The sequence below is a fragment of the Aquarana catesbeiana genome, linkage group LG01 (assembly GCF_042186555.1).
Source record: "Aquarana catesbeiana isolate 2022-GZ linkage group LG01, ASM4218655v1, whole genome shotgun sequence".
NCBI classification, from domain to species: Eukaryota; Metazoa; Chordata; class Amphibia; order Anura; family Ranidae; genus Aquarana; species Aquarana catesbeiana.
In genome coordinates this window covers 110,751,434-110,823,522 of record NC_133324.1, presented here as the reverse complement: position 1 = coordinate 110,823,522, position 72,089 = coordinate 110,751,434, and the positions used below count along the sequence as shown (strand labels likewise).

Below are 72,089 nucleotides of genomic sequence, written 5' to 3'. Positions count from 1 at the left end.
AAATTAACTGTTGAATTTAACTAAATTGAAGAACACTTGCCCACCCACTGAACAACTATTGGTAAATATTATGGAACTGATCAGTCACATCGTTATTGCCTATGACTTATGTGTCAAATAGCCCTGACCACATTAGCAAACATGTCAATGCCAACATTAGTCTAATGTTCTGCAGGCTGACTGTCATTTGGAGGGTATGAGTACTACAAAGGAGCAGTATAAAACCCAATGGAGGTATTCTATATATGTATAGAAGAAACAGCAATACAAAACAGTAAACATAGCAACACTAAAAAAACAAACAGGAGTTTGTAACTATGAAACCAATGTTTGCATTACCTGTTATGTAACCTTTTTTAGGCAAGCATTTAAAAAGAGGTTTCGCCATATCACAAATAGTTGTCTGGTTACACATATAACATGACTAAGACCTCAAGTGTACTTAATTGTTGACATCGGTCTGTCCCTATATTACATTTTGTTTTTATTATTATTCATTTGAAGAGATGTGCCTAATAGGTTCCTTATGTAGGCTAAGGCGCCATGGCTGCCTTAAAGTGGTTCTAAAAGTACATTTTTTTTTACTTTAATGCATAAGCCCTAGTTCACACAGTGTGATTTGTCATGTGATTTGACAGTTCAAAATTGCATGACAAGTCGCACCTAATTTGCGGCAATGGAACCGTTCAAATTGTTGTGACTCAAGCCTACTTTTCTGCAATTTCATTGGGACTTGCATTGACTTCTGTTAAATGAAGTCGCAAGCTGCAATTCAATCACACATCAAAATTGCACTGATCTGTGGCTTGATCTGTGAAAACATGCTGAAGTAATGTGAAGTGTAGTGTAGTGTAGTGTAGTGTGAACCAGGGCTTAAGGTAAAAAGCCTTCTGCATGGAGCTCCCCCCCAGCTCGCCCTAAATACCTACCTGAGCCAGATCATGGAACAGTGATGTGCCTAAGAGCAGCGTCTCTCTCAGCTCTCTCTCTCCTCATTGGACTGAGAAGCAGCTGTGGGAGCCATTGGGTGCTAGAGCTGTCAATCACAACCAGAGGAGGGGGCAGGGCTGAGCCACACTCTGTGGCAGAGCCGACCCCGGAACGAGCATGCATGAGTGCCTCCAGAGCAAGAAGCTTGCTATAGGGGGCATTCGGCAGGGGGGAGGAGCCAGGAGCACCAGGAGGGGACCCCAAAAGAGAAGGATTGGGGCTGTGCTGTGCAAAACCATTACACAGAATGGTGTGGCACATTTCTATTATTTATCTAAAAATTTTTAAAAAATACTGATTCCGGAAGGACACCACCTTAGCTCTCTTTATTAATTATGTGGTTAATTGGTTAAAGTGGAACTTTAGTAATTTTTTCAAATTTCCATCTATTAAATCTTCTGCCCTTGTTGTTTTAACTTTGGATAGTAAAACATTTTTTTTTCTGCCAGTAAATACCTTATACAGCCCACTTCCTGTTTCTTGTCTGGTAAAAAGCCTAGGCTTATGACATCATGTACAGCTCTCTCTCTCACTCTCGCAAGAGTTTGCCAGGAAGGGAGGGGGGGATGAGTCATAAGAGGGCCAATGAGAGCTGCAGAGCTGGAGGTGTGCCTTTGCGTGTCTGTGTAAATCCAGGAAGTGAACAGGCAGCAGCTTCAGCTTTCCACGCATGCAGCCAGACTTAGTGGAGGGAGATTTCTGCAGCATATTTGGCAAGTACAGAATCACAGTATATATATAAAATAATATGCAAAGTGGTTGGAGGGAAGCTTCAGAATGGCAAAAATGTTTTTATTACAAATTATGTGAGCAGACTGCAGTTCCACTTTAAGTTAATTAGGTGGTTAATTAAAGAACATGAAACTGTATAAGAAAAAAAAAAAATGAGACTACTTTATTCTATTTTTCCCAATTAGAATTTGAACTCAAAAGCCACAAAACACTTTACACCTGAACAGTCCAAAACAATCTATCTGAAGCAGGACTATGCACACCCAGCTATATTATTCATGAAAGTGTATGTAAAGCCAAAACATTATTTCAGTTATATGGGCCACATTTATAGTCAGTATTTTCATCCACCCTATTATTTAATTACAGTGATTGTATCCCTTCTTTAAAGTCCATTCACATCTATCCATGTGCCACTGTGCAAATATTGGCATGTCAAATATTGCTGGGTCCCATATCTTTTGTCTTCTGGACTGCAGAGACTGGTAGGGTTCTTCCTTAGGAGCCCATGTCGCTGCCTGGTGCCATAGACACTTTCTATTGCCTGCCCATTGGCAGGATCCTGAACACTCCAATAATATGGGGATGCTGAAGAGAGGTGCAGTGCCGATGGACTACAGCAGTGGATTACCAGTCTTCATTGCCAGATGGCAGACTAATGCCGCATACACACGATCAGTTTTCTAGTCGCAAAAAGATATGACGGCTTCTCCGACGGGATTTCGCTCAAATTTGCCTTGCATACACACGGTCACGCAAAAGTTCGCTGAAATTACGACCGTCAAGAACGCATTGACGTACAACACTGCGACGAGGCGAGAAAACGGCGTTCAAGGCTTCCAAGCATGCGTCTAATTGTTTCCGAGCATGCGTAGGGATTTTGCGCGTCGGAATTGCCACAGACTATCGCATTTTCGGATAGGAACTTTTCCCGACCGAAAAAATTAAGAGCAAGCTCTCAATATTTTGCTGGCTGGAATTCTGATGAAAAACCGATGGAGCATACACACGGTCGCATTTTCCGACGAAAAACTCTCATCGGTCTTTTGCGGGCCAAAATTCCGACCGTGCGTACGCGGCATAAGGCTGGGTTCACACTAGTGCGAATTGGATGTGGGTTCCCTGCATCCAATTCACACAGCAGGAGATTGTGACTGGCTCTCTATGGAGCCGGTTCACCTATCTCCACAGCGACTCTGGTGCGATTTGCAGAGGAGCCCTGTGCATCTTTTGGTTCGTTTCAGGTCAGAATTCAGACAAAAATTCGGGCTGAAATCAAATCTGAAACGGTGAAGGCGGATGCACCGGACTCCTGCTGTGAGCCGCTGTGTGCTCATATGTGAACCCAGCCTAAAGTGAGTAAAAAACTGCTTTGGAGGTTTTTGCTGCAAACCATTTTGCTAAAACAGGGGTTCATCTTGCCCATAGATGGGCCTCAATTCAGGAAAAAATTGACCTTCACACTTTTGGCAATGTGTGCACTGTGAATGCACTGTGCTTTGGCTGAAATACTGAAGGGCAGATGTGTTGCTTTACAATGTATAAATTGGGGTGCCATCCAGGATGAGTAATGCCCTGTACACACGTCCATTTTTGCCGTCGGAATAAACTCTGAAGGTTCTTACGGAATTCCGCTCAAGCTGTCTTGCATACACACGGTTATACCAAAGTCCGACTGTCTAGAACGCGGTGACGTACAACACGTACGACGGGACTAGAAAACGGAAGTTCAATAGCCAGTAGCCAATAGCTTCCGTCTCGTACTTGCTTCAGAGCATGCGTCATTTTTGGTGCGTCGGAACAGCATACAGACAATCTTTTTTTCCGATAGTAATTTGTTCTCTAAGTCCGTCTGAATTTTCGACGGAAAAAGTCAGATGGGGCATACACACGGTCGGAATATACGATGAAAAGCTCCCATTGGACTCTTTCCTTCGGAAACTCCGCTCATGTGTACGCAGCATAAGAAGAACACACAACACTGATACCGTGCTTTTTGATGCGCACAGAATAAATACATGGAGCCATATTCCTTCTTCCCAAGTATTGTTAAGAGGGTTCATCAGAGCTTAAAGCGGAGTTCCGCCCCACCCACAAAAAAGATAGGGAACTAAGGCTACTTTGACACTGGGACGGTGGGTGCGTCGGCTGTAAAGCGCCGCTATTTTTAGCGCCGCTTTATCCTCAATTTTGCGGCACTATTTGGCCGCTAGCCGGGTGCTTTTACCCCTCCGCTAGCGGCTGAGAAAGGGTTGAAAACCACCGCAAAGCGCCGCTGCAGCAGCGCTATGGCGGCAGTATAGCCGTGCTGCCCCATTGATTTCAATGAGCAGGAGCGGTGAAGTGTGAAAGCCCTCGATTTAATGAGTGATCATTAAATTGTGTTTGTATAAATTGATGGGGAAACAGGTTACTATTATGTAATCTTGTTACTCATTTTGAAATGAGAGCTACTTGTAGTACATTTCCCTATTTTGGGGACTGTCAGGGTAAAGCATGTTTCCAATCAGCATTAATATGCAGTGACTACCTGCTTTAAAAACTTGCTCATGTCAGGGCTGAATTCATGAACAGACTCGAAGTGATGTGTTATATATTCTGGCATGCTTGAATATCAGCTCAGCAGGAAATAGACACACAGAAAAGTAGGCCACATGTCTCAAGGGCAGCAAATCTTTAAGAACACGGAAATGAGATCTTATAACTGGCTTTTTATTTCTGTAAATATTCTTTATGTTTCATCATTGCCTCCTTAAAATGGAGGAATCTCTGAATCTGATGCACACGGCGTAAAGAATGGGTTGCAGACTGTATGGCCACATTTCTGCATTTTAAACATTTTAAAGTAAAACATTCACAAGGCTGGGAAATTCAAACTAAGCATATTATAATACTGAAACAATGAGTGGTTTAAAGGGCTTGTAAAAGCAGAAGTTTTTTTTTTTTATCTTACTGCATTCTATGCAGTAAGATAAAAAGCATTCTGTGTGCAGAAGCTCCCCTCAGCCCCTCTAATATTTACCTGAGCTCCCTCTCTGTCCAGCGATGTCCATGATGGTCCCAGCTCTCCTTCCTGATTGGCTGAGGCACAGCAGCGGCACCATTGGCACCTGCTGCTGTCAATCAACATCAACTAGCCAATCAGGGGAGAGAGAGAGTGGGGCTGGGTCAGGGCTCCATGTCTGAATGGACACAGGGAGCTGTGACTCAACTCGGGTGCCCCCATTAGCAAGCTGCTTGCTGTGGGGGCACTGAACAGGAAGGAGGGGCCAGAAGTGGGACCCGAGAAGAGGAGGATCTGGGCTGCTCTGTGCAAATCCACTGCAACAGAGCAGATAAGTATAACATGCTTGTTATTTTTATAGGAAAAAAAAACGAGCGATAGAACCTCTTTTGGGGCAAATCACTTTGTCTATTTTTGGTCTATTGTCTAGACCTTTTTTAAATTAACGTAGTTAAATTAATTTACTTGAAGAGGAACTTAAGAGGTTCTAAAGCCTGGAAACATTTTACCTTAATGCATTCCTTGCATTAAGGTAAAAAATGTCTCACCTTTTGTATTGCCCCCTCACCACCCATTATACTTATCGGAGTCCTATCTCGATCCAGCACTTTGCCCATCTGCAGCAGCTCTCTCCTTTCTCTCTGCTCACAATGGCTCCGGCTGCTGTCAATCAAATCCTGTGAGCAGAGAGCGGAGGTCTGAGCTGAGGAGCGCTGTGTGCGTCAATAGACGCACACAGCCTATCTCGGGATCGAGCCTGCAGGTGTAAAAATGTCAAGGGGTATGAATACTTTTTCAAGCCACTGTAGTAGTGGCCAAGCTCATATGTTCCTGTAGCAATCTATAAACCTTACCAAATGTTGGCTTTCTGTTCCCACCCACTAAACCCATTAAACTATACCTACCATTAAAAACCATGCCCACTGCTGATTTAGAACTGGGCCCATTCACCTGAAATTAATATTGTTTTGAGGAATGCTTTTGCTCGTATTCCTAAAAAGTCTATGCTTATCTGCTAAATTGATAGTTGCATCAATCAGGAATTTCCCATGTTAATGACCCCAATTAGAAAAGGTTTACAATTTGTTTCAAATACATCAGCGGCACCCTGCAACATAAAGAAAAGAAATTAATCATGTTTTTGTGGCCGTGCCTTTGTGGTCGGGGGCACACAACACATCATGGGTCCCAGTGCAGGAAACAGATGAAGGGAAGCAGTGAAAACTAAATTATTTGGAAAATTGATAAAGGATTTGGAACTTTATGAAAACAGAGGAAACACAAGCCAGAGGACATTGTCATGATTTTACGCTCTGCTGCTAAGTAAAGAAACAGCACCTGTATAGGGAAGTCTATGATAGATGAAGCTGTATGGCTGATAAATCTCCAAAAACACAACATAGTATAATTCAAGCATTCATAAAATGCCTTAGTAATAGATTCTCTCTAGGCTTCTATTAATGGGTAGACTTAACTTTATTGGTTCCTTTCCTATCTCATTTTTTGCCATAAATTTCCAGATAAGGAAAACCATATACAATTGTGTCCCTCTGACCCAACTATTAAACTTAACTTATTAAAGAATAAAATGCTTGGCATCATCACATACAATGCAGGACAGTCAGTGGGCATAGGTTCTGTTTTGTATGCCACTGACAAAAAGAGCAGTGAGACATCCAACCATAATCAGGGAAGAAAACTGCAGACCATGAAGTAAGGTAAGTTATACTTTTTTTAGGAATGGGTATTATATTCCCTATTAGCTGGGGTAAAGGTGTGGGTGCAATGGATCAAAAAACTCAAGGTTCGGATTGTTCCTCGGATCAGGAGTCACGGTTCGGATCATTTTCGGATCAACAAAAAAAAATCTGCCCCACTGTAATATCCAAGTCATCTCCCCCACTGTAATATCCACAATCTCCCCCACTGTAATATCCACAATCTCCCCCACTGTAATATCCACATCTCCCCCACTGTAATATCCACAATCTCCCCCACTGTAATATCCACATCTCCCCCACTGTAATATCCACAATCTCCCCCACTGTAATATCCACAATCTCCCCCACTGTAATATCCACAATCTCCCCCACTGTAATATCCACATCTCCCCCACTGTAATATCCACATCTCCCCCACTGTAATAATATCCACAATCCCCCCACTGTAATATCCACAATCTCCCCCACTGTAATATCCACATCTCCCCCACTGTAATATCCACATCTCCCCCACTGTAATAATATCCACAATCCCCCCACTGTAATATCCACAATTTTCCCCACTGTAATAATATCCACAATCTCCCCCACTGTAATATCCACAATCTCCCCCACTGTAATAATATCCACAATCTCCCCCACTGTAATATCCACAATCTCCCCCACTTTAATATCCACAATCTCCCCCACTGCTGTAATATCCACAGACTCCCCCACTGTAATATCCACAATCTCCCCCACTGTAATATCCACAATCTCCCCCACTGTAATATCCACAATCTCCCCCACTGTAATATCCACAATCCCCCCCACTGTAATATCCACAATCTCCCCCACTGCTGTAATATCCACAATCCCCCCCACTGTAATATACACAATCTCCCCCACTGCTGTAATATCCACAATCTCCCCCACTGCTGTAATGTCCACAATCTCCCCCACTGTAATATCCACAATCTCACCCACTGTAATAATATCCACAATCTCCCCCACTGTAATGTCCACAATCTCCCCCACTGTAATGTCCACAATCTCCCCCACTGCTGTAATGTCCACAATCTCCCCCACTGTAATATCCACAATCTCTCCCACTGTAATATCCACAACCTCCCCCACTGTAATATCCACAATCTCTCCCACTGCTGTAATATCCACAATCTCCCCCACTGTAATATCCACAATCTCCCCCGCTGTAATATCCACAATCTCCCCCACTGTAATATCCACAATCTCTCCCACTGTAATATCCACATCTCCCCCACTGTAATATCCACAATCTCCCCCACTGTAATATCCACAATCCCCCCCACTGTAATATCCACAATCTCCCCCACTGCTGTAATATCCACAATCCCCCCCACTGTAATATCCACAATCCCCCCCACTGTAATATCCACAATCTCCCCCACTGCTGTAATATCCACAATCCCCCCCACTGTAATATCCACAATCCCCCCCACTGTAATATCCACAATCCCCCCCACTGCTGTAATATCCACAGGCTCCCCCACTGTATATACAGTATGAGTATAGAAATTAGGAAGGAAGACTAGTGTTGTTTAGTCTTACCTTACAGAATAGAAGCCGCCAAGCTGGCCAGATCAGATCCACGTTTTGAGGGGTGATGACGTCAGCGCGCACCACCGCCACCGAGTGTACCAAGATGGCCGCCGCTCTGGAGCTAGGCTGAAGCCGCTGCCTTTCCTAAGGCTGAGGCAGTGGCGTGCTCTGCGGAGTGCATGTGTGCCGATCCGAACAGGTTGAACCGTTCGGGTCACGGATCGGTGACGATCCATTGCACCCCTAGTTGCCAGTAAAAAATATGACTTTGACGCTTGGCTTGGAACTGCGCAATGCGCAGCTCGGGCCTGGAGCTGACCAAGACTATCCAAGTGCCTGCTACAGTGTGTTCAAGTGTTGCCGGCGGGGGGGGGGTGTGTGTGTCAGGTTGCGGTGCTGTCTGAGCGTGTCGTGTGATTTCATGGTGCAAGGGAGCCAAGCGGAGCGGCCGGAGCCTTGTGTGCAGGTCTGCAGGGCGGGATTTAGGCAAGCCAAGAGCCGGACTGTCAGTGCTGTTTGGACTGGAGTGGACTGAAGGGACCACCTGGCATGGAAAGAGAATGTCACTGTGACTCAGGAGGGGGAACGTCGTATCAGTGATCTGTGCTGCTGCACACTGCTGTCAGTATCACTGTGAGAGTCAATTTCATGTGTGCATCACCCATTCTAATGTATTGCCCTCCTGAGTCCTGTCCCTGAGCTACTTACTATATTAAAAATAAAATAAGAAATATGCTTTTTTCCTTAATGTCTACACTAAATCACACTGCTAATTGCATATTGTACTTATTTGTAGCCTAAATATTGGAATATGCACTTAAAACTATCATTTTGTAACTTTTGGAAATGCCAGTAAAAACTTGGCTGTGCCAGAAAATTTTGGGTGTCGTGTCAGTAAATTTCAATCTGGTAGGTTGACAACACTGACGAAGGGACATGCTGGAAAAACTAGCATCTGATCATTGCTAGGAGCCAATGGCTATGAGCGCCGATCAGTGTGTTCTAGCGGATGGGGGGGGGGGGGTCGCTCAGAACACCAAGCGACAGCAGCTCACTGCTGGGTTAGGCTGCTAGGCTTTAGACAGAGATCACATCTGTGCAGTGTGTTAATGCATTCATATGCATTGTGTTAAGGCAGCACATTCATTTTAAACGCACTGCCAACATACCTAATTGCGCAGGAACTGCATGCAACCCTTTTTTGGAAACACAATGTATTGCAACATGCATTGTGGTGCACTGAAACACAAGTACCAGTATATTGCTTTAATATATTGGCATGTTTGTATTTATGCGTGAGCACAAGGAGACAGGGGTGCTTTTACGTTTTTTTTCATTATTTCTATTCATTTTATTCAAAAAAATGTTTACACTTTTTTTTTCCATTTAACTTTATTGCTATCACAAGGGTTGAACAAGCCCCTTGTGATAGTTGATGGGTACCCTTTATAGAGACATAAGGGGTCTATTAGACTACTAATGTCTTTTCTGCTCTTCAAGGCATCTGATCAAACACACATGTGTTTGATCAGATGCTTCCCTGGCTATGCTGGCCAGGGAATGACGGCACCGAAATTGGAAGTGACAAAATCTGCGCCGCTTAGGAGATGGGGAAACGGATGTTCCTCTATCTCCTCTGTGGGCAGCCGACCACTTCAAGTGCTCCCAAGCTCACTTGTGGGATGGGAGAGCTCAGGGAAGGTGGCTAGCTGTGGCAGGAGGGGATGACACCCTTCTGAGTGCTGTAAAAGTGATCAGGCGGCTGTGAAGCTGCTCAGATCACTTTTACTGAAAAGCTGATTTTGAAAACAATGACAATATCATGGCTGCAGCTGTCATGTACATATTATAACATCTTGCTGCCTAGTCCATATATATATACAGCCTGTAGGCAGCAAGCGATTAAATTAGATGCTGAAAGTACTTTAAAAAAATTAGGGTTTAATTGACTTGATTGATTAAGCTTTTCATACACTTTGAAAGGTGGAAGCAAGCAACTTCACAAGCTATAATCTTGCAGATCAGTGACTCTCAAAATACTGAAGCCACAGGATCCACATGTCAGCCAGGCAAATAGCATTTTCAGATGGAGGACAGCATTGGTAATGTATGCTTTCGCTACAGGTTTCCCCATGCACATTGGTATGCATATGAAATATTCCAACAATTTAAAACAAAAACCTACTTTTCGCCTGCACTAGTGGATTCAAAATACTTCTTTTGGAATGAACTTTAAGGATGCAGTACACCATTTTTATAAAATATTAATAATAGGGTTGCACCGATATCGGTTTCGATACTAAGTATTTTCAGGCTCGGTTCCTTCAGCTGTCAATGGGATTCCCCCACTGACAGCTGAAATGTAACAAAAAAAAAGGGAGCAATTATTGGTTGTTAAGGAGCGGGGCCGATGCGTCCTTAACAGCTTGCCGACTGCCACACACACATATACGTCGGCAGAATGGCTCGTACAGGCAAATGGGTGTACCTGTACATCCTTTTGAATTTGCTGCCTTGTGAGGCGCGCATGCGCGCCCATCGCACCACGTGGGAGCGTGCCCGCGGGTCCCACGAAGTTCGCCGGCAGCCTGCGATCGTGAGACGGAGAGGCAGAACGGGGAGATGCAATGTATACAAGGCATTTCCCTGTTCTGCCTAGTGACATGACAGGGATCCACTGCTCCCTGTCATCGGGAGCAGTGATCGCTGTCATGTCAGTGGTAGCCCACCCCCCCCACAGTTAGAATCACTCCCTAGAACACACTTAAACCCTTGATCGCCCCCTAGTGTTTAACCCCTTCTCTGCCAGTGTCATTTATACAGTAATCAGTGGCTATTTATAGCACTGATCACTGTACAAATGACAATGGTCCCAAAATAGTGTCAAAAGTGTCCGATGTGTCCGCCATAATGTCGCAGTCCCAATAAAAATCGCAGATCGCCGCCATTACTAGTAAAAAATGAACAAATATGCGCTTATTGCGATTTTTATTACCAAAAATATGTAGAAGAATACATATCGGCCTAAACTGAGAAAAAATTTTCTTAAAAAAAAAAAAAAAATGGGGATATTTATTATAGCAAAAAGTAAAAAATAGAATACAAAAAAAAAGAATACATATCGACCTAAACTGAGGAAAACATTTTTTTTATATATTTTTTGGGGATATTTATTATAGCAAAAAGTAAAAAATATTGCTTTTTTTCAAAATTGTCGCTTTTTTTTGTTTATAGAGCAAAAAATAAAAACCGCAGAGGTGATCAAATACCACCAAAAGAAAGCTATGTTTGTGGGAAAAAAAGGACGTCAATTTTGTTTGGGTACAACGTCGCACGACCGCGCAATTGTCAGCTAAAGCGACGCAGTGCCGAATCGCAAAAAATGCTCTGGTCAGGAAGGGGGTAAATCCTTCCAGGGCTGAAGTGGTTAACAACTGATGACTCATTCAGCTGTCAGTGAGGTTCAGTGTCAGTGACAGCTGAAGTGTAAACAAAGTCCCAGCAATTGGAGATGTAAAAAAAACAAGAAAAAAAACAATGTAAGGCAATGTATATCAGCAACACCCACCACACTGAAACAGAAAGGAACATAGTTTCTTTTTGTGTCTTTCTGTTTATTCATCTACAGATCAAAAGAGTGAACTTTAATCTGCAGATGAAGTCAGTTTAAAGCAACCTGTCAAGTAAAAAAACCTTTTTTTTATAATTAAATGTTCTTCTGTTTAACCCCTTATTAAGCCTTAACTTACTCTAAGCTCAGCCTTAATTAATTCCTTATTCTCCTTCTACAATCTCCATTTAATTATTTATTATATTTAATTGTTTAAATATTATTATTATTATTATTATTATTATCATTCTGCTGATTTTTTTTGTTCACGTCTATTTTATAAACTATTAATAATTAAAACTTTTTTTTTGTTTGCTTTGTTCAGTAATATTTTGACACCTTTAACATATATTTGCACGTTTCGCATTGAAAAATGCAGAAAATTAAAAAAAACAAAAAAAAATGTATTTAATTTGTAAATAACTTTTCAATCCTTTGTACAAAGGATTGAAAAGTTATTTACGAATTAAATAAATGTTTTTTTACATTTTCTGCGCTTTTCAATACAATACGTGTAAATATATGTTAAAGGTGTCAAAATATTAATGAACAAAGCAAACTAAAAATTTTTTTAAAATATTAATAGTTTATTTGCAAGAATATTGCTACTCATACAAATGCTCTGATACCTTAAACCAACACTGTAAGGCTCAGTTCTTTCAGCTGTCAGCAGAATTCTCCCACTGACAGCTGAAATGTAAAAAAAAAAAAAAAAAAAAGGCGGCAATTATCGGTTGTTAAGGAACGGGGGTCCTTAACAACTGATCACCTTTTCAGCTGTCAGTGGGGTTCCCCTGTCGACAGCTGAAGTGTAACTATAGTCCTGGCAATTGGAGCTTTTAAAAAAATAAAAAGCAGCCGGGCAATGTTTATCAACAACATTGCTCAGCCGCTGAAACAGAAAGATAAAAAAACATTGTTTTTTTTTTGTATCTTTCTGTTTATTCATCTACAGATCAAAGGGATGAACCTCAATCTGCAGATTGAAAGCAACCTGTCAAGTAAAAAAACATTTTTTCTTTATTAAATGCTACTCTGTTTAACCCCTTATTAACTCCTAATTTACTCTAATCAGCCCTAATTAACTCCTTATTCTCCATCTCCATTTAATTATTATTTTCCTGCTGACTTTTTTTGTTTGTTCACTTCTATTTTATAAACTATAAATAATTAAAACTTTCTTTTTGTTTGCTTTGTTAATTAATATTTTAACACCTTTAACATATATTTATACATTTCACATTAAAAAAGACACCAAAAAAAATGTATTTCACTTGTAAATAACTTTTCAATGCTTTGTACCATTGCTGACAGCTGAAGTGTAAACAAAACAGTTGCAGTCGGTATTGGTAATTGGTTACTAAAAAAAACAAAAACGTATCAGTACTCGTACTCGTTTTTAAAAAAAATGGTATTGGTGCATCCCTACTTTGTCCCATTGCTGACAGCTGAAGTATAAACAAAAACAGTTGCAGCAGGTATACATAATTGCCGAGTACTAAAAAAAAAAAAAAAAAAAGTATTGGTACTCGTAAAAAAATTGGTATCTGTGCATCCCTAATTATAAATAATAAAATAATAAGCAGAATTTTAAAAAATATTGTATATATAGCAAAATGAAACTGAAGTGAATACATTATACCAAGCACATTTTACAGGCCATAGCTGCCATAACTCTTTCCAGTACACACACAGCACACTTTCCCTTGTTTATTTTAATGACCTTATTTTAATTTCTAATCATTGCTGCCCTTGCCCACCCCCATACCAGAGATTTCTGGTGCCCGAGGGTGCAGACTGGCCGGATCCAACTGCCATGTTTAATGAAAATCATTTCACGAAGACCTTGGAGGGCAATGAAATTCTCTGCACCTTACATGACCCTAACTTTTTTTTTTATAGCTCAGCAGCCATTTCAGAGATAAAAATATAAGAGGGATGTAGCCTGTTCTGGATAATCAGATATAGAAATGAGAGAACATAGAGCTCTGTCTGTTCACGGCTCGGATATAAAATGAATACCAGTATACATCTGCTATGGAGAACTCCACATCAATCTGAACAGATGAATTCTCTGCTCAGATAAATTATGCTGTGATTATATTTTTAGTATAAAATGTGAAATGATTTAACCACAATGAATTCTGTGTACAAAGTCCCACTTGGCTAATTTGTTACTATTAAAGTATGCTAGACACCTCATTTATATTCCCTGAACTATTGCTAATGTTTCTAAAGGCACCACCTGAAAATATTTTTACAGTTTTGTGTGCTGACTGCTGACTAGTTAGGGTTCGATCAGATGTGTGGCTTTTTACTGTCCTAGGGGCAGTAAAAGCAGGCAGTTGAGCTGCAATTCTACACCCTTTTCCTCTGTCCATCTGAATAGGGAGATGCAATTGGTCAGAGCTGTACACATGCTTTGCTTCACAGCAAAAAATTAAACCAAATGTTGGGTGGTACAGCCGCTGAACTTGAGCCATTAAAGTGTATGGGGGCTGTGCTGCAACCATGTGCACTGCATGCAGTTGTGGCATGGTGGCTTTTTAGGGTCAAAACAGGTGGTGAGGAGGCAAAATATTGCCCCCTCACTGCCTATCAAATTTCCTCTGAAAAATGATCTATGACAGATTGCTTTTCAGAAGGGCGGCAAGGGCTGCCGCGCGTGAGAACAAGCTTTAATTCACCTGCTGATTTGCCAGGTCATTTCTAAACCAGCCTTTCCCAACTAGGGGTCCATGGAACCCTAGTTTTCCTCTAGAGGCTGCTAAGGGTTACTTGAGCAAGGAGCAATTTTTTTCACTCAGATAGAATGCCCCAAAGGCTAGGTTCACACTTCTGCGAGTGGCTGCGGGTGTGGGAATTGCAGGGATTCCCAAACTCGCAACCAACCACAGTGAAAACGCGCAGCACTGACATTCATTCTGAATGGCACCTCCATACATGTAAAATCGCAGTGCGTGTGCGGGATCCACAAGGGAATCACATGGTCAAAAAGACCATGCGATTTCCCTGCGGCCACGTTTTTGAAAAGGTGCATGCACCTTTTTTTTTGTGGAAATGCAGGCACGGCAGCTCATTAATTTGAATGGGCTGCCATGCCCCCCGCAAACATGGCCCACAAAAAACGCATAGGTGTGAACCTACCGTAAAACTAATTCACTTTTTAGCTATCTGGATTATTCCCACTGATCACAAATGTGAGGGACATTCTTCTGCTTGGCAATCACATTAGTATACATTGAGCTATAGATGAAGTCATTTTTAACAGGAGTTCCCTGAGACAGGAATATTTTTTCGCGGGTTCCTTCATATTAAACAGGTTGAGAAAGGCTGGTCTAAACAAATATTTTTTCCACAGTTCACAATTGCAGAGCTGTTTGAATCTCTAAATATAAGCCATTAATTATTCATTTTGTTATCTGAAGCTTGGAGAGATGATAATATGTTGGTAAGCTGATCTCAGTTTCATTCTTTCCCTGCCCTTCTTTAAAGGAAACCTGTGTCTTTCTCTGTTTTCTCTGTTTAGCACCAGGAGCAGAAGGAAATCCTTAGTACTTCCAGGTATGGCGCAGCATTTGACTTGGCTATATGACATTATTGGGTCAGACGGTGCTATCACATGTGGACTCCACAGCCCTGTGTAAGCTACGACCCTGGAGACTCATAACTTATACAAGGCTTTCGCCTAATCCCAGTAACTGAGCAGAGTGGTGGGGGAGCTAAGGTAAAGTAGGTATATCCTGCTAGGGAGGATTACATTAAAATGATCCCTTTGCTTTGCCCCACTTAGGCGAAACATAGGTTCACTTTAAGATCATTGGAAGCCAGTAGAAAGTTCATATCTTCATACACCCCCTACACTGTGCTTCATGAAGACAGATGTATCTTCTAATATGTTGAATTTCTCCATCGTATAGGTCCATTTAAAAAGCAAAATTAAATATAGTCATATGACTATTTAGAAAAAAAAATTGACTCAAAAATGTTTATTACACGTCACTTGCTTAGGGAGTCAAGCTTAAGAGGGTTCAACCAAAGCCCCATTCAAATAGATGAATAGGAAAAATGCTAGAAGGAGGAGAGCTTTGTCGTGTGAGCTGTCAAAGTCATGTGACCAGCTTCTCCTCCAATTGCAAAATTGTCTCTGCAGCATTGTGCTGGAGGCTACACATTGCAGCATGTCTGTAAGAGGGTGCAGGTTTTCCTCTAACATGTAGGTGGAACTGTGCCAATGTTACAGGTGGAGTTTGTTGAGGGAGTTGTCCCCTTGTGGACTCCATCAGCCATTTCAGGGAAGATAGTTCTCCGATTGGACACAGAAATCCACTGAGATCTCAGTCAGCCATCTAGGTGCGGGACCCTATATATAGGGTGGGTGACCTGCATCATCTGGGCATGCCTGGATTGATTGGCAGGTCAGGGACAGTGTCCTGCTTGCTGGGGAAAGCGAATGGTTCCTGATGAGTGGGATCAGAACAGAGGCCTGCAGTAAGGAGACATCCTGGTAAACGGAATAGTAGATGGGGCTCTTCCCAGCAGCAGTACAGTACCATCCCAGTGCACCGCCAACTTCCACCACTCCAGCGGAAACCATCCTTCTGTAAAACAGACCCAAGCATAGTGACACAGTGTAAACCCAAGCTGTTGCATTTCCTGAAATCAGTGCCTACAAGAACTGTCATTGGAGTTGACTTACTAAAACTGAAGAGTGCAAAATTTGTTGCAGCTCTGCATAGTAACCAACCAGCTTCCAGCTTTTTATTGGCAAAGCTTTATTGAATGAGCTGAAGTTAGAAGCTTGTTCAATAAAGTTACCATGCACAGCTGCATCAGATTTTGCATTGCCCAGTTTTAGTAAATCAACCCCATTATTCTTTACTGCTAACCTATATAAAATATACCAGATAATACATTTATTCTTTACAACCTCTGCATTATAAATTGGATCCTAAGAAGTAGAAGTGGGGTGACATAAGACATTTTGGGTGTGGGGTGATGAAGTACAAGTACTGCCCTATGTGGCAGCATCATGTCATACACAGGCTTCATTCCTTAGTACAGGTTGATTTCCCACTACAGTATAGCCATACAATCCCCTCTGTAAAATAACATTATGTGTCCCAGTGTCTGTGTTATATAAAAAAGATGCCTCATATCAGAGTGTCTCCCGGCTCTTACGTGACTCCTCAGCTCTCTTCTTTCCCTGGCTTACAGCTATATCGGCAGAAGCCGAGCACTCCTGTGATGTCAGCTGGGGAGGAGGGGAGGAGAGAGGAGAGAGACGAGAGGTCAAGTGAGCGCCAGGAGATGCTATGATATAAGGTAGAAAACAACATCTTTTTTATATAACATAGACACTGGGACACATAGGTGGTTATTTATGAAAGGCAAATCCACTTTTCACTATAATGCCCTGTACACACGGTCGGATTTTCCGATGGAAAATGTCCGATCGGAGCGTGTTGGATATTCCGACCGTGTGTGGGCTCCATCGGACATTTTCCATCGGATTTTCCGACACACAAAGTTGGAGAACAGGAGATAAAATTTTCCGACAACAAAATCCGTTGTCGGAAATTCCGATCGTGTGTACACAAATCCGACGGACAAAGTGCCACGCATGCTCAGAATAAATAAAGAGATGAAAGCTATTGGCCACTACCCCGTTTATAGTCCCGACGTACATGTTTTACGTCACTGCGTTTAAAACGATCGGATTTTCCGACAACTTTGTGTGACCGTGTGTATGCAAGACAAGTTTGAGCCAACATCCATCAGAAAAAATCCATGGATTTTGTTGTCGGAATGTCCGAATAAAGTCCGACCGTGTGTACAGGGCATAAGTGCACTTGGAAGATCTGAAATGAGGGGAAGCTCTGCTGATTTTATTATTCAATCATGTGCAGGCTAAAACGCTGTTTTTTATTTTCCTTGCATGTCCCCCTCGGATCTACAGTGACTGCACTTCCAAATAACCCCCCCAATGTTATTTTACAGAGGGGATTGCAAGGTAAGGTTATACTGTAGTTATGATGGGGGGAGGGGAAGGCTGGGGAGTGGACGGAGCTGACGGGGGGGGGGGGGAGGACAGAACAGGGCTGCGGATGACGGAGGCACGTAAACTGACCACGGTGTCAGGACTCAGCAGCCATGATAAACCGTGGTCAGTTTACAGGAGGGGAGGGCAGAACTAGGCAGGATCAGCCAGGTTTTTTAGGTTATTAACGGGGCCAAATTACACAGCACAAGCACTGTGCTGTTATTCATGCTTTAAATGATAAAGGATCCATTTTTTTGGGGGGGGGGGGGGGTAACAAACGCTTTAAGAAGCATGCTGTTTTCCTTCCATAAAGGCTGTTTAAATAGAAAAAGCAGACAGACCTATATATAGACCCCTATACATTGTTCTTCTTGTACCTTGTCTGCAATTCTCCTGTTATTATTTTATACAATAATTTTGGTTGAGTGGTTCTTTACCATCACTATTATTACAGATGGTTACAGAAGAGCAGAAGGGCATGCTTGGCATACTTAGCTCCTGTACAGGGCAGGGGATCGGTTTTGGTGCCTTGGCACGGGGTTCTCTGAATCCTTCCTGCATAGTAAAGGTGAAAGGGTCACATTCCTGCAACTCCTGATATTCTGGGAGTAAAGCAGACATTAAGGTGCTGTGTGGGAAAGTCTGAGAGAGGCATGACTGGAATCAAAGCCTTGCTTCGTATAAAGCAAGCCATTGTTTAGTATTATAATTTCAAAGGATGCGTATAATTGGGCTAAGTGCTGTTAGTGGAATACCTAGGAAGGTTCTAATTAAATTGTTTTTATACATTACCTGATGAAATATACCCTCTCCTGACCTTTTGATTTGTAATAGACAAATGTGCCATGTCCTGCAAGAAACAGTCATTTATGATATTACCCACCGACTAAGTTCTCTTACAGTTTTCCTGCATGCTGGTGGGTGAGAAGCACCAGAAGATCAGTGATTTCTGTCTCCTCTGAAAGTTCTAGGAACAGCTCACTGATTGTGATGTTCTCTGTCATTCTGCGAAAATTGTATCTAAGAATTGTACGAATTTTCGCACCATTAGTGGGCTGTAGAAACGGCCGATTTTCGTGCGGCAATCAAATTTGAGGAATTGGACATGTTGGAAATTTTTTGAAAAACAAACGATTTTCTAATCAATGATGAGAGAATCGTGTGAGAAATGTAAAAAAAAAAAAAAATGCGCATGTGCAAGAAAAGAAAATTTACGGAGAGAAAAGAAGATTCCCGGCCACGAAAATTCTTTTCTGTAGCAACATGAGGTGAAATTGAAGGCTTGGTCGGACGAATTTCGAAAATCAATGATGGCATCATCAGATCACAAAAAAAAACGAACTTTCTGATTTTGAAAAGAAAATTTGTTAGAAATTTGACCATGTATGGCCTGCTTAAGTGACTTTTAAACCTTGAAGTATAATTAACCACTTGACCACTGGAAGATTTACCCCCCCTTCATGATCAGGCTATTTTTTGCAGTACGTCATTGCGTTACTTTAACTGACAATTACGCGGTTGTGCTACGTTGTACACAACGCCGCTCAGGTAATGACACCTAGTTCAAAAAAAAAAATATTATTTTTTTTCATTTTTTTTTTAATTTTTAATTTTTTCCTTTTTTAAAATTTTTTTTTCATTTTTTTTTTTTGCACTAGATATCATTACCTGAGCGGCGGCGGCGGCTTTTCACAGGGATACTCGTTTTGGCCTCCATAATAAGGTTTCTGCACTGGGTTCCCAGACCTATTCCATCACTACAATAGCCATTTATCATAGCCCTCTTTGATAAAACTGGACATTTTTACCCTTACCTGAGGACTGATTGTTTATTGACCCTCTACCGAGGTTTTCATTCAGTGCGTGTTTGGCTTGTAGGTCTATTGATGTGAATCACTTATATTTTGCCTGATCTCCCAGACACATTATGTTGTCAGGACCACTATAATATTAATCCCCGTTAATCCCTGCCGGCCTATGCTCCAAGCCTGCTGCACTCATACCTGGTTTTAAACTATATGTACATTATTCCATATGATATATTAGTCTCTCTTTTTTGAAGCTCCTGAAGAAGCGCAAGGCATGTAGAGCCTAGGATATGATATTCATCTAAACCTGCTACTTAGCCTTCTTTTCTGGATTCAATATGATCATGGAATGATTGATCTACACTTCCAAGTTTTCACACAACTTCCCAGCGGCTTTGTACAGTATGAATTATTAAAAAAAAAATTTGTATTGACTTCTCAAATGTGGATAATTTGAATGTATTTTTGTATTAATAAACTTTTATATATTTACTACCTACTGGGTTTGCCTAAAAAGTCCAAGCCTTCTATTCCAAAAACTTCTTGTCTCAAATAAAAGGACGTGGCACTGTTCATTATAGAGGTATCCACAGGACCACTCTGTGGTGATACAACCAATATTGTTCATGAGAGAAACAAGGTAGCTGTCCTCGCTGCCCTCTAGTTCTATACTTGCCTGGCTGTCCAACCTCCTTGCTTTCCTACTTCAAGCCACTGACCAGAAAAAGGAAATATAAATAAATATAAGACTTCAAATTTTTGTTTGACTTTACAAATCTACATATTTGCTCTGTATCAGTGACTTGGGAGGTATTAAAGCCAATAGCTTAGCATAACAGTCAACAAGCTAGCATTTTTACAAGGAGGTAAGTCATGGCAAGTTTCGTATTTTGTTAGCCATACATGGCTCAGATGTGGTCCAGTTCCTGATAAATCTGCTGAAATTTGAGTCTTGCATGGCTCTGTTGGTACTACCTGGCTTGACCAACTTTGACTGAAAAATCAAATGAGCTAGGTGGAAAATTGTCGGTTGACTGCATCCAGTTATATGGAGTAACTGTTCGGGAATGTTGACAAACCTGGGTGCTATATGAATATAACTATAGCGCTCGCAAACACAATGGGTGAAAATACAATAGACCATGAACAAAACAAAGTCCTAATAAAGTGACTGAAGGTGCTCCAATCCAAAGTGAAGGAACTATAAGGTGCTTCAGAAATATTCAGGTGTGCAGCACCCCCTCATGTGTCCCCACTCACCAGATCAAAACGACCCCCAGCTTTTCAGTCTGGTGGGTCACTTAAAGCTTGGTAAAGATATCCTGGGATGGCGGATATGGTGTCAGCGCTGCCTCCTGCGGGAAACTTTCTAGCTGTCCGGTGCCGGAGCGGGGATCCTGTTCCAGGGAGAGGATCGAACTTATTACAGCTTCAGGACCGGGGACCTGTTCTCTGACAGAGAAACTTCATTAAGGAATTCTGGACCTGATACCTGATGACCTTGACACCATATCCGCCATCCCAGGATATCTTTACCAAGCTTTAAGTGACCCACCAGACTGAAAAGCTGGGGGTCGTTTTGATCTGGTGAGTGGGGATACATAAGGGGGTGTTGCACACCTGAATATTTCTGAAGCACCTTATAGTTCCTTCACTTTGGATTGGAGCACCTTCAGTCACTTTATTTGGACTTTGTTTTGTTCATCATCTATTGTATTTTCACCCATTGTGTTTGCGAGCGCTATATCTATATTCATATGTTTCCCAAGTGATTAGCACTTTATGTATAGCTGCTGAATTTTGTATTATATATATTTTCTGGATACACCATTAGCGCGAGCATATATATTTAGTTTATATATTTTCACAAACCTGGGTGCTGACTGTCAGAATACAATAGCTGGGCAGGGAAGATTCCTCCATCCATGCTGTTTAGCTTGGATAGAGGAATCTATTGATGAATGACATAAGGCCTGAATAGCCAGCCTTTCTATTAGACTCTTATAAATGTACTTGTTACTGTATATAAAGGATATACTTGTGAGTTATCAACTAGGGCAGCTGTTGTTTGACTAATTCATTAACCTTAATCTCAGTGCCGGGTAATTGTGTGTGCTTTTGGCTGGTTTAATGCTTGGATAGTCATTGAAAACAATCATATGCTGTAAAAGTACTTGGTTTCCAGGAAAGCAACATTAAGAAGTTAGTCATATAGTAAGTAAGATAACCTTTTAAAGATGAATGTAATACTATTTCAATCTGAAAAAATTAGGTTTATAATAGCCAAAACGTTTTTATAATTCGAAAAAAAAGTATGAAAAAGTTTAAACCACTGTCAAGTTACTTTTTGCTGTCTCTCTCCTACAGGGAGATTTCCCTCCTCTTTCATTTCTGGACACATAACAGGAAACAAGAGGAGATTTCCCCAAAGTTTTTTGCACCATCAGCTCTAGCGCTGCTGACAACTCAAAAATGTTGAATTCCCTATTTTCTGTTTCAGCAACAATGGTCACTGGTACAAACAGAGACGGTTAACATGCCTAGTAGGGACAGCAAAAAGTGCCTTCACATACACTTTAATTGAATAAGTTATTTATTTTTTTAAATTATGCTTCATTTATGGGACAAGGTGAGATGAATTGCCTAGTCCTCACTTCCAGCACAAAACCTGAAAAAAAAGGAGCTTAGTTTCTGCTTATGGGTAAGTAGGTGGGATCATGCAAATTAGCTTTTTTGCCCATTTATTTATTATTATTTATCTATCAGTGGAGCAAGAACCGCTAGTGTGTAGCACAGATATTGCCATAATTTTACAGAGCTAGTGTTACCAGTTTGCATACAAATCTTTCAGTCTTCTTGGCCCTCATTAGTTCAAAGTATGGCTTTACTGGCTCTGTGAGGCAAGGTGAGTATCCTGGACCACTTCCATGTTCTAATCCCATTTCTTCTATGGTAACAGGCGAATGGGATTAGAATAGATCCTAAAGTGGGCCTTAAAGTATAATTAAAGGCAAAACATTTATTTTTAGTTTTGAATAGAGTGGAGATAGCTTCAAAAACCTGTCAAGTGTTTATTGCTGTCTGTGCCCCCATAAAGGAGATTTACCCTCTCTGCTTTTCCTGTTTATTTTTGTCACCGAGAGTGAATGTGAAAGAAAATCACAAATGTTTTCAGCAGAAAAGGAATACAGTAATACCTTGGATTATGAGCATAATTCGTTCCAGAAGAATGCTTGTAATCCAAAGCACTTGTATAACAATGCGAGTTTCCCCGTTTAGGAAATAATGGAAACTCAGATAATCCGTTCCACAGCCACTGCTTGTCTATGCGGTACTACATGTGGCCAGCGCTGCGGGGGCGCCGGAGACACTCAGAAACACTCTGAGAAGCTCGGAGACCACTCAGAAATGCTCAGAGACACTCGGGTGTCAGCATTAAAAAAAATAATAGCTCGTATTGCGAAACGCTCGTAAGCCGAGAGATTCGCAATCCGAGGTTCCACTGTAGAAGGGAAATCTTCCATTGGGGACCCTAGTGGCAACCAGAAATTAACTTACCTATAGGATAGGAAGTGAAGGGAAATCTCCTCAATGGGACACAGATGGCACTACCTTTGGCTTGCTGACTCAGTTATAAAGAAAAACACAACAGCAGATTATGGACTCCTTAGAGAAACCTCAAATAGATCATGATGCGACTGTATGCCCTCCCCCCAGACATACAAGGCATTGAATTAGTGGGGCTTTCCCTAGACTTCTTAAGTCAATCCATCAACCACATCGCCTTGGCTTTTCCCCTTCTGTGTTCCCTTATGCCATATCCCCCTGCATTCATTCACTCAACCCCTCTCTTTTTCCTTCCCATTCTTGCATCTCTGGTACACACGGGCTGAATCTCATATGGAAAACCAGCCTCTGATCAGCACATCCTGCCAATGGCTGCCAGTGCTGATCAGTGTGTTCTGGCAGAGGGGGGGGGGGGGGGGCAGTCCCCCTGTTAGAACACAATAGCTCAGCTGGGCAGATCGTTGCACTGTTGCACTGTTGCACTGTTAGTTAGAACGGTGACCTCTCATTTTTTATTTTTTTTTCGTTCAGGTCACTGGATTGAATTAAAAAAAAAAAAGTCTTGTGTGTACCTAGCTTTGAATGTGAAATATTTATATGAGCGTATGCTTTAAATCTAATGTTGGCTTTGTGATAATTAAATTAGATTTTTGATACCATTGCTTGATTTTTTTTCCTGGCTTTTTATAGAAATTCTCTAAAAAGAAACCACAGATACAAGTGTGTGGCCAATGTGTAACAAAAACAATTCCAGATCTGAATGGACATTGTGATCAGAGATTAAAAAAAAACGAATACAAGAATTTTTGTGTTATGCCCTGTACGGTGGGACATTGATCGGACATTCCGACAACAAAATCCATGGATTTTTTCCGATGGATGTTGGCTCAAACTTGTCTTGCATACACACGGTCGCACAAAGTTGTCGGAAAATCCGATCGTTCTGAACGTGGTGACGTAAAACACGTACGTTGGGACTATAAACGGGGCAGTAGCCAGTAGCTTTCGTCTCTTAATTTATTCTGAGCATGCGTGGCACTTTGTGTGTTGGATTTGTGTACACACGATCGGAATTTCCGACAACGGATTTTGTTGTCGGAAAATTTTATAGCAAGCTCTCAAACTTTGTGTGTCGGAAATTCCTATGGAAAATGTGTGGTGGAGCCCACACACGGTCAGAATTTTCGACAACTAGGTCCTATCACACATTTTCCGTCGGAAAATCCTATCGTGTGTACTGGGCATAAGTCTTGGGCAGCATTGACCTACATCAGTGAAAAACATGCAATTCTTTTGTACTATGTAAATAACAGATCATCTGAAAGTTCATCTTTATAAACTGTCACATCTTTCTAACTTCCTGATCGTCAGAGTCTTCACTGTCATTGTAAAAGGACCACCAAGACGGAAATCTGCAAAGATAATTGAAATAGCTTATGGAACCTTAGAATATTAGTCCCCGGAGCCTGACGTGTTCCGAAAACATTGCCTCCTTCTTGTCTATGAGTATTGTTTTTACACTGATGATATCACAGGGTTACGACAGTGTTTGAAGAAGCAATCACATTTAATTATAAAGCAGGACTTTTTTCTTTTAAAACAAGGCATTGTAAAAAAAAAAAATATCACAAAAACTAAATGTACCCCTAGACGTGAGAAGACAAATTTTAGCCGGATGCTCGTGTATCCATAGGTGACCTGCAGATATAACAGCTGCCAGTCACAAGTCGCTAGGAAGATTAGAAAATGTCGAATGACTAATATTTGCCCCTGATAAAGGGTGCTGTGAGGTGTTAGAGAGCGCCTCCAGATCCTGTCTCTAAAAGATTAACAGGAATACTCAAATAGAGCATCCTGTTTTTAAGAAAGACAAGAGAGGTGCCTGAGGCTGTCAGATTATAGTTGCACAGCTGACAACTTTTAGAATCCATTTTAACCCTAATCGGAAAGCTTTTAGAGATGGTTCAAAAACACTACTTCTTGAGGCCCCTTTCACATGGAGCGGAACCGCACAGCGGAGTCCACCAGCTCAGCGGGAGATCGCTCCGTTGATCTCTGCTGAGCCAGCGGATGACAGGTCCGTCACTGCTCACTGAGCAGGGAGGGACCTGTCAGAGCTCCGCTGATCTCTATGGGGAGATCGGACGAAAATGGACAACATGTCCTTTTTCAACAGATCTCATCCGATCCGATCCGCCTAGACGGATGGCAGACATATTGTCATACGTCTGTCTTTAGCGGATCGGATGGCAGATGGTTGTCAGCGGTCACATCTCCGCTGCTCTTATTAAGAGGTGACCTACAACGTATAAATACTTGAGGGGTGTGTGTCACGGGTGCATTTAGTGCAAAAAGTGACAATAAAAGTACAGAAAATAAATTTTTGTATATTCACAAAAATCCACAAAAAAATCCTACTGTGTAAACTTCCTAACCGCTTATACATAATACATATTGTTATGTTCAAACGAAAATATAATAAAATAAACATAATCCTGTGCAAAACCTGCAATTCAAAGTGATATTTCTGTGCAAAAAAATCCAACGTATTAGACTGGTGTATATTGTTGCTATGAAACTGGGTTCAGAAATATGCATATACCGTCCTTAAACCCTGGTGTAAAAAAAAAGTCCAATAAAGTGACAATGTGCTCCTTCAAATTGTTCTGTGCTTCTTGGAAAACAGTGCCCCATAAGAAACGCACTCACTGCTATTATTCACCCCACAAGGAGGTATTTCACCTTCACAGTATGAGCCACTCTGCAGCCTGTGGAGTGGGAGGAAATGTCCTGTCCACCCGTGACACACACCCCTCAAGTATTTAGAGGTTGTAGGTCACCTCTTAATAAGAGCAGTGCCATACCTATCCCCTCTTTTTCACATTTCTTCTAAATTCACCTTAGGGTGAATTTATTGATAGGGGCTGCAGCTCCTCATTTTTCATTTTCACCATGGGGGTCTAATATTTTTTTCACATCTCCGCTGAGATCTGCCTGCCCATAGGAGTCAATGGATGGCCTGCTCGGATCTGCCTGAAAAATGGACAGGCGGATCCGAGCGGGCTTATCGTCTGAAAGGGGCTTAACTTATCTACTCTTACATTCAAATTTCTCAGAAGACTTTGGACCTTGTGAACCTACCAACATTTAGCCTGCCCGGGGCTGGAGTAGTGTTTGTGTGGAACATAGCAACTTCTTTTGAAAACGTTAACCCAGCCTACCTGAAGCAAGGGGTGTCTCTGTCAGTCCCTCAAAGGATCCTTCACCTTAACTACCCCAGCTCCAATTTTCCCCCGAAGACTTCTGCCATCAGATAAAGACCAAGTGAAGCTCTGGAGGATTGGCCTGTTCAAAATATGTGTGGAACACACTCACTTTGCAATAGTTCCCCAGCCTACCTGAAACAAGGTGTCAGAAACCATGAAATCAGGCCGAGACAGAAGTACAGTTAAATCACACTTGTTTAATAATAAAAGTAAAAAGAACAAACGTAGTCAAAACATAGCCAAAGTTCAGTAACCGGAACAGATAGTCAGCCAAGCCAGAAGTCAGTGATCAATATAGTGGAACAGCAAGCAGGATCTGGAGCCAGAAGGGATGTCAGCTAAGCAAGTCTTGAACAGGATCGCAGGAGATAGTTTCTGTGATGTTGACCAAGGCGAAGGCAGAGAACCTCTAGACTGGACAGCTTAAGTAGGCAGGACTGACGAGCAGGATATCATCAACAGCTGAGTAACCGTGGAGAGATAGGAGCTGGCAATTAGCCGACAGCTGAGCGTCCAGCTCAGAGAAGGAAGGGCTGAGCCCAACCCTGACACAAGGGTTTTCTCTTGTCAGTTCCTCTAAGGTTCCCTCACCTTAACAAAGCTTAATGGTGATGGCAAATGGCAAATGGCTAGACAAGGATACTGATGCTAAGGTTTTGGTCTTCAGTAGACACACCTATGGATAGCAATGCCATTGAGTGAACCTTGGGGTGACTTTGCTAGTGGCAACTGGCAAGAAAAATGAGTCATGGCAAACAGACATAGGACAGGAACATAGTAGGGGCAGGCCCAAGGGTCAGTTGCCAGAAAGTCAGTCAACTGGATTGATGTATTAAATTGAAGACAGGTAGGGTCAAGAATGAAGCAGAGGTTGGATATGGTGAAGGTCAGATGGAGCAAGGTCAAATGAAAGGCAAGGTCAGCAACTGGGAACAAATGAGGACAGTCTAAAGCCCCATGCACATGTGCAGAATGTCGGGAGACATTTGCCGGTACAAAAAATACTGGCCGACTCCTGATCAGCGCTCTCAGCCAATGGCAGAGAGCGCTGATTGGAGTGTTTTGGTGGGGGGGCTGTCCCCCTGTCAGAACACAACAGCTCAGCGGTGGAGATTACTGGACTAACCTCACATGGTTAGTACAGCGGCTGCCGACCGGAACTGTCAGCTGTCAGTGTGTACTGGGCTAAAGTACACACATAGGGGTTGATTTACTAAAACTGCAGATTGCAAAATCTGGAGCACTCTGCATACAAACCAATTAGCCTCTAGGTTTTTTTGTCAAAGCTTAACTGAACAAACTGAAGTTAGAAACTGATTGGACAACTGCCATGCACAACTGCACCAGATGGTTTTAGTAAATCAACACCATATAGGCAACAAAAAAATCTCTATAACCGGTAAGGCTAAAAGAAAATTATATATTCATTTTAAAGTGGTGTTCCGTCCGAAATTATACTTTTTAAATAAAAATACCCCTATAATACACAAGCCTAATGTATTCTAGTAAAGTTAGTCTGTAAACTAAGGTCTGTTTTGTTAGTTTATAGCAGTAGTTTGTTATTTTATAAACTTACAGCAGGCCGTGGCCATCTTAAATCTGGGCATCTGAAGCCAGACTGTATTTCTTCCTGGATCTCATCCTTGCAGATCTCGCACATGCTCAGTGCAGCACAAGCAGTGTAATAGGTTTCAGGTCAGGTTTCCATAGCAACGGCAGTGTCAGAGGAAGTTGCCGCCCCTTCCCAGAAGGCATTGCAAGCAGGAAATGATGTAATGGGCCGCGGCCAGGGAGGAGGAGGAAGTGAAAAATGAATACAGCAGATATACAGTAAGTGCTGAGAAGAAAAATAAAAAAATATCCAATTTGTTTACAGTGCACAGTTTAGTGAGGGATGCTGAAGAGTTGTAAAAGTGGGTGGAACTCCACTTTAAGTTCTGGTTCACACTGGTTCAATTTCTTATGCGACTTGAGTTGCACAGAATCGCATGGCAAGGGCAATCACATTATTTTCAATGGTGCCTATTCACATCAATGCAACTCTGTGCGGTATGACTTTGAAAAAGGTTCCTGTGCAACCATGGTGCGATTTTAGTGTGATTTGGCTCCATAGAATATGCTAACCAGATCCAAAGCTGCACCGAAGTCGCACTATATAATCGCACTGAAAATCATACCAAACGCGCATCGCAGTAGTGTAAACCCAGCCAAAGGCCGTGCAGAGGCTCACAGCAGGGGTCCGGTGCGTACTTGTTCATCATTTCAGATATGATTTTGGTCAGAATTTTTGGCTGAATTCGGACTTGAAATGGACCAGAAGACACGCAGGGCCCTTGTGCAATCCACTCCACAGCCGCCCTGGAGATGTGTGAAGGGGCTCCATTGAGATCTGGTCGCAGTCTCCTGACATGCGAATTGGATGCGGAGAAACCCATATAGTAGTCATTTTTCTGTTATGTGTGTTGCAGAGCATAAGGGCACACACACCCAAAACATGCTAGAAGTAGTCACTGTGGTCATTAACAGGTGAATTACTCACATTTCTTCTCCCCTGAAAAGAGGCCTCTGGACCTCAGCTTTTTTATGATCTTATCAGGGAAATGACCCATTCATTCCATAACACAATGCACATTTTCATTTTGAATGAGCTGTCAATGCACTATTTTTTGAGTACAGTGCAATGCAGCATATGCATCCATGCATGACAGTGCACTATATAACATTGATGTATTGCACTGCAGTTTAGATGAGTGTTGGGGTGCAATTAATTGACAACAACACAGAGCAATGCATATGTACAGTGTGTTACTAGAAAATAATTGTTCAGAAAATGTACACAAAATGTACACAATTACAAAAGCTTTGTTGGTTGAATATTGCTTCACATTTCTACACACATATTACTGCAATCTTGTTTTTTCTGAATAGACCTGCTAATATATTCTAGGTTAGATAAAAATATCTTATTTCTTCTTCTTTTCTACAAGACAAAAGCAGCTACTTTTTTATTCTTTTTGTTTTAACTCAATCATTACTCCAGGAATATGTAAAATGAATTTGGATGGGAACCTTAATACAGCAAAGTACTCCCATTCCTTCTATGGACATTGCCTACACTCGTTTCCTGACTTATTTTGGCTGAGCTTCAAGCTTTGCCTTATCAGTGTTACTGTACAGAGTGTCAGCATGATAACAGAATATTGTATATGGCAATGCTTAACTGCAGTTTTAGGTTTTTAAATGTCCTTTTTTTAAATACAGTACAATAGATTTTGTTTATGGAACATAAATCCCATAAAGTTATTTTAATGCACGCCTGTCTACAGGTAAAAGGCACTATATATTGCTAAAAATACTTAGTTTCAGGTTTGCCTCATGTATCATTTGAAAGAATTAACAATAAGCATTTTATAAATACTTTTAAACATGACTAAAGCTGAACTCCAGGCAGAAAAAGGCACAAATAAAAGCATATCTATGGAAATATTTAAAGTGGTTCTAAAGGCAATTTTTAAAAATGAAAATATAAAAGATGTTATATTTGTAAGGATAGGAGGCGTGTTGTGATAGGCAGGTCTTACTTCATCACTAATTTCCTTTACTGGCACAGGGTCTCCCCCCTCCCTCCCCCCATCACCTTTTCAGTCACTGTTGGTACTCTTTCACTTCAATCCAATTACTTTCACTTGTCTACAGTGATTTCTCGGGGTTCCATGCCCGCCCTATTTCGCGACCCATGTGGTATGCCCCCTGTAGGCCGTCTGCTACGGCTCCTGGTAGGAGGCTTTGTTGGATGCTTTGGAACCTCGCCGCCGCACCTCAGCTGGCGGATCTCAATTTTGTAAGTATGCACCCATGTGCTGCTGGTGGTCTAATTTCACCCCTATTTATAGTTATTATGATTACTGATCAATTTTATATCAATTCTACCCTAGATTACCACGTGCATGCTCCTGACAAGTGGCGTATCAGCCACGAAACGCGTAGAGCTATATGATGCCATGTTTTCATCCATTCACATCTATTTCAAGTCTTTATATAACAATTACCCTAACAGGTCTAGTGAAGCCATAGATCTTGCAGGTTTTACCTGGCATTTACGATTTTTACCATATCTTGAGTGTGTGGAACTCTGGAATGTATCAAGGAATTTTATTATGCTCTTAATTGAGATATTGTTACCCTTTTGCCCTCGATTGTCTACTACCATGTTTATCTTTTTCATCTTCGACATTTATGGCTACAATTCGAGATATCTGTATTACTAGTATGTTACTGGCGTTATCGTGTATTAACATTATATGTCTTTGTACATTGTGATATGAATAAAATTCCTTTGTTCCACCCAACTATCCTCTCGCTTCCATGTGCTTCATATAAAGTCCCACCCTTTATGCCCCCCCTTCTCTTGTAAGGATAGGAGGTGTGTTGTGATAGGCAGGTGACACCTCCTCCATGTGTTCCCTCATTAACTCGTTGGGTGCCAAGTGTGGTCACACACTTGGGTGCCAAGTGTGGTCACACACCTGCCACTGGATGTGTTCTCCTCGGCCATTTGCTCCAACACTGGGATTACACCTTGCCCGAAAGTGTGCTCATCAGTTTTAGGACCAGACAAGGGCTGCGGTCATATGAAAGTCAAACATTAAGGCAGCCCTCCAACGCAAAGATCAGCCACTTGTGTGCAGTGTCATGTTGAGTTCTGTCAAGGATAGCGTCTGCTATCCTACACACTTGAACTGGTGCTTGTGTTGCATTAGGAGAGACACACAGAGCCATGCCCACTCCACCAGTCAGCGTACCTATGTTACCTCACTCCCGGTAACAGAATGGGGTCCCGCCAAGCACATAGCTCAAACCTCATGGGTGCTCACTTAACTCTTCCTTCTCTGTACCCAGAGATCAGGCCATAACTATCCGTAACGCTAGTCCACTCCTGGAGACTGACAGAAACAGACAGCTAGGGAGGGAGCCATAACACGGACGCCCCCGCTACCAGAGAACGTATCACCTTACCGGGTACCACCTCATCAACTGGTTGCAGCTAACCTTTTGTTGCTGTAATGGTAGTAGAACCTTTTATGTGCTGTGGTAGACGCAGACCCTTGTGTTTATACACCAGGATCCCATATGCACCCCTTGTGTAACTTCAGACCAGGCTTCGTGCAGTAAAACAATTTTAACTAAAGTGCAGCATGTTAAACATAACATGGCGGAAACATCCTTTCCCTACCTATCACTAATGGTGGCTGCCCCAGGGTACCTGCATACGTAAAGTTCTTGTGGAAGTCCATAGCTGGCATGACCCGATGGGAGAAGTTAATGACTTGTGTGTATTCCGAAGACCGGTGTTCCATAGAGGGACTATATCTCACTCTCAGCATGCCTTGTCAGGTTCCCGTTCTTTATCCCGCTGACTCCCGCGCCCTTGAGACCCAAACCTTTGCCCTTTTTTATCTCACAGGACAGAAGGCTGGACTCCAAAAGCCCGCAAATGTGAGCAGGAAAACACAGCAGAGTTGACACCTACTGCACCTAATCTGTGCAGCCACACTAGTCTGGCTCACACTGTCGGCAACCTGCCTACATACTTTTTAATTTACGATTTAATTGTAAGTACCTTCCCTTGTGCAGTTTTTTTTTTTTAAGTGGGGATAGGGTTTCTTTAACCGGCTCCCACCGGCATATATGCGGAGCTTGGACATGTGGGTTCTAACACTAAGCCCCTGGCTGCAAATATGTGTCCATGGGAAATGTTTTTTTCTGTCCTGAGAATACACTTACTGCATGCTGTCAGTACAGTAACTAAGCTGTCATGAGCAGCTCCTGATGCATACTTGCAATCGGGAGCTTCTGATCACATGACCTCTGTGAGAACCAATCACATGATCGGAAAGTCTGCCTCCGCCTCCTCCTCTTGGCATTTAGATCCTCTTGTGGCAGTAAGGGGTTAACAGTCCAAAAGGGCATAAGTAAGAAAATTTCCTTGTTAGTGATTACATACACTTTAATGAAAACTTGTGATATTTGAGTCTTCAGTGATATCCTTGGGGGAGGTATTATAGTAAATATATCAAGTGATCTAGAATACTACCTGAATAAACATCCTGCACAATGTTTACATATGATGTTAAATATCTTAGTCTCTGTACAAGTTTCACTTACAAATTTATGAACATTATTTAAACATTAAATAATGGAATAATTATTTGACTTGAATTTTACATTTCTTGGTCCTTTAGTACTGGATGTAAACTTGCCAGTGCCCCCCTCAGACAACATTTCCTATGGGTGCACCTTGTTTACCTTCAGTGAAGACACATTCTTCTTCCCAATGTGTCCTGATTTAATGTTTCTTTTCTTCCCAGGCAGAGAATAGGGAATAGTGTGGGAATTTTTACTATCATGTCACAGTGACAGGTGACATTTATTGAACATACCAAGTGGTCTAACAAGGGCAGATGGCTCCGCCGTCAATAAATAAACGCTCCATATCTGTACACATACATATGACACCAGATCACTAGATCACTGATAAGCCTTTGAGTTTATACTTGAACTTTCAATGTTATTTTGTATAGATCCTCAATGGAAAATCATTTATTTGCCTAAATTATACAAAAGACTGGACGTAAACTGCAAGAAACCTCTTAAAACGATGGCTTTCTTTTTACGTCGTAAGTTACCTGGCAACTAAACCCCAAGACAAAGGAATGTGAAGGAAGCAGAATTCCTGTGTGTCAATGGCAAACATAAGAAAGACAATAATATCTAGATAGCTATCTACCTAGAGTCCCGCACTGGGAATAACATCCTGGGAACAAGTTTTCAAATGTGGAAATCTTGGAGTTGTATGTTTATTTGTGTGACCTTGGTACTGCAGTGTAAAATATGATATCTCAGTGACGGGGATTACTCTAGCCTAAGAGTCAAACTATTTTTTTCCTGTCTCAAAGTCATTTCAAGTTCTAGGTAATGTTTTCATTTTGGTTGCAGTGAAGAAACTATAACAAGCAGGGCTCCATCTAGACCTCCATCTAGATCATCTGGATCAACTGTGGGTGAAGGATTGTGTATATGGGATTGTATTTTTTTTTTTTGAACTAGATGGACTTGTGTCTTTTTTCAACCTGACTTTGTAATTATATAATGAGGTTGATTTACTAAAAGCAAATAGGCTGTGCACTTAGCAAGGAAAGTTGCACGTTGCAAGGGAATTTGTCTCAGGACTTTGCAAAAATATCCAATCAGGTGCAATGAAAATAAAAAAAATAGAATTTTGGCTTGTACGTGGTTGGATTACGGAAGTCAGCAGAGCTTCAGCTCATTTCCTCATTTAGCTCTGGGGGAAATTCCCTTGCAAAATGCACCTTCACTTGCAAAGTGAACAGCCTATTTGCCTTTAGTAAATCAACACCATTGGTGTCCTAGGTGAATTTGAATGATGACGTCTTTTTGTACTGTCCCCTTCTAGCATAATAGCATTTAGTAAAACATAATGATAGAACGTTATGTTTGATGAAAAATGCTGTCACCTTTATATTCTATGCCGCTCGGTGATTATATTTTACATGCGCATGTTTTTTAATCCTATGTGAGTGTACAATGCCTTGAAAAAGTATTCATACCCCTTGGAATTTTCCACATTTTGTCATGTTACAACCAAAAACGTAAATGTATTTTATTGGGATTTTATGTGATAGACCAACACAAAGTGACACATAATTGTTGTGAAGTGGAAGGAAAATGATGATTGCAAATAAATATGTGAAATGTGTGGTGTGCATTTGTTTTCAGCCCCCCTGATTCAATACTTTGTAGAAACCCTTTTTGCTGCAAATACAGTTACAAGTCTTTTTGGGGATGTCTCTACCAGCTTCGCACATATAGAGAGTGACATTTTTGTCCATCCTTCTTTGCAAAATAGCTAAAGCTCTGTCAGATTGGATGGAGAGCATCTATGAACAGCAATTTTCAAGTCTTGCCACAGATTCTCAATTGGATTTAGGTCTGGACTTTGACTGGGCCATTCACATGAATATGCTTTGATCTAAACCAGTGGTCTCCAAACTGTGGCCCTGGGGATGCGGCCCTTTGCTTGCCTTTATCTGGCCCTTGGGGCACTATTCTTCCACTGATACAAGGCACTATTCTGCCAACTGACACCAACAATAGCGCTCCATTTCTCCTAATGATACCAATGATGGGGCACTGCTCCTCCCCCTAAAACCAAATGTGGGGATGTTTACTCCCACCGATGTCAGAAAAATGTCCATTCCCACAGGCCATAGTCCGCCCCCCCTAAAGTCTTAAGGACAATAAACTGGCCCTTGAATTAAAAAGTTTGGAGACCCCTGTTCTAAACCATTCCATTGTAGCTCTGGCTCTATGGTTAGGACCATTGTCCTTCTGGATGGTGAACCTCCGCCTCAGTCTTAAGTCTTTTTGCAGACACTAACAGGATTTCTTCTAAGATTGCCCTGTATTTGGTTCCATCCATCTTCCCATCAACTCTGACCAGTTTCCCTGTTCCTGCTGAAGAAAAGCTGCCACCACCATGTTTCATGGTGCGGATGGTGTGCTCAGGGTAATGTGCAGTGTTAGTTTTTCACCACACATAGCGTTTTGCTTTTAGGCCAAAAAGTTCAGTTTTGGTCCCATCTGACCAGAGCACCTTCTTCCACATGTTTTCTGTGTCCCCCACATGGCTTCTCACAAACTGCAAATGGGACTTCTTTTGTCTTTCTTTCAACAATGGCTTTCTTCTTGCCACTCCTCCATAAAGACCAGATTTGTGGAATGCACGACTAATAGTTGTCCTGTGGACAGATTCTCCCACCTGAGCTGTGAATCTCTGCAGCTCCTCCAGAGTTACCATGGGAGTTACTGTTGGCTGCTTCTCTGATGAATGCTCTCCTTGCCTGGCCTGCCAGTTTAGGTGGACGGCCATGTCTTGGTAGGTTTGCAGCTGTGCCATACTTTCCATTTTCGTGAGATGTTCAAAGCTTGGGATATTTTTTTATAACCTAACCCTGCTTTAAACATCCCTACAACTTCATCCCTGACCTGCCTGGTGTGTTCCTTGGCCTTCATGATGCTGTTTGTTCACTAAGGTTCTCTAAGGGTACTTTCACACTGGGGCGGCAGGTCCATTAGCGGTAAAGTGCTGCTAGTTTTAGCAGTGCTTTACCGTCATTTTAGTGGTGCTTTTCAGCCAATAGCGGGCCGTGTTTAACCCCTGCTAGCGGCCAAAGAAGGGGTTAACATCACCCCTTGTTGCGGCGCTCCTGAAACGCTGCCCATTCATTCCAATGGGCAGGGGCGGTGTAGGAGCGCTGCTTGCAGGACTTTTTTTCCCGTCCCGCAAGTGCACCCCCCCCAGTGTGAAAGCACTCGGCTTTCACACTGGGGAGGCAGGAAAGGCAGTTTTCAGTCACTTTACAGGCACTATGTTTATCGCTAAAACGCCGGAAAACTGCTTCAGTGTGAAAGTACCCTAACAAACTTCTGAGGACTTCACAGAACAGCTGTTTTTATACTGAGATTAAATTACACACAGGCGGACTATATTTACTAATAAGGTGACTTCTGAAGGCAACGGGTTCCATTAGATTTTAGTGAGGGGTATCAGAGTAAAGGGGGCTGAATACAAATGTACGCCACACTTTTCACATATTTATTTGTAAAAAATGTTGAAAAAAAATTATCATTTTCCCTCCACTTCACAATTATGTACCACTTTGTGTTGGTCTATCACATAAAATCTAAATAAAATACATTTACGTTTCTGGTTGTAACATGACAAAATGTGGAACATTTTAAGGGGTGTGAATATTTCTTCAAGGCACTGTATTTCTTTATATAATAAACTATTTTTTTAAAGGGTAAATTGTATTGAGTTTCAACACAGAAACAACAACATACAAATTAGATATAGCTTCATAACATTGTACATTAAAGGACAATAATCCATTACAGAACTGTTACAAGGTCTGATTACTCAGCAATCTATACAATGTGAGTATAACATTAATAAAAAGACATATATGATTGAAAAATGGTGTATTTGTCTTATTAGAATCCAAGAAAAACATACGAAATATAAAAGAAAAGAAAACAAAAAGGGGTAACCAGTGCCACGCTGATGGAATACGGGTGTAATCTGCACTGTACAGCTGTATGAGTATCTTAATACTCAACATCCATCTCTGGAGTACATTAGTAGCAGTCAGTAATTCAATATCAATATCACCAGAAACCAAAGTAAGCCATCCAGCCCAAATGTTTTCAAAATTTTGAGACAACCCGTAGAGAAATACGCCAGCTTATATAATGGTAATGCCTTATTCAACCCAGAATTGGAGAGTAGGAGGGGGGGGGGGTCCTTCCACTTAAGTGCCAAGGCTTTTTTAGCATAGAAAACCACCATCCATAGAAAAGTCTTCTTTGGTTTATTCAAGTTTTCCTTAGTAAAATCCCCCATAAGACATCTGGCTGGGGAGCAGATATTTGGAAAAGCTTATTTCTCTAGAAACCAAAAGGATAGCGGACCAAAAGTTCCTGACTATGAGATAATAAACTATTCAAAAAAGATTTTACACTATGGAGCAGCTCTTCTTCTTTTACCTTACATAAATTACTATGCCGTGAATCGGGTTATGTGCATCTAACTGACGGTGTCCCTGGTCAATATCGAGGCTGTTTGGAGTGTGACCTTGATGTCGGAGGAGATTGTATAAGCACTTGATGACTACTCTTTTAGGAGTGGTCATGGAAGTTGGTAAGCATGTATCCGGTTATCACTTTATGATATCAGGAGGAAACAATTCTTCGCTTGTAAGCACCTTTTGGATGGGATTCTTCATATGGACTTTTCTTATTCACTTATTATATGTTGTTTCACAATTTATGTACTATTGTGTGCTTATTCTTTATTTATGCACTGTGAATGTGTAATATTTGTATATCTTCTTGTGTTTGCTGCTTTAATTATAATTTTTGTTTTTGTGTTTTTACATATAGTTACCTTTTCATTCACATCCATGTTTTAAGCCCCAATCTCACACTTCCCTTCATTTACCAGCTCACCGAGTTCCTTGCATGTGTCTGCTAATTTTCTTAAATTCTTCATACTTTTTTTTTTAGAAGTCTTTAGGGTGGTGACATGCAGAATCCTTTTCTTCTTTACCACTTCTCTGGTGCTTGGTGGTTTCCAAGGATGCATCGAGAGAGTCGCTGATGTGATGACATCATTGCCGTTTATTGCGTTTTCATACTGTGAGTACAGAGCACTATGGTGATAAAGGTGCCCATGACACACTGCACTCACAGGAAATTGGATGAACTGTTGCTGCCACGCAGTGAAAACAAAAATGGTGATTGTCCATTTCATTGAAACATAATGGCAATTTTAAGAGCATTCTTACTTGAGCAGATGGGCTGAATAATATTATACATTCATACAGTAATAGCAAATACCACAGCACTTTACATAGTACAGTATTACCATTCCACATCCTACTACTGAGATTAGAATTTGAAGTAGATTTACTCAAGGCAAATAGGCTGTTAATTTTGCAGAGGAATTTTCAGTTTTCATTAGCTTTATGAATGAGGCGATACTCTATTGACTTCTATCATTCCATAGGAAAACAAAAAGACAGTTTTTTTTAATGTTGATGTAATTAAGTATTCTTGCTAAAGCAAAAACATTTAAATAAAAATAAGAAACGGCAACTGGAAGATTTTTTTTGCCTTAAAGAAGAAGTCCAGCCTGGGATCTTTAAGCTGGTCTTCTCCTAAGGGTCAAAGGAGTGCACTCAGTTTTGCACCCCTGTGACCCGTTTTCAGCAGAGAGCAGTCTGAAGTCTGTTCTCCGCTGACATCACCAGGATCAGCCGAGGCAGCGCGTCATCCCAACTTCCGAAGTCTGGATCCACCGGCTGCCTTGACAAATGGCAGTCTCAGTGAACCGCTGAGACAGCCGCTCCCCACTTCTCCACAGCTCAGTGCTCCAATGAGTGTGGAGGAGCAGAGCAGGAGAGATGCTGACTGACAGTCAACATCTCTCCTCTCGGGGAGGTGAAAGAACCGAGCCATCAGCGATGTTCGGTGGCTCAGTTCTTAGTGAAGAGGCAGCGGGGGACAGATGCAGTATCGGTCTGATGCTGCATCCACCTAGGTATATATGAATAGAAAAAAAACCCCAAAAACCCATACTTCTCTTTTAAAGCATAAAATTCATTAAGGTAAAAAAATCTTTTGAATTTAGAACCACTTCAAAGGTGCTTACCTAAAGCCAAATCAAACCAGATACAAAATACACCAAATAATGTAGTGATGTATTCATTTAGCAATTATTAGATGTATGTTTAAACGCAGCTTGTATAAGTACCCGAACTGAATTAGGTATAGTCCTTTTGCTATTGTCTGTATGGCAACACTCAACAACTGGGAGTAGGAGAGGCAATACTAGGAGCTATTCAGATGTGCTGCAGACATCACGGAACATGCTGACAGGAGTAGAAAGCAGAGAGGTGATGTCAAATGTCTGCTGTGACAGACCCAACCAGGACAGGGGCTTTTGGAGGGGACTGCAGGGTGGCCTCTTGCCTACTGATTATGGGCCCTGGCTTTTTAGGGAACACTACTCATTGTGAGGTGTTTGTCTGGGGGTCCATTGGATTGGTCTTGTTTCTGATTCAAGCGCCACACTGATTTCCAAAAGTAGTTCCTGTACTACTTTTGGCAACTTCGGGGGGCGGTTTGAATGGACATTTGTGCAGTAACCCTTACAGATGTCTGTCAAATCGCCCCCCGAAGTCGGACTGCATTGCCGTTTTGCCGTTCAGCTGAACTTGCACAATTTTAAACCCGCCCTCAATGTGAACCTGAGCTAAATAAAATAAGTGCAATCACTGTGTACAATATATAGATTTATATACATAACCAGCAGATTTGAATTAGTTGTATTAAAAAGAGGTGATTTCTGATTTGTTGATAATGGTTACTTAGAGTCATTGCCCTTTGTGCTGTATTAGTAAAAAAAAGGCCCAATATGTTCTGAGGAGCAGAAAGCGCCTTTCAAAATATTCATTGTCTCACACTTACAGTGTTTATTATTTCATGTCTGCAGCTGCAGTGATATTTCATCAGCTAGGGTCGACCTTTGGACCTGGTAACAAATAGAGAAAATTTGTTTCTTTTTTACAGTCTCAGATTTACTTTTGGAAATGAGGATTTTAAAGAGGAAGTAAACCCTGATGGGCCCTTCGTGCCCTTGCTTCAGTGCCCATGCGCCAATGATGTCAGCGCAAGCGTATATGATAAATATCTCCTGAACCGTGCAGGTGTAGGAGATATTTCCAGTACCTACAGGTAAGCCTTATAATAAGCGTAGCCTCCCTGGCGGTTTTCCCGAGTGTGGCTCGGGGTTTAAATGCAGTCCCATTAGCGGTAACCCCGAGCCACACTCGGGATTACATCGCAGGATCCTGGTGTGGCTTTACTTACCTTGTCCCCGGGATCCTGCGATGTCTCCCGCAGTGTCCGTGGGCTCCGTCCTCCCCCGAAGCCTCTCCGAGCCAGGCTCCGTTCCCTTACAGATTACAGTACTGTATGTAATTATTTCACATCCCTTTTGTCCCCAGTGCTTTGTCCTATGCCCTGCATGCAGTTTTATGTTATATATACTGTTCTTTCTGCCTGGAAACTGGAGATTGTCCATAGCAACCAAAAAGTGTCCCTTTACATCAAAAGTGGCTTTAGACCAGCTAGAAAACAGCGATAATAAATTAGAACACTTGCAGAATTGAGCGATAGTGAATCGTAGGGAAATTTATTTTATTATTATTATTTTTTTTTTTTTATTATTTTTTTAATTATTATATTATAATTTATGTTTTTGTGTTTCCAACTTTATCATAGCCGGGATGTCTACTAGACTCTTGTTTGGACAGATTTAAGTGTGTTATTGTTAATAATTACAGACCTACAATATAAAACGCCAAATTTCCATGCAAAATAATTGTACCGCTTTCAGCACCTAAAATCCAAAATAATCATACCGCCAGGGAGGTTAACTGTAGGTAAAAGTGGTGTAACTAGGTTTACAACCACTTTAAGAGCTGACAAAAATCATTCGAATCAATTGGTTTTGAAAATACAATTACTGTAAAAAGATGCATTTTAATTCACACAGCCTTAATATATTTTAACTAGCATCATATTATGTGATAAACATTTGCATGTAAAAATAAGGTTTTGTAAAAATGGAGTTATACACATTGTACGTTATCCAGATAATCGGAGCCAGGTGATGTATGCTTATAATTTGATATTATTGTATAATTCAGAGTTAGATACAGTTGTACAGATTGTAGAACATGAATTTTGAAAACAGCCAACATGCTCAGTAAGCATCCATAATCAATAAACAGGATGTATGTAACATGCATGCAAATCCGCAAAAGTCAGCAATCCCTATTTGCACCTTTTCTTCAGAATATCAGCTCAAAGTATTAAAGCCAGTGGGTCAAAGGGAAAGGTATTTAAAGAAGAGATCAGTAATTGCAGCCTGCAATGTTTCCCTCATGACAGGTTTCCTTTAAAGTGGATGTAAACACGATTCATGAAATTTGAGCTGGACACATATATCTATAGTGTTTTCTTATCTTTCTCCAAAGCACTGAGTCCCGTGGCTTTCTCCTGCTCCGTAGTTCTGTTATCAGCCAGATAACCTCTGACAAGTTCTCCGTCACAGGAGATAAAAGCAGCCTGAAGTTTGTGTCATGGGAGGTTGCTTTAAATAGATTAGCAGACAGCTTGCCTTCTCACAGCAGAGCTCTGCACATTCCTTCCTTCTTTTGCGGAGTGGGTGTGGGTGTGTGTGCCTTTCCTCCAATCAGCTGTCTTGGCTGTATGCCCAGACTTCACACTCAGTGCTGAAAAGGAAGAGAAAATCTGTAACAAGATGTGTGCTTTCTAAAGGATATATAAAGCTGAAGACAGCAGATATATTGTACATGTAAAACTTATGTAGGGAGATATATTTACTCTCTATGTATCATCTGAGGCTGTTCACTTCACTGGGTAGATGTGAGGGTTTACAACCCCTTTAAACTTAGGTTAAGATCAGTAGTTAACGAATAGGCTCAAATAAAAGTACATCTAAAGGTTCCTGTATGACAGTCTAAATAAGTACCAAATCCAGTTACTATTTGATGCTCAAGCCTCATAAAGTGAAAAAAAACTTCCTTTACCTCCCCTGACTGAACCTAATACTCCTTCATTTGTGTCTCACTCGCTCCACCTCCCCAACACTGCAGCTCACAGTGGGAGAATTTCAGCAACAGAGGCAGTGCTGTCAATCCAGAAAGTAGTGAGCAAGACTGGGTGTGGCCAGGTGCTGAATGACAAGTTACAGATTTGTGAATCAGCAGTGACAATGCTCATAGCCACGCCCCCCTACAACATATTCTCATCCCTCTGTAGTGCAAACAGGCCCAGCCTACATGAGAGTGGCAACTCTGGTCAGAATTCAGGAGCAGTGCAGCATTGTTGCCACCCCATCACAGGAAGCTGCACTAGATGGGCTTTACTGGCTGGATCAACAGATATTTGTGGGACTTTGCAGGGGGCTAAAAGAAGACTGTAAATGTAGATGCACTTATGATTAAGCTTTGTTTTTTTTTTTTGTTTTTTTTTGTTTTTTTTGCAATGGAAGGCCATAATTATACTTATTAACTTTGTGTCACCTGACCTTCTTTTTAGATTGTAAGCGCTCACGAGCAGGCCCCTCCTAACCCTTTTCTTGAATTGTATTGTAACTGTACTGTCTCTTTTTGTAAAGCATTAAACAAACTGTTGGCATTATATATATTATATACATAAAGCCTGTATAACAAATAAAAAAATCAAAATGTGTTCCAATGCATGTCTGACATGTTTAAGGCCCCTTTCACACTGGCAAAGTTCGCTAGTGGATCCGCCCGCTCAGCAAGGGAATCTCTCCGCTGATCTTCACAGAGCAGGCAGATGACCGGTCCGTGTCCGCTCCGCTGATGCAGAGTGGACACGGACACAGCCTGCTGTTCTCTAGGGGGCTATTGAATGTAAACAGACCGCCTGTCTGTTTCCAATCCAATTGTCGATCCTCCAGACAGATGGGGAATGGGTTCCCAACTGTCTGTTTTAAATTGGATGTTGGTGAACATACAGTATGTCCACTGACATCTGCCGCTCCATAGAGAGCAATAAATGGTCTGACTGGGTCCACCTGAAAAAATGACAGGCGCACCTGATCGGTCCGTCAGTGTGAAAGGGGCCTTACACACACATGCACACCAATTACACATTTAGGCAGGAAGAATTCACCAGACCGTGTAGCTAATTATCAGTGGGCGAATCTACACTATATTGTCAAAAGTATGGGGACGCCTGCCTTTACACGCACATGACATTTAATGGCATCCCAGTCTTAGTCCGTAGGGTTCAATATGGAGTTGGCCCACCCTTTGCAGCTATAACAGCTTCAACTCTTCAGGGAAGGCTGTCCACAAGGTTTAGGAGTGTGTCTATGGGAATGTTTGACCATTCTTCCAGAAGTGCATTTGTGAGGACAGGCACTGATGTTGAGCAAGAAGGTGTTCTATCATGTTGAGGTTAGTGCTTTGTGCACTGGTGTGCAGTCATATTGGAGCAGGAAGGGGCCATCCCCAAACTGTTTTAAAAAAGTTGGGAGCATGAAATTGTCCAAAATGACTTGGTATGTTGACGTCTTAAGAGTTCCCTTCACTTGAACTAAGAGGCCAAGCCCAACCCCTGAAAAACAACCCCAAGTCATAATCCCCCCTCCACCAGATGATTCGGACCAGTGCACAAAGCAAGGTCCATAAAGACAAGGATGAGCGAATTTGGGGTGGAGGAACTTGACTGGCCTGCACAGAGTCCTGACCCCACCCGGACAGAACACCTTTGGGATGAATTAGAGTGAAGACTGCATGCCAGGCCTTCTTGTCCAACATCAGTGCCTGACCTCACAAATGCGCTTATGGATGAATGGTCAAACATTCCCATAGACACACTCCTAAACCTTGTAGACAGCATTCCCAGAAGAGTTGAAGCTGTTAAAGCTGCAAAGGGTGGGCCAACTCAATATTGAACCCTATGGACTAAGACTGGGATGCCATTAAAGTTGATGTTTGTATAAAGGCAGGTGTCCCAATACTTTTGACAATATAGTGTATTACAAAAATTAGTTGCTTTTGGTCCTCCCCAACTTACCCTAAATTTTGGATTGCTGTTGCTCACTTATCATTAGGTTGCTGGGGGAGATGTGCAAGCTGGGAAAAGACTTAAAGTGGTTGTAAAGGCAATTTTTTTTTTTTTTTTACCTTAAGGCCCCTTTCACACGGGACGGATCCATGTTGATCCGACCCGTGAACATCCGCTGCTCAGCGGGGATCACTCCGTTTTTCCCAGCTGAGCCGGCGGATGACAGAGCGGGACACGCACACTGTGCAGGGACCACCCTGTCAGATCTCCGCTCTCCCCTATGGGGGATCGGATGAGCACGGACCGTCTGTCCGTGTTCATCTGATCCGCTCTGCAGATGGATAGAAAAATAGAATTTTCCTCCGTCTGCAGAATCGGACCATAGCGGGGATGGATGATATCGAGTGCCAGCGGATGTTCATCCACTGACACCCACTATCTCATAGGGATGCATGTATGTCCGTATTTCATCCATCCGAAAACGGATGGATGAAATACGGACATACGGTCCGCACGTGTGAAAGTGCCTAATGCATCCCCCCCCCCCCCCATTAAAAACACAAAAACAGAAAATGAATGCAGCTACCATATCTAAGAATTGGTAAGCTGCAGTGTATAATATTTTTGCTTTTGTGTTTAGGTATGCTTTAATTACATGGCATTTTATATACAAAAATGTAAGCCTGAAGACTTGATAGCTGAACTAGAAAGCTCAACTGGTCCTACATGAGTTGTGCTCTAAAAATCCCTATCATATAGCAGACACTGATACATAATCTGCAGGGACGTGCAGTCAGGGTTAGGCAGGTGAGGCAGAGCCTCACCTGCCATGAACATAGGAAAAAAAAAAAAAAAAGATCGAGCTTCGAGGGTCCTAGCTCGGTGACCTGGGGTAGGCAGCGGAAGTCCTACCCCACCACTGGTCAAAATTTGGGGCTCCGAGATACGGGGCTCTTTGTGGGGCCTGTAAGAAACTACATACAGGACGGCCAGTTTAAATGTAAGCTGGCACACTCTGTTTGCAGCAGACTGAGAGGATGAGCTCACAGTGCCTCCCACTTCTTATCAGAAGCACTGAGCTTAAAGCGGAGTTATGGAACTTCTGCTTTAAGGGAAGGTGACCCCCTGATATGCCACATTTGGCATGTAATTTTTTTTTGGGGGGGGGAGGGGGGCGGGGAGCAGAAACTCTCTTTTTAGAGGGTTCCAGCTCCCACTTCCTCCTGGGGCACCGCAGCGCTGGAAGTAAGTTCACCCCTCCCCCCTCCCTCTCAGCAATCATCTGGGACACGTCACAGGTCCCAGATGATTGCCCGGCCAGCCACAACGTGCAGCACGGCTCGTGCGTGCCCGGCTGTGAAGCCACAGCCGGGCGCCCACAGTGACAATGCTGGCGCCACAGAGAGGAGGGGGAGACGAGCGGGGCTTCATTCCACTGCATTGCTGGACCCTGGGACAGGTAAGTGTCCGATTATTAAAAGTCAGCAGCTGCAGTATTTTTAGCTGCTGACTTTTAATTTTTTTTTTTTATTCGGAACTCCGCTTTAATGGACAGCTTGAAAGCACCATTGGAACAAACTATTCAATAAAAATGCTGCAGTGGAGGCTGTCCTCTCACTGCAGTGTCATAGAAGGGGCATGTGTCTAAAATGCTCCCTTCCAGCCCAGCCCTCTTAACTACAAGATTTACCCACAATCCCATGTTTTTCTCACACAGTTAAGCGAGAGAATGAGAATCTGCTGCCTGCTGAAAAGGTACTGTTTTAATCAAGCTGAATCATTTTTTTTGCATAATGTGAAAGATGATGTTACGCCAAGTAAATGGATACCTAACATGTCACTCTTTAAAATTGCGCTAGCGGAATGGTGCCAAACTTCGGTACCTAAAAATCTCCATAGGCGAAGCTTTAAAATTTTGTACAGGTCACATGCTTAGAGTTACAGAGGAGGTCTAGTGCTAGAATTATTGCTCTTGCTCTAACGATTGTGGCGTATGTAACCTGCGTGTATCTGGCTCTGATACTAGCCAGTGTCTCACCAGTCACTGACCTCACCGCACGTCCCTGATAATCTGGAGGTTGTTGAATGCTAATTCTCATATTATTATCAGTTGCATTTCAAGGATAACTGAGTAAATGTGCTAACTGCCTACATTTAAAAATGTCAGCAAAATTTTCTTTAAAACCACTTTTAGCTGTTTTATTTTGCAGATCCTGGCTGTAGCACCCTGCTGTTTATTACTCTAGACTTCATGCAAAGACCTCCCATCATCTTGTGCAAGCTTCCATAAAACCATCTACAGATATTAATCTCCTAAATGTCTCCTTTCAAGTAAACATCTGGATAATTGTACTGATTAAAACATTTTCTATCTCCTCATTAATCACAGGACAGGCCTTTCTTGGCCATTATTAAAGTATTAGCTTCTACTAATGTGTTTGCATGGCAAGGTGATGTCAAAATAGCTGAGCAGGAGAGAGCTGTTAAATTATTAATGAGGGCTGCATAGAAACAAAGTAACCTGTGACGGGACAGAGAAATTCCAGGCACTGTTCAAAAGGAGAAAAGTGTGTGGAGACAGGTGTCCGTTTTTCATTGAAAGGAAATTTCAGGTTCGTCAATGTAAAAAGAAAGGTTAAACAGGCATCTAAATACCGTATTTATCGGCGTATAACATGCGCTGGCGTATAACACGCACCCCAAGTTTAGGAGGGAATTTTAAGGAAAAAACTTTTAGGAGGGAAGTTTAAGGAAAAAAAATTACATTTAAATGCCTATCAATGCAGCCTCATCAGTGTTCATCTGCAGCCTTGTTAGTGCAGCCTTGCCCCAGTGCAGCCTTGTCAGTGCAGCTTTGCCCCAGTGCAGAATTGTCAGTGCAGCTTTGCCCCAGTGCAGCCTTGTCAGTGCAGCTTTGCCCCAGTGCAGCCTTGTCAGTGCAGCTTTGCCCCAGTGCAGAATTGTCAGTGCAGCTTTGCCCCAGTGCAGAATTGTCAGTGCAGCTTTGCCCCAGTGCAGCTTTGCCCCAGTGCAGCCTTGTCCCCAGTGGTCAGTGCAGCCTTGTCCCCAATGCTGCCGACATACACAAGTTTAGTGTGTATTTTTAAATATGGCGCCGTGGAGTTCGGAGGGACTCGGCGGCGCTCGTTCAGCTGAACGAGCGCCGCCGAGAACACAGTGACTGGGCGGAGCCGAGATACACATAGCCGAGGGTTCTCGGCTCTTCTCGGCGCCGTTCACAGTCACGCCCAGTCCCTATGATGGACATAACAATGGCGGGACTGGGCGGGACTGTGAACGGCGCCGAGAAGAGCCGAGAACCCTCGGCTATGTGTATCTCGGCTCCGCCCAGTCACTGTGTTCTCGGTGGCGCTTGTTCAGCTGAACGAGCGCCGCTGAGTCCCTCCAAACTCCGCGGCGCCATATTTAAAAATACCCGCTATGTGAATGTCGGCGGCGATCGCTCCGATAGATCACAAAAATAGCGGGGATCGGCGTATAACACGCACCCACGATTTCCCCCTGATTTTAAGGGGAAAAAAGTGCGTGTTATACGCCGATAAATACGGTATTTCGTTTCACCTTTGTAAAGGAAATGAACAACCTTTTTAATTATATACCGAAAAACCTTGGATTGCGAGCATAATTGTTCCAGAAACATGCTTGTAATCCAAAGCACTTGTATATCAAAGCAAATTTCCCCATAAGAAATAATGGAGACTCAGATGATTCTATTTATTCAGAAGTCCTTCAGTTTATAGTCCATATAAAAAGATTATAGCAATGTGATAGCAATGTGATAGCCATAAAATGTCCATCCACAAATGGAAGCCTCCACAAGGGTATTAGAAGCAAAATCCATCAGGAGCTACAGAGTGTAAAAGAGAAGAGAGGAGCCTCCCATGGTCTATGTGGACAGCTTTACCTCGGATGCCTACATACTTAGATGTACCTGTTTTAATCATCGACCATGTGAGTTGCTAAATGTTGTACCTTCATTCAGGGCAGCCATCAGAAATGTTTGGGTCCCTTACACAGCTTCAGATCTGCCCCCCCCCCCCGAGCCTGACCAGCAACATTCCCCAGAGCTTGCCTATGGGCCATCCTACTGAATCTGCACACCGGCCACCTCCCCTATACGCACTCAGCTCTCCCCTCAATCCTGTATATATGTCAGCCCTCCAAATCTGTATATTTGTAATCCCCCTCACACACACCTGTATATATGTCAGCCCCCCCCCCACACCTGTATATTTGTCCGCCCCCTCACACCTGTATATAAGTCAGCCCCCCCACACACACACCTGTATATATGGCAGCCCCCCCACACACACACCTGTATACATGTCAGCCCCCCATACACACCTGTATATATGGCAGCCCCCTCACACCTGTATATATGTCAGCCCCCCATACACACACCTGTATATTTGTCCGCCCCCCTCACACCTGTATATATATATATATATATATATATATATATATATATATGTCAGCCCCCCACACACACACCTGTATATATAGCAGCCCCCCACACACACACCTGTATACATGTCAGCCCCCCCAATACACACCTGTATATATGGCAGCCCCCCCACACACACCTGTATATATGTCAGCCCCTCCCATACACACACCTGTATATATGGCAGCGCCCCCCCCCCCACACACACACCTGTATATATGTCAGCCCCCCCCATACACACACACACACACCTGTATATATGGCAGCCCCCCTCACACACACCTGTATATATGTCAGCCCCCCCATACACACACACACACACCTGTATATATGGCAACCCCCCTCACACACACCTGTATATATGTCAGCCCCCCATACACACACACGTCTGTATATATGGCAGCCCCCTCACACACACCTGTATATATGTCAGCCCCCCCCCCCATACAAACACAAACCTGTATATATGGCAACCCCCCCTCACACACACCTGTATATATGTCAGACCCCCATACACACACACACACCTGTATATATGGCAGCCCCCCCATACACACACACACCTGTATATATGGAAACCCCCCTCACACACACCTGTATATATGTCAGCCCCCCCATACACACACACACCTGTATAAATGTCAGCCCCCCTCACACACACACCTGTATATATGTCACCCCCCCACGTACCTGTATATATGTCAGCCCCCCTCACACACCTGTATACATTTTAGCCACCCCCCAACACACCTGTATATATGTCAGCGCCACCCCACACACACACCTGTATATATGTCAGTGCCTCCCCATACACACCTGTATATATGTCAGCCCCCCATACACCTGTATATATGTCAGCGCCCCCCCCACACACACCTGTATAATATGTCAGCCCCCCACACACACCTGTATATATGTCAGCCCCCCATACACCTGTATATATGTCAGCGCCCCCCCCACACACACCTGTATAATATGTCAGCCCCCCACACACCTGTATATATGTCAGCCCCCCTCACACACCTGTATACATTTTAGCCACCCCCCACACACACCTGTATATATGTCAGCGCCACCCCACACACACACCTGTATATATTTCAGTGCCCTCCACACACACCTGTATATATGTCAGCCCCCCATACACCTGTATATATGTCAGCGCCCCCCCCCCACACACACACCTGTATATATGTCAGCCCCCCATACACCTGTATATATGTCAGCGCCCCCCCCCCACACACACACACCTGTATATATGTCAGCCACCCCCCCCCCCCTCACACACACACCTGTATGTATGGCAGCCCCACATAGACAAATCTGTACACACACAAACCTCTGGCCCCTCCCTGTACACAAACGGACCCCCTCCCTTTCCTTCACAGCCCCTACTTGTAACTTCCTACCTAGTCCTAGCTCGTTTTTACAAAGCTGACATGTTGCTGAGAAGCATAGTACAGGCAGATCACTGTCACACGAGGGGTGCACATGCACATAGTAGCCAGAGGTGGCAGTAAAGAGCTCGATGTCTAAAATCAATGACACGAGAACTGCTGAAACTGTGAGATTGTTTCCATACTGCACAGCACGGATCCCCTTCACCAGTCCTGCCTTCTTCTGGCCCAGGCGGGCCCCTCGGGCCCCGGGGCCCCTTACAGTTGTAACGGCTGTACCCCCCCCTGATGGCGGCCCTGCTTTCATTAAATGTAACCATATTGCTACAGTTAGAGACGCCCCTCTTCTCTTTTATATTCAGTTGTGACGTGCCGCTACTTGTATATCAAGACATCGCTTGTATATCAAGTCAAAATTTATTAAAAAATTTTGCTTGTCTTGCAAAATGTTTTCAAACCAAGTTACTCTCAAACCAAGGTTTTACTGTGTATATATATATATATATATATATATATATATATTATACATTATATATATTATATACTGTATACTGTTCATATAAAACATAACCAGCTTGTAAATAATTTTATCAATATGTTAGCCACTTCAGCCCCACCTTTATGACCAGGCCGTTTTTTGCACTATGGCACTGCGTTACTTTAAAGCGGGATTCCAGCCAGCTAAAACATTTTTTTAAAGTCAGCAGCTACAAACACTGTAGCTGCTGACTTTACATAAGTAGACTTACCTGTCCTGGGTGCCTGCGATGTCGTCCGCCTGAGGCCGACCCGTCCCTCGGCTCTCGGGTCCCGGCACCGCCATCCTAGGTAAGGGAAACAGGCAGTGGAGCCTTGCAGCTTCACTGCCAGTTTCCTACTGCGCACGCGCGAGCGGCGCGGCGATCTGTGAATGGCCCCGTGGTGTTCTGGGAACACACACAGTTCCCAGAAGACAACGGAGCCACTCACCGAGGAGCAGAACATGCCACGAAATAGGAAGAGGCAGATTAGGAAGACTGCCTAGCAACAAGGGTTTCAGGTAAGTATAAAAAAAAAAATTTTTCCAAATGTTTTTTTTTTAAATTTTTTTAGGATTTTTGGTGGATTTTTTTTTTCAGGGTGGCCCCCACTTTAACTGACATGTCCTTTTTTTTCCCCACAAATAGAGATTTCATTTGGTGGTATTTGATCACCTTTGCGTTTTTTAATTTTTTTGTGTTATAAACAAAAATGACTGAAAATTTTGAAAAAAAATATGACAATATTTCTTACTTTCAGCTATAAAGCATATCTACTAAAAAAAATGGAAAAAATCTGCTTTCTTCATCATTTTAGGCCAATATGTATTTTGCTACATATTTTTAGTAAAAAAAATCCCAATAAGCGTATATTGATTGGTTTGCGCAAAAGTTATAGCATCTATAAACTATGGGATAGATTTATGGAATTTTTATTTATTTATTTATTTATTTATTACTAGTAATGGCGGCAATCAGCAACTTATAGTGGGACTACGAGATTGTGGTGGTCAAGTCGGACACTAACTGACACTTTTTGGGGACCAGTGACACTAATACAGTGATCAGTGCTAAAAATATGCACTGTCACTGTACTAATAACACTAGCAGGGAAGGGGTTAACATTAGGGGCGATCAGTGAGTTAACTGTGTGCCTAACCTGTGCTTGTGTACACTGTGCGAGGTGCTTGTACTATGGAAAGGCAGAGATCCGGTTTCCTGCTCTGCAGGAACACAGGATCATTACCTTCCCTTCTCACAGAACGGTGATCTGCCTTATTTACATAGGAAGACCGCTGTTCTTCCTGTGTCCTGAATAATCGTTGGGTACCGGCGGACATTGCGTCCACCAGACTCGCTGATTGGCTTCCGCATGCGCTCCCCAGACCCGGAAGTGCAGGATTACATACAGGTAAGTGAAAAACAAATAAATACTCGTGCTATGTTCAAATTCGTGAAAAAAGATCAAATTATTCCACAGCTGCTGTTCACCAAGTGCTAAACCACTTTACTAATACAGTTCCAATAACACAGCGCTCGCAGATTACAGAAAGTGCATATATCAAACAGTCCAACGTTTTTTTTTTTTTTTTTTTTATATTACATATATGACAAAGTATTTTCAGAAATCTTCAATAAAGTGCTCGGTGCTCCAAATTCCATACAAAAAGTGCTGAAGTGCTTCATAAAGGCATGCTGTGCACTGTGCCACACTCCCCTCCCGCCTCCCCACTCACCAGAGAAAATGGACCCTCAGCTTTTCAGTCTGGGGGTCAGACATGCTTATATCTGGTGATAGGAGTAAAGAGCTTCTAGGTGTCCTCAATAGGGTCTCCAAACTAAACGCTTAGGGCAACTGGGATATCCACCAAATCAGTTCCCTGTAGATTTCTCAGCATTGCACTTGCTGGGGAGTGAAGGCAGGTTTTTTTTTTGCACTGTTTGATATAGGCACTTTATGTACTCTGCGAGCGCTGTGTTATTGGGACTACATACAGGTAAGTGATCCTGCCCTGGAGAGCCACCTTGCCACCATATATATACAGTATACAGTTGGCAAGCGGTTAAAGTGGTTGTAAACCCTTAAATATACCCAGTGAAGGGGGCAATTGTTGTGATACAGAGAGATGAAACAAATCCTCCTACGTAAGTTGTACCTGTTTATCTGCAGTCTTCTCTCCTTTACACCGTTCAAAGTGCTGAATTTATAAGCTTGTCTGAGAGTTCAGAAAAAAGGGGGTGGAGCGCTAAAATTACACTCTGCAAAGCTCAGTGTGGAGATCTCTGAGAGATGATTGGAGGGAAGAGACACACCTCCCTTCACACAGCTCACAGGAACAGAGCTTAGACTCTCAATCTGCTGGAGGTCCCTCCCCGTCACCTGTTTTTTCTAGGTGTCAGGAAAAGTTGTCAGAAGCAATTCATGCTGATAGCAGAGGAATGAAGCAGAAGACAGAAATGACACTTAGTGCTTTAATTGAGACAAGTAGGGCCGAAAAAACTAATCGATTAATCGACAACTAATCGATTATGAAATTAATCGATTATTAAAATAGTAATCGATTAATCGGCCAGTAACATAATGGGGTTAAAAAAGCTAAAATTAGCCCTTTATAGTACAAAAAGAGCAAATAATCTCTACTGTAAATATTACTTTCACTGTTGCAAAGTAAAAAAACTAAGGGCTATTTTTTTTTTAACTCCATTATGTTACTAAATAGGCCTGGTTCCCACCCATGTGTTTTTTGGTGCTTTTTGCAGAAATGCACTACAGTTCATTTAACATTCACATCTATGCTTTTTTTCAGCTGCTGTGTATTTGGAAAGGGACAAGGACCTTTTTCAATGCAAAACGGTACTTTTTTGGTTCAATATACTTCAATGGAGAAGCTGCAGAAAAGCATAATATTACAGTTCTGTTTGAAAATCTGCAAAACAGTCTAGAATTTTTTTTTTCTTTGAATAAAAAAATTTCATCTGAATCTGATGATATTTACTAGATTCAACCTCTAATAGTATATAGAGTATATCTCTTCTGTCTGTTATTCTCAGAGAGGATTAAAGATTTTACTCCCTAACCATATAGTTGGTTATTTATATTTACCCCTGCGTATAAAGATGTTTAGGAATAAATTGCCTTTTTCTAAACTTTACATATTAACTAAATTATACACCACACTTTTTTTAAGGTTATTAACCGATTAATTGATTAATTGAAACAATAATCGGCCAACTAATCGATTATGAAAATGATCGTTAGTTGCAGCCCTAGAGACAAGTACACACTATAGAGGGATATGCTTCATTGATATTTCATATCTGAGGCTTACAACCACTTTAATATATAATATATAGTGGCACATATGTTTATTCTTTATATATGCAGGCTAGATGGCAGAATGGAGTCCCCTGTTAGCCAGATTTCCTGCCTTTAGGAGAGATGGTCCATATTACTCACAGAGACTGAAGAAGAGCTTGGTCCTCCCAAGTCACCATTATCTAAACTTCAAATTAATTGTCAATATTCCCATCACACACGCTCCTGGAATAGGATCAAACATAATGGGTGCTGCAGCAACAACCAGCTGGAGACTGGAACCATGCACAGAACAATGTCAATATTTGCCAGCACACCAGAGATCTTCAGATAGAGTCCAAAAGTTTTTTATTGAAAATAGATCACAAAAAAGCGGTGCAGTCAATGTTGCACTCTTTTTTGGTCCAATCGGCTGCGGGTTGGCTCATTCACTACCCCACAGCACATGTTAATAAAATGGTGGGATGCTGGTGACATCAGCAGTCTTATGTGGACACATGCCCATCTTTAGTTAATGTCACTGAAGTTTAGAGGACTCCCAAGCTCCTCTATAACCACAAGGAGAAGGACCTAGGGCACAGAGTGGGCAAATATGTCTTCCCCTTCATGGGAAAGCTGGAAATGAGTTGAACCCCCTAGATGGGAATACAGTTGAAAATTACAGCAGGATATGTCCAGTACAACTCTGTGAGTATTCCTCCTGTAACACCCAACTTTGGGACAAGTTATGCTCAAGCTCCAATGTTTCTTCTGCACCTTATCAAATTTTTGGAAAAAAAACTTGGATAAAATTGATTGTTAATGTGTAAATCTATACCAAAAAGTTAAGTAAATGTTTTCATTTAATGGTGCTTCTGTAATTTATTTGGTGGGGACTAGCAGCACAAGTAAGCAAAGTTTGGCTGGGTGAGAAAGGTAAGGTATGAGTTTTTCAGCTACTATATGTGCTGAATTTACTATTCATTTACTATTTACTATTCATTTATTATTTTGAAGAAGTTAGCAGTATAGCCTATAGCTGGGGAGTGTGGAGGTTCTGGTCAGGAATGAGTGGTGACCTAGCGAAGGAGGGTCTGCTTGCTTGGCATGGTAGGAAAGGTTCCCTGAGTGCATGTGCACAGCAAGCTGGGCCTGCATATCTCATGGGTCTCAAGTGTTTGGTGGGACCCCCTCCAGGCTAGGCCTAGAACTACTTAAAATGAAGAGGCTTCTCAAAGGTGTGCAAGTGAATGATCCCTGACATGGTCAGAGAGCCAAGATTAGCAAAGAACCTGAAAAAGTAGTGAATCAGAGGGATGGTTTTGAGGCCTCAGACCCACCTTCACTGAAAATTTAATGCAAGGCCATGACAGGGACACTGGCTTAAAAACAGACATCAAAGGGCAGTTCAGGCTGTGTTTTGAGCTTTGCAGTGCTATACAATGGTTGTGCTTTACTGCTTCTACTCACAATGAAAATCTATGAGTAATGTAACCTATTAAAAACAATTCACCCCTTGTGTGACTGATATCTCAACAGTTGTTAAAGCGGGGTTCCACCCAAATTTTGAACAATATCTGTATGTATTCTCTTCCTTGCCTAGATGCTGACATGCTGTTTAAAAAAATTTAAATCGCCGTAATGACCTTTTATTTTTCTATTCTTCTTTGCACTTCCTGGTTCTCCTCCCATGGGAGTAGGCTTGTTTCTAGCCTCTCCCAGACTCCGCACAGTCTCCTGGGAGCTAGTCTCAGGCTTTCCAGGATGCCACTGAGCATGTGCGGGAACGAGCGGTGAATGCTGGGAGGACAGCATTCACCGCATCCAGGAAATAAATGCTTGTGGGCTTCAAATGCCCACAATGAAGATGGAAACCGCCTGCAGTGAATAATATAAGTTATTCTTTCCGACGAAATCTGACACAGGCGGACATATTACACACAATATGTGAGTATGTAATGCTGAGAAGAAAAGTTTGTGAATGAACTCAAAAAAAAAAAAATGATAGATGGGTGCACCCCCGCTTTAAAGCAACTCTGCCACTATGTGAAAAATAAACACAAGCCAAGCCTGTAAGGAAAGCATGATGAAAGGTAGTTGACACATCTGAAAGTGTCAAATACCCTCATCCCCTGCTGAGCTTGGTGGTTCCTTCCACATTGGGGCCGGTGAGAAAAAAACAATGAGCACATAGGAAGACCAGACATCTTACACATCTGGACTTTTACTGAATGCTGTAGAGTCCTCAGCAAGTATATCTTAACCGCTTCCTGACCATCTTATAGCAGTTTTACAAAGCTGGACAGGCTGCGGTACACACTGGCCGACTGGCCGATTTTGGACGGTTTCTGTTGAAGGAGCCGATACTGTCCGATATTTGGCCAGTGTGTACCAGCCTTTAGACTGGTTCTTATAAAGGAAGAACTGCTCCTAAAACCAGATATAAAGTTGTCTTCTCTTCTGCCGATTCTTACACACCTTGCAGAGGCCCCTAAGGCACAGGCTGTCAAGACTAAAAATGTTTCTCAGGCTAATAGAAAGGGAGGAGTACACTAAAAGCTTTGTAGATAATAGCAGGAAATGTCAGCGTAGGATCTCAAAAAAAAAAAAAGTGAGATGAACTTTGAGAAACCAGAGGCAAGGTAGAAGAGAGGAGAGAGATAAGATTTACATGCAGATTACTGAGAGCCACATTGCCACAAACCTACAGAGAGAAACCTAGCCTGAAATACAGGAAATGTTCAGATTTCAGTAAAATATTAGAATAAGCTGGCGTTCAACAAAAATCTCTGAAATATTTTGGAGATCCAGTTTAGGTATTAAACCTAAACCACTGTGCAGGTCACACATTTTTTCCGTGAAAGAAATTCTACTTTTATCCTAATAACTTGCCACATTTTAAAGTCTAAATGCAATAGAAAGAGGATTTAATCTGTCAGAATCTGTCGGCCGCTAGCACTGGGGCAGTGCACTTGCAGGAAGTTAGAAAAAGTCCTGCAAGCAGCATCTTTCGGGCGGTGAAGGAGGGGTGTATACACCGTTCCTGCCCATTGAAATCAATGGGCAGCGTTGCCGCAGCGCATGCAAAGCGCTTTGGCAGCAGCGCTTTGCGGACAATTTTAACCCTTTATTCGGCTGCTAGCACTGGGGCAGTGCACTTGCAGGACGTTAGAAAAAGTCCTGCAAGCAGCATCTTTCGGGCGGTGGAGGAGGGGTGTATACACCGCTCCTGCCCATTGAATTCATTAGGCAGCGCTGCTGCAGCGCCTGCAAAGCGATTCGGCAGCTGCGCTTTGAGAGCGCTTTTAACCCTTTATTCAACCGCTAGTGGGGGTTAAAAGCAGCTAAAAAGCGTCGAAATTACAATGGTAAAGCGCCGCTAATATTAGCGGCGCTTTACCGCTAACGCCCCCCTGCCCCAGTGTGAAAGTGCCCTTAAAGTAGTGAAATGTTATTATGCAAAAGAATACCCAATCATATGCAAGGAAAGTTAAAAAAAACATGAACATGGGTGGATGATGGAAGTCATCAAAGCCTCACGTCACACTCTGGAGAAAATCCCCATGCAAAGTGCAACTTCCTTTGCAAAGTGAAATCCATTTGCCATTAGTAAATCCAAAATCTTGTATTTGCATGCCTGTATATGGATTAAGGAACATAATAGGCAAAGTGTGATTTTGTAGACTTAATTATCTTGCCACCAGACCTTTGCCAATTTTTAGAAAGCTGAGACAGGTGTGGCTTCACCTTGAAAGTTGAAACTGGAGCACAAATCCAACCAGTTTAGTATGGCACAGAGTGTGGAGGGATTATCTACATCTGTCGGGTTTTGGTTACTTTCTTCTTTCCAGTTTGAGGCTATTTTACTCATTCAGACAGAATGGAAAATAAAGAAAAATCTCCCCAATTTCTGTCTAATTGAGCTTAGTTTCAGTCTGAACCTAAATTCATCTGAACACCAAAGTTAGCTGTTTTTGCCAGGCTATTGAGCTGCAGGCAGAAGATTCACACACAAAGGGGTAGGGATGCTCCTGACCAGGGCGGACACCAGCATAATGCTGTTTAGGCAGCCGCCTTATGGCGCCAGGATGGAGGGAAGGAAAAATCCAAATCCCCAGCCACTTGCTGGGGATTCGGATTCTTAACCCCTTCCAGCCGCCTATACACACCTATTGTGTGTGCTGGGAGCTCGCTGGGCAACGCGCTCCCAACAAACAGGCTGGGTTCTCACACCGAGAGCCCTGGGTCTCATATTAACGATCAGGAACCAAGACTTCCTGATCACCTGATCACTGTGATAGCCTCTGATTGGCTATCACAGTGATCAGTCATTGTGCAGCCCGCCCCTGTGTTTTCTTTCTCCTCTGAATGAAGAGAAAGATACATTGTAATAAAGATACATTGTATCTTTCTCTCCTTGCTTGGGGAGAAAGATGTAAACAGACAAAAGTATGGAAAAAAAAAAAATATATTAAAAATATGGAAAAAATAGCGTGATCTAGGTCAGTATCAGAGTTAGTGTTAACGTCAAGGTAAGGGTCGAATGTCAAGGCCAGAGTCAGTATATTTTGGGTAATATTTTTTTTTTAACTTTTTTTAAAATCAGTGTCAGTGTGTTTTAGGTAGGATAAAAAAAGCAAAATGCGCACTATTGTTTTTGGGCCCTACTAAGGGTTCAAACAACAAATAACATACACATATGTGGTATCGCTGCGATTGGCAGGAGCAGAAGAGGTTTTTTTTGGGTTGTTCTTTAGTGGTAAGTTATGGTAATACCAAGAAATATACACTTATGCCCTGTACACACGAGCGGAAATTCCTCCAGCAAAAGTCCAGTGAGAGCTTTTGGTCCGAAAATGCAACCGTGTGTATGCTCCATTGGACTTTTGCTGGCGGAATTCCAGCCACCAAAAGATTGAGAGCAGGTTGTCAATTTTTCGGTCGGAAAAAGTTCCGATCTGAAATTCCGATCGTCTGTACCAATTCCGACGCGCAAAATTCCTACGCATGCTCGGAAACAATTCGACGCATGCTCGGAAGCATTGAACTTCATTTTCTCAGCTTGTCCTACTGTTGTACGTCACCGCGTTCTTGACGCTCAAAAGTTCAGCGAAACTTTTGTGTTACCGTGTGTATGCAAGGCAAGTTTGAGCAGAATTCCATCAGAAAAACCATCCAAGATTTTTCCAACGGAAATTCCGCTCGTGTGTACGCAGCATAACTTTAAAATTTTTTTTTTTTTTTACTATTTTGGGCCAGTTAATAATAAAAAAAAATCAGGAGCTATCCATTATCATTTACCAGCAAATGAAAGCCCAATTTGTCCTGAAAAATAAATAAAAGTTAAAATCCACCTGGATACATTAAATATGAGGGACGTTCAAATCAAACCAGGACTTTTAATTTTTATAGGTATAAAAAGGCATGCTAGCATGGTGGTACTATATGCAGTAGTAAGTAGCAAGTGTGTCCTATTACTGACTGATAGGCTAAGGTGACCAGATTTTTAAAATGAAATCCAGGGACATTTTTTTTTTTTTTGCAAATGGTATTTTATAAGCATATTTTCCTCAAATGATTTAGGCAGTGTATGGGTTTATGGAGTGATTGTATGATATACATATTATTTCTCACATTTTGCCCATGAGATTAAAAAAAATGCTTCTTATAATTTTTGGGATATGACTACCAAATGTTAAGATGATAAGATGCATTTATTGATATTATATATAATTATACAATTATATATTTCTATATTCTGTACCTTCTCTCTCTCTGTATATACTGCATCTCCCCTCTTTCTCTGTATATACTGTACCCACCTCTCTCTCTCTGTATATTGTATCTCCCCCCCCTTTCTGTATATACTGTACCACTCCCCTTTCTCTCTCTGCATATACTGTACCTCCTCTCTGTATATACTGTATCCCCCCTCTCTGTGTATATACTGTATCCCCCTCTCTGTGTTTATATTGTACCCCCTCTCTGTCTGTATATACTTTATCTCCCCTCTCTAAAAATACTGCAACCCCCCCCCCCCGTATACTTTAACCCCTCTCCATTTATAAACTGTAACACCCCCCTCTCTGTGTATACTGTAACCCCCATCTCTCTAGTATATACTGCACCCCCTCCCCATCTCTCTGTATATACTGTATCCCCCTCTCTCTCTGTATACTGCGACCCCCCCCTCTGTATACTGTAACCCCCCCTCTCCCTCTCTGTATACTGTAACCCCCCCCTCTCCCTCTCTGTATACTGTAACCCCCCCTCTCCCTCTCTGTATACTGTAATCCCCCTCTCCCTCTCTGTATTTTGTAACCCCCCCTCTCCTTCTCTGTATACTGTAATCCCCCCTCCCTCTCTGTAAACTATAACCCCTCCCACTCTGTACCTCAGCAGTTTGGTTCTGGCTGTCCATCATGTGTAGTCTCTCTGTAGGCTGCAGCCAATGGTCGGGTGTAGTGTGGCCTCTGAATGCTCCTCCAGGAGTGTCAGTCTGGGCCCCGCCCCCTCCCTTCTCCTTCCTTCCATTCAGCAGAGCGGCCAGCACAGCTGTGTGTCTGTGTGCAATCAGCTGTGCGCCACTCGGGGAGATCTGGACTTTATCGGCACTGCAGGGGGAGAAAAGCAGTGACCGCAGCCCGTAGTTGGACCCGGCAGCCCCTGCCTGCAATCCGGGGACAAATCAGGGGATGATCTTGGACCGGGGACCATGTCCTCAGTCCGGGGACTGTCCCCGGAAACCAGGGACGTCTGATAACCGTATGATAGGCTGCACACATATCACGGGCCAGTCCAGAGAACATTAATCAAGATGTCAGACAACAGTGTTAGTGCATATATGGAACAGCCTGTGGTGATGAAGTTTCTTGTGAACAAAGGCAAAAAACCCGTGGATATCTACAAAAGACTTCAAACACAGTACAGTGATGAGACGCTCAGCCGCAGTAAGACATTTAAGTGGTGTAAACGTTTCAAAGATGATCGTATGTCCGTCAGTAACGATCCCGGGTGCTTTGGTTCCCAGCCTATAGAGGTATTGCCACATCCCCCTTACAGCCCGGACCTCACTCCGAGTGATTTCCACTTGTTTGGACCCCTAAAAGAGTTCCTCGAAGGTCAGCAATTCAGCACTGATGACAAAGGGAAGCAGGCTGTCCTAGGATGGTTCAAGGCGTACTGACAAATGTTTCTATGCCGAAGATTAACAGGCATTAGTTAATGCTGAGATGTGTGTATAAATGTAGCAGGGGAGTATGTCGAAAAATAAATGCAGTATCCACTCCTTGAAATGTATTCTTTTATTATATAAACTCCCCTTGTAGTTGCAATTATATGTACAGTTCTACTAACATGTCAAAGTTGCAAAATTTTGTTCAGGCATTAAGATTTGTCTTACCCTCCCTCACAAAGGGGTTGAAATTTCTGTATTCTGTTCCCTAATGCTGTGCCCTCTCTCCTATTGGGTGGCAGCTGCTAGGTGAGGCAAAATAAAATTTCCACGCTGCGCCTGGTAGAAGAGAGGGTGCGGTGCGGAAGTTTTCGTTTGCCTCACCTGCCAGCTGCTCATAGTCAGTGAGGGAATGCATAACCCTACCCCCTCATTACGCTATTGGTGTGCACAGCCTATTGCATTAGGGTGTGCACCCCAAAGCTCGAACACACAGGCCTTTCTCTGCAGCCTCATCTGCAATGGACAATGAATAAATGGGAAGTGCTCTGTGCTGAGCGGCTTCCGGTTTATTCCCAAACTGAAGCATTAGTAAACACAGTTTACTATGCTTCAGTTATGAATGGACACAGTGAGTGAGTGTGTTCACTGTGTTTATTTAGAAAAGGAAGGGGATGGTAAATTACATATTTACTAGCCCCCTCCCCTGCTCTCCAACCTGAAACAAGGGGCGGAATCTAGGACAATAGCAGGAATCGGCACCACACATAGTGATTAGGGTGTGCCCAGCCACACCTGGCACACCCCCATGCACACTCATATGCATTATACACTGCTGTTTAGTGGCAGTTCATCACAGCTCAAATTTTCAATGCTATGTGAAGTCCTCATCACATTATGAGATCAATGTGAAGGAGGTACCAGAGTGAGAGGGGAGTGGCTGGAGAACGATGGGGGGGGGGGGGTTATAGAAAAATGCACCTTCAACTGTGTAGACAGAAATCCTTGCACCGGTCCTGCTTGTGACATCATTGATCTATGAGCACATGGTCAAATTAGGTCAATGTCATGTCATGATTATTCCTTTTATATGGAAAATCACCCGCCAACAGCTTCATGACTTCCAGATTCCGACTGAACCCAAGCTCATCTAGTGTCAACCAAACCAAAAAGGCAAAGGAAATCTACACAGAGATCAGTAAAAAAAAAATAGTAGCAGAGTGAGTTGATCTGTAAGGATTGTTTTCATCCACTCACTTCCTGTCCAGATGATGGGTGTCAGTTGGAACAGGAAGTGAGGAAAAATCTCCTCAACAGAGAAACAAAAAGAAAAAAAAAAATCTCACTCAAATATCTCCTTATTGGGACACAGGGATTATTTCTAATAGATTATCTCTATCCAACATAAAAAAAAAAATGTTTTGGCCAAAGTCAGCCTTTAAAAAATTAGACCAAGTACAGAACTCATAATTAATACGAGAGACTTAATGAAACAGGGACTGTTTGGTTATGTAAAATGCAGTTGGCACTCGGCAGCTATCATAGCAGGTGCTACATTTGCTATAAATGGACAATTTATAAGCAGGGCAGACAACTGGGAAAACAGGACAGAGAGGGGACGCTGGCATTGCAGAGACCGGTAGTTGATTTCCTATCAGATGTTGTACAACATGTGATTATTGATAGCTGCTCTTCTGAAAGAATGCCAGTTGGCAGACAAACTAAAGTCTCTCATTCACTAGAGATTCTCTCCCTTACAGTCACAAACACGCTCCTCATTTTTAATGAGCCACTGAATGACTGTTTAAATCCTGTTACTATCCAGCCCTGGGGAGTCATTGCCAGGCACTAAACTGTCACTCCTATACTAATGACTGAAGGACAGTTAGCTAGTATTTTTGTCAAAATTCTATATAATTATAAAGTTGGTGTAAACCCTAACTGAATGACATTTATTTTAGTAAAGCATTGTGTATTATAAACATTTACCGTATATATATTTTTTTAAAACACTTGTTTTCATCTATTGTAGTGTCTTAGTACCTTTAATTCCCTGCAGCCTCTTTGCAGTAATTTGCTGTCTGCCTGCATTCTAGTGAAGTCTGCATGGCATATTTCATGGCAGGTTTCTTGGTGGTGAAACAGCAAGTCATATTCTCAGCAGAAACCTGCATGATGGGGTGACAACACAGAAGAACAAATTGGACACAGGGACAGAGTGTTGTCACACAATAACAAAAAATGCCCAAACAAGGACCCCATGGCGGGATCACCAGGTATTAATACAAAAAAATCTGCAGATTTAAAAACATTCAAAATGACATTTGAAAATGTACTACGAAATATTGCATAGGATATTTCATAATTCAGAAACTGTAGACTGCAGCAGCAAGCACCTAACTATAGCCATGCTAAACCGTGGCGTTGCTATATGGTCCAGAGCTGTCTGACAATGCAGTGAATTATGCAGGTAGCAATTTCATTTGGAAAAAATATATTTGTTCTAAATAAAGGTATATAGAGTCTGGGAACCTCTCTACTAGAGGAATGTTCTATAACAGTGATGGCGAACCTTGGCACCCCAGATGGTTTGGAACCATGATTTCCCATCATGCTCAACTACACTGCAGAGTGGATGAGCATCATGGGAAATGTAATTCCAAAACATCTGGGTTCGCCATCACTGTTCTATAATATGGAGACTGAAGATACCAATCGCCTATAATCTGGTCAAGCATAGTTAGGCCTCTCGATGATGGGATCCCCTGTCTTTTAGGGCAGAATGTAATGATCACACTCTCAGATCCCACTACTGTGACAAAACGTGATTTATTACACCCTCAGTCTCGCCCTGTGTAGAGATTTTCCTGCTCAGACATCAATTTAGGTACCAGCAGACTGACAGCGATCATTACTGGGGCAGATTACCTGAGTAGTTAACTCTTTACGCACAGACACAAACGTGTTCTGCCAGAAACATGCGCTGTTGAAAGCATCTGCTGTAACAATTCTGACATTTAAAGAAAATGTCTATATATCACTTGCTGCCATGCCCAGGCAGGGATGTAACAGAATTTACACTATGATTGCTTCCTCAAAGAGGCAGAAGTGCTTTAATTAGGCTTACTATCGATCAAACCTAGTTGCGTAACCTTTCCACGGCAAATCTATAATCTCACAGTTATTTGTAGATATGATGCTACTAATATAATTAATATTAGTAATTAATATTAATTAATATTTTGAGATGAACATATATAAATCTCATGTTCGAGTCCAGGGGTTTTTAATCTGGATCTATGGACCCCTAAGTGGTCAATGGATAGGTTTCAAGGGGTCTGTGAGGGTCAGATAAAAAATTACATTTACATTCACTAAACAGTCCTCCCCCTTGGCCCAATCAATGGTTTCCCATTGAGGCTATGTTCATACTGTTCCAACACAGAAGTTGCATGACTTCTGATCCGACTTCACCCTACAACTTCATGTCCGACTTCCATGGGACCTCAATGAATGGGACTTGACTTTGATCCAACTTTGATTCTGGTATGGATTGTAAAAGGGAACCCCACGCCAAAATTTTTTTTTTTTTAAAAACAGCGTGGGGTCTCCCCCCAAGACCATACCAGACTCAAAGGACATGGTATGGAATTGAGAGAAACACGTTTTTTTGTTTTTTTTTTATTTTGCCATGGGGTTTCCCTTCAATATCCTCAGAGCACAAGTTGCATGCCACAAGTCAGATCAGTTAAGATGATTGGATGCGACTTAAATTCAAATCAATGGACTGAAATCGTGCCCAAGTCGGACCAAAGTAGTGCAGGGAACATTCTCAAAGTCGGACCAGTTAAGAAGGCTCTCAAAGGGAACCATTGATTTTGATATGTCATGTGACTTGTGCTCTGGAAGTCAGAGCGCATGTCAGACCAGCGAACCGGCCCTGAAAGACATTAAAGGAAATGCACCCTGTCACTGTTTATAGCGCCGACCGCTAAGCATCTCTTGACTCGTTGTTGGCCCATGTTTACCATTTCAGTTTGTATCATCGTTCTCTGCATAACTGCCATTTTCTGCCACTCCATAAAAGCAAGTGCTAACTCTCATTATATAGTAGTAGTAGTAGATTTGAACAGAATTAAAATTGTTTTGTTTAATTTGTAAAAAATGATTGTATTTTATTTTTGTGATGTGTGGTCATTACTTTTTGTATGAATAGGAGTGAGTTTTTGCTTACTTTATTCAAACTTTGTTTGTGTCATATACAGTATGTATTAGACAATTACATTTCATTAAAATAAAGTACATATATTCATTGCATTCAGCATTGTGTTTATGTGAGTATTACAGGGGAGGGGGGCTTTAATGTTAATCAGATTCTTAAAGGGGTCCATGACTTAAAATGTTAAAGCGGAGTTCTACCCATTTTCTGCACTTTCTCTGTATTGTACCCACTTAGCTCATCCTTTTCCCAATGGCATTTTATTTTATTTTCTGCTTGGAAATACCTTTTCTCTGTTACATCTGCCCGTCCCCGCCTAGGCGATTACATCATTAGGCAATTCGCAAGGGTTGCGAATTGAGTCCTTGCGAATTGCCTACTGCCAAAATCGCAAAATGCAAAAATTGCATTATTGGAAGAAGGAGAGCCGCGCAACAGTATTACTGTGCATGCGAGAGATTGGGAGGTGCATGCTGGGTAGCCAGCTGCACAGAAATCCAGGAAATGGACACAGGAGGTCTTCAGATGCCCAAAGCTAAAATGAAACCTGCCTGCTTCCGAGATCTATAAGTAACAAACAATTTTTAACCACTAGAGGACCAGCCACCGATGTCCGCCTGGCACCAGCGATCGCTCCTGAGAGAGACAGAATGGAGATCTGTCAATATAAACAGACAGATCTCTGTTCTGTCAGGAGAGAGGAGACAGATCTGTTGTTCATACTAAGTATGAACAGCGATCGGTCTCCTTCCCAAGGCAGTCCCATCCCCCCACAGTTAGAATCTCTCCCTAGGACACACATTTAAGCCCTTGATCACCCCCTAGTAACCCATTCCCTGCCAATGACATTTATACAGTAATCAGTGGCTATTTTTAGCTCTGTCCCAAAAATGTGTCAAAAGTGTCCAATCTGTCCGCCGCAATGTCGCAGTCCCGCTAAAAATCGCACATCAACACCATTACTATAACAATATACAATAATAAAAATGCCATAAGTATATCCCCTATTTTATTTTGACGCTATAACTTTTGCGCAAACCAATCAATATACGCTTATTGTAATTTTTTTTTACCAAAAATATGTAGAAGAATACATATCAGCCTAAACTAAGGAAGAAATTAGTTTTTTTATATTTTTTGGGGGGATATTTATTATAGCAAAAAGTACAAAATATTGTTTTTGTTTTTTTTTTAAATTGTCACCCTTTTTTGTTTATAGCTCAAAAAATAAAAACCACAGAGGTAATTAAATACCACCAAAAGAAAGTGCTAAAGGCATCAATTTTGTTTGGGTACATCGTCGCACGACCGCGCAAACGTCAGTTAAAACGAATTGCCGAATTGCAAAAAATGGCCTGGTCATTAAGGGGGCAAATCCTTCCGGGGCTGAAGTGGTTAAAGAAAGTAAAAGAGCAAAAAATATGACATGTTAGAAATGTTCATGTACAGGTTTGGACAATTACAAAAAAAAAAAATGTTTGGGGGACTGGAACTCTGCTTTAAGAACCACTGTTCAAAAGCGAAAGCATAAAATATTATATACATCCATTTTGGCAATATATTACCACCAACATCTGCTAACAAACAGCGATTGTAACTTTTTCAGATGTGTAACGTGTAATATAAATCCTTGAAATACAAGTTTTTATGCTGACACCAGAGAGAAATGCTCAATTGTAGATGCCCCAAGCCAAGCCCAATTCTATGCCGAGACTTGTTCACTTTCATCTACTTGCTGACTGATAGATCAGGTGTTGGGGAGACAAAGGTTTCTTTGTGAATACAGGTTCTTGCAGTAGGTGGCTTTTGAAGTAAGCAATAATAGGAGATAAGGTCTTACTGCAATAAAATACCTTTCTCACATTGAGGGAACAGTGACTCAAAATTGTATCCTTTAGGTAGGTAGAGAATCGATACAGTCAGAATTATGTTCAAAGAGTATGGCATTGTAGCAGGAACTACAAATGGGCCTATGTTCATTCAATGCAAAATTATTGATAAGTGATTCCAATTTCCTTTAAACCACACCTACATCTCTGCTGAGCGTTGTGTATACCACTTTTTATGTGACCAATTACACAAATGTTTTGCAATGCAGTTACAAGTACACAAAAACACACATACCTCCCAACTTTTTTTGAGATGAGAATGAGGGACACCTATTAGCAAAAGTATGTAGGCATAGGACACACCCCCTGCCTCGCCCCCTTAAAAGGAGAATTACAAAAAAAATGATTGGGTACACCCACACATACTTTTTTTTTTTTTACCACTACTATTCCTATATACCCACTTTTGAAATCTACAAATGCAGCAATTTAGAAACTGGTGCAAGATTTAGACTGGGAAAAACACTTTTTGAAAGATTTAAAAGTGCAATTTATATACAACTATATAGATCAGACCAAAATGAGGGACAGATAAGGAGGGACAGAGGGACTTTGTTCCAAATCAGGGACAGTCCCTCAAAATCAGGGACAGTTAGGAGCTATGAACACTAACTTACCAGTCCATAAAGTCCAGGGATGTCTTCCCTGCACCTGATCCTTTGCAGTGTTTCTGTTGTTTTGCACTGTGCACAATCTTGCATTTAGGAGCCACTTCCTGATCACTCAGCCACCCCCTGATGCTGCCCATGGCCAAGATGGCAGACTGTTGGGAGGCTGGTTCTGTAGCCTCCTGGGATGTGTAGCAGGTATAACAGGAGGCTGCAGACACTAAAGACTATGTTATCCTTGCCTAGGGGAGGATAGAGGAAGTAGGAGCGCATGACACAAGAAAAGGTACATGCTCCACTAATAACAAAACCGCCTGGTTTTACTGCCCTCGATATCTGTTCTCCCACAGTACACAGAACATGGAAATGCAATTATTATAGTAAATATAAACTGATAAATAACTTTTTTCATCAGCAGTTAGAGCAGTCTTGTGACTTCAATCAGTGCCTGGGTAAAGCTTGTAGGAGGAGTTTTCATTCCACTCTGGCTGTCCTATGAGGCTGCATGATCCCTGACCCTCTGTCTGGACAGTGCTGATTGGCCCTGTGCTGATTGCATGCACTCTCCCAAGAAAAAAAACTCGCTAACAATACACACCAAACTGAGCATGTGCAGCTCGTCCCCGTTACTCTGTTCTATCAGGAGATGGTTTGGGGACAGTGGAAGAAAGGGAGGAACGGAGATAACAGGATCAAACAGCTTTTTTACACAATGCAGAGGATTAACCCCTTACGTTCCACAGTGCTTGTAAAAAGCATGCTTTACTGCATATACTGACTAATTTTACTGTTATGGGTTTAGTAACACTTTAAAAAGAACCTGAACTATGGAGGCTGTAAAAAAAAGGCAAGCAGAGCACAAAGGAATAGTCACCAATATTGCCTGTAAGCTCCCTGCAGCTGACCTTTTTGATAGCATAAAATCCATAAATATATATGCAGTTTAGATAGTTATATACAGGAGTGTGATTCCTGTGTTCGGGTGTACTGTTTGAAGGGAAAGTAAAGATCCCCAGACCTGCAGCAGTGAGCAAACTTGAACTGGATATTTTTAGGACACTGAAAGTCTACATGTGTATGCAAACATGATTGAATTGTGCCTGCTAGTCTAATGGTCCTCTGAGTTTATGGCTAGAGTTATAGCTGAGCTTCTAGTATTATCTGTATTGTATATGTAGCGCCCCTAGTAGGCTATTTTCGTTTTTGGCCTCCCTGTAGCCAGGGAAAGCAGGGATCGTTTTTTTTTTGTCTGTTCTGGGTTCTGCTGGTGCAGGCTCACCTACTTTCCCCTGCATCCCACTGAATGTTGGGATATTGTGGGAGGGGGGGGGGATTTTGAACCTGGCCTGCATATTGTTCTTAACCACTACCCGCCTGCCGGCGTCAAATGACGGCTGGGCGGCGCGGCTCTCATTCTGGGTGGACGTCATATTGCGGCCCTCCAGAACGACTGCTCTCATGCGCCCGTGGGGGTGTGCATCGCGGCGATCATCTGACACACCGCTACACCAATCTAAGTAAAGAGCCTCTGACGGAGGCCCTTTACCATGTGATCAGCCGCGTCCAATCACGGCTGATCACCATGTAAACAGGAAGAGCCGTTGATCGACTTTTACTCACTCGCGTCTGACAGACGCGAGTATAAGAGAGCCAATCGGCTACTCTCCTGACAGGTGGGGTCTGTGCTGATTGTTTATCAGCACAGCCCCCCCTCGGATGCCCACCCAGGACCACCAAAATGCCGCCAGGATCACCAGGGATTGCCACCACACTGGACCGCTAGGTATGCAACCCTAGACCACAAGGAAATGCCAATCAGTGCCCAGGAAGCTGCCAATCAGTGCCTATCCCCAGTGCCTGCCAGTGCCATCAATGATGCCATAAATGCCATCTATCAGTGCCGCATATCAGTGCCCATCAGTGCCATGTATCAGTGCCCATCACTGCCCAGCAGTGCCGCCTATCAGTGCCCAGCAGTGCTGCCTATCAGTGCCACCCATAAGTATCCATCAGTGCAGCCATTCAGTGCCCATCAGTGCCGCCTATCAATGCCCATCAGTGCTGCATATCAGTGCCACCCATCAGTGCCGCCTACCAGTGCCCATCAGTGCAGCCTATCAGTGCCTGTCGTCAGTGCCTGTCAGTGCCCATCAGTGCCACCTCATTGGTGCCACCTTATCGGTGCCGCTTTATCAGTGCCCGTCAGTGCCGCCTTATCAGTGCCCATCAGTGAAGGAGAAAACTTACTTATTTACAAAATTTTATGACAGAAATAAAAGAAAAACTTTTTTTCTTTCAAAATTTTAGGTCTTTTTAAAAAAACGCAGAGGTGATCAAATACCACCAAAAGAAAGCTCTATTTGTGGGAACAAAATGCTAAAAATTGCAATTGTCATTTAAACAGCGACAGCGATGAAAGCTGAAAATTGGCATGGGCAGGAAGGGGGTTAAGTGCCCTGTATTGAAGTAGTTAAACAAGGAAAAACTCTGCTCCATGAAAAGAGCTCCTCTAGTGCTCAACAGTCTCTGCAAATAAGGTGGATGCCAGCCCTGTATGCATCAACCATGTACGGAAGAAAGTCTGAGAGTCTGATTTAGCACCAGTCTAGGCATGAAACGCGTTAACTGGTACTGTTGGTTCACCATCCTGTCTGTATGGGCTCTATTTTTCATTGCGTGGATCAATAAAAGGTGAATATACCGGCGTGCTGCCGTCCAGGCTCTTTTCTTCTGTGCATATTGTTCTTGTTTAAATTGATTATTAATATAAATGAGTCAAAATGACAACAGACAGGTTAGTAAATTATTGCTAGACATTAGAAAATAACATACACGTGCACGGGAAAGGAATACCAGCCAAAAATGCAAACAGAATAAAACTAGGGGTGTAACATCCCCCACAAAGAGGTGGTTAGCAAACAAGGCAAAACGTGACCAGCCTGGGGTTAAGAAAGCTGTTGCTTAGGCCTCCAGGAAAGTGCCTGGAGGTCCCCTAGTACTCTAGACTAGTAGGGTGCCAAGGGATCCAGGAACCGAGAAGTTGCACATGCAGTGGTGCCTCTTAGTGATAAAGTGGGCGTGGCTTACAGAATCCTATTATGATTATACAGGATTTATATAGCGCCAACAGTTTACGCAGCACTTTACAATATAAAAAGGAGACAATACAATAAAATACAAGAGGATTAAGAGGGCCCTGCTCAGAAAAGCTTACAATCTAATAGGGTGGGGCAGGTGGTACAAAAGGTTTTAACTGTGGGGAATGAGCTAATGAAAGTGTTAAAAGATTAGTTGGAGACGTGATAGGCTTTACTGAAGAGATGAGTTTTCAGGGATCGCCCGAAGGTAGCAAGAGTAGGGGATAGCCGGACAGGTTTAGGTAGCGAGTTCCAGAGAATGGGAGAGGCTCTGAAGAAATCCTGGAGATGAGCATGGGTCTTGAGAAGAGCGGAGAGGACAATTTGGGTGATATTTGGAGACTGGTGATGTAGCTTGGGCAGAGTTGTGAAGGGCTTTGTATGTTGTGGTTAGTATTTTGAATTTAATTCGCTGGGTGATTGGGAGCCAGTGTAGGGATTGGAGGCGAGGGTTGGCAGACACTGAGTGGTTGGTAAGGTGGATAAGTCTGGCAGGGACCCCCTGCATTAATGGGACTTACAAAATGCCGTGGCAGACTTCCTGCATGGTTGTATTTAATGCCCAGGACATAGACATAGCTGGATCTGAGGAGCTGTGATGTTCACAATGTAAAAAGATGATTGATCTGCTAAGCTAATGGTGATGGTTGGCTATGTATGGTAATCTGCTGAAGAGACAGCCAATACATTGCCTGCAGTTCATACAGTGTCTCGAAAAAGTATTCATACCCCTTGAAATTTTCCACATTTTGTCATGTTACAACCAAAAACGTACATGTATTTTATTAGTATTTTATGCGATAGACCAATAAAAAGTGCACATAATTTTGAAGTGAAAGGAAAATGGTAAATGGTTTTCAAATTTTTTTACAAATAAATATCTGAAAACTGTGGCATGCATTTGCATTCAGCCCCCCTGGGTCAATACTTTGTAGAACCACCTTTCACTGCAATTACAGCTGCAAATCTTTTTGGGGATGTCTCTACCAACTTTGCACATCTAGAGAGTGAAATTTTTGCCAATTCTTCTTTGCAAAATATCTCAAGCTTTATCAGATTGAAAGGTGAGCGTCTGTGAACAGCAATTTTTTAAGTTTTGCCACAGTTTCTCAATCGGATTTTGGTCTGGCCTTGAAGGGGCCATTCTAACAGACAAGTATGCTTTGATCTAAACCATTCCATTGTAGCTCTGACTGTATGTTTAGGGTTGTTGTCCTGCTGGAAGGCCAACATCCACCCCAGTCTCAAGTCTTTTGCAGACTCTAACAGATTTTCTTCTAATATTGCCCTGTATTTGGCTCAATCCATCATCCCATCAACTCTGACCAGCTTCCCTGTCCCTGCTAAAGAAAAGCATCCCCACAACATGATGCTGTTACCACCATGTTTCACGGTGGGGATGGTGTGTTCAGGGTGATGTGTAGTGTTATGCCTCGTACACACAATCGGACTTTCCACCAACAAAACCGTGGAATTTTGTCCAAAGGGCGTTGGCCCAAACTTGTCTTGCATACATATGGCCCCACAATTGTTGGCCAACAGTTACTAACATACTGACATACTACATGGTTTTTCAGCTCTTTAGCGCCACTCTTTGGGCTCCTTCTGCTAATTTCATGTTAGTAGAAGTTTGGTGAGTGTTGATTTGCCCTTTTCTTTTTGTGTTTTTCATTTAGTGCTTTTCAGTTCACGCTTTTCATTTTGTGCTTTTCAGTTCCTTTCTGAACGGCTGTTCGTCAACCAGACATGTTGCGGAATTGGAGGAGACAACGTGTTATTTATTAATAGCCTTGGAGTTATTGCTTTGACATT

The 72,089-nt window shown here is 42.3% G+C and overlaps 1 long non-coding RNA gene across 1 annotated transcript; it reads right to left on the bottom strand.

Moving 5' to 3' along the window:
* Positions 1–39,883: 39,883 nt before the first annotated feature.
* On the bottom strand, positions 39,884–66,791 carry LOC141107003 (uncharacterized). The gene is made up of 3 exons (XR_012235870.1): positions 66,768–66,791; positions 62,468–62,592; positions 39,884–41,243 (listed from the first exon to the last, which is right to left on the bottom strand). It is a non-coding gene; the product is annotated as an uncharacterized lncRNA (long non-coding RNA).
* Between the last annotated feature and the right edge of the window lie 5,298 nt (positions 66,792–72,089).